The sequence below is a fragment of the Coloeus monedula genome (assembly GCF_965178545.1).
Source record: "Coloeus monedula genome assembly, chromosome: 6".
Taxonomy (NCBI): Eukaryota; Metazoa; Chordata; class Aves; order Passeriformes; family Corvidae; genus Coloeus; species Coloeus monedula.
The window spans coordinates 19181086-19237713 of NC_138786.1; the positions used below are offsets into that span (position 1 = coordinate 19181086).

A 56628-nucleotide genomic window follows, 5' to 3' on the forward strand; every position below is an offset into this window, starting at 1 on the left:
ACGTCACCAAGAGTATTTTGTTCCTGTTCCCCACTCATCACCCCTGGGGAAGGGCTCATTCTGTAATATTTTTATTTTAAAAAGAAGTTGAAAAATTAAATGGATTTAAGAAAAACAAGCTCCCACTGTGTGCTGTCTTGAAGCGTGGTCCATGGCACCACGGAAAGTGGGTTTCTCCTACAGGTTTCTTATAATATACATAAAAAAAGAGGGGCCAGAAATTTGTCTTAAAGCTGCTTTTGTGCCTCCCCTGCAGCCAGTGAAGAGGCTGTTTGTCACGGCCCCGCTTGCTGTGACGAGTTGCTGTAAAATCTGTTAACTTGCTCCATCCAGGTGAGCCTCCACGCAGGTCTCCACTGCAGCTTCGCTCCCCTAGTCAAAGGAACAAGGACTTTTCCAAATGCACGATGGGTCTTTTGAGAAGGCTATGCAGAATGGATGCACTGCTGCTTTCTGTTGAATATAGAAATGGCTTAAAAAAAATTAGAAGGGAGTCGCTTTCATCCTCAGGGGAAGAGGGTTGTTTTGTGTCCTCAGTCTCTAGTTTTACTTTAAAGTCTGTAAAAATATTCTGTCTGGCCATCCACATCCATTCACAATATAAAGCAGTAAAAAAAAATATAAAATATATATATATATATATATATATATATAATATGGTTTATTTATACAGTTACACTTTGAAGGCAATTGATCCTCCACTGCCTGGGCCCTTCTACCTCCAGATGCTCTGCCTGGTTGATACAACTGCAAGACAAGAGAAAAAACCACCTGAGCAATCCTACCATGGTGGGTGAACACTTGCAAAAAGGGGAGTGGAAAACAGGATGTCTGCGAGCACAAAGCCTGGACTGGGAGGTGGAAATGCAGTTGCTGCAGTGTCCTGAAGGATGGAGGTGGATGGATTGGGCTGTGGGGAGGATGGCAGCAGGGCTTTGCTGAGGCAAAGGTGGCATGGGTGGGAGTAGGATGCCAAGGTGGAGGCAGCATCACCACGGCAGGTAGGTGTCCCTACCACAGCTCGCTTTTGCTGCACCCAAAAAACAGGTGCAAGGTGACAAGAGAGTCACAGGAGGTAGAAAGGGTTTTGGGGTGAACTGGTCACTAAGATGGAGCAAAAGTAGCTCCTGTAAAAGACAGGAGACAAGTTCTCCCCATCCTAACTGAGCAAGGTCTTAACCCTGGGGGATACAGAGTGGCAGGACAGGGGATGAGAACCATCCTCCACAGCTCCTGGCAGGGCAGAGAGCCGGGCTGCCAGCGTGAGAGCCCCTGGCAGCAGAGCAGAAACTGCCGGAGTGTGAGCTTTGCGCTTCCTAATGGTGTCTATAAATAGCTCTGGCCTCCCACCACCAGCACACGCTTGCTCTCTGCAGCCCATTTTGGGCAGCAAAAGCCTCTCCCCTGTTCCCACCCATCCTCTGCAGACCGGCTCAGGCTCCCAGGGCCCCACGAGAACATACGCACCCTCGGGGTTCAGGCTGGACACCAGGGGCTCCGGCAGGGTCCTGGGATGGCCGAGGAGCTGCTTGGTGCTGACCTGGGGAGGCGAGTCGGTGCCAGCGGTGGGAGAAAACCCTACAGGATGGGGAAAAACATCCGGCTCAGGCAGGGCTCGGGCCTCCCACGCTCGCTGGGAACGGCCGCCGCAGTGCCGCAGGGCAGTCACGTCACCCGCTCCGGGTGCTCCGCAGGAGAAATGACCAGGTCCCTTTCCATGAGAACCCCCCCCCCCCCCGCCGCCTCTCATGCCTGTGAGGATGCAGACAAGGCCCTGGGCACCACCCTTCCCTCGCCAAATACAGAAAGGTCTTTGGCGGCCAGAGCATGTCCCCACCAGCCCACAGCCCCTGGGGACTGACGCTGGCCTTCAGCCACCTGCCTTTTGCTTGCAGCCGCTGTGGTGACATGAGCGAGGCCGCGAAGGAAAGCTCCCTGCAGCCACCTCGGCCCCAAAAGCCGCAATGCAGGATCCGACTCCTGTGCATGTCTACGAGCAGCCCCCAGGCTTCAATGGGGAGGAGGAAGGAGCCCCAGGGCTGGCAAATCTCTGCAACGCCCTGGAGTGGTGAGCGACTGCCATGCCAGCACACAAACCCCCACCTGCCTAACCTGAGTGCCCAGGGGAGAACTGGTCAGCCTTGGGGCTGAGCCCTTGGAGAAGGAGGCAGGGAGCGGGCAGGGGTCCCGCGGAGCAGCCCCCGCGGCCGAGCCAGCGGCAGCGTGCTGACCTCCGTTTCTCCGGTAGGCTGGCAGCTCGCACGGGCTCGGCTCCGGCTGGGCGTCCTCCTCGGACCTGGCCTGCAGGACGGTCACCGTGGCCCCCGTCTGCTGAATAAACTGCTGCAAATTACACTGCCTCAGCTCCTTATTTAACTCCTCCAGCTCTTGGGTCTGGGCCTGCAAAACACACACCGAGGGGGGGACAGGGTGAGCCGCATGTTCCCCCCATGCCCCAAGCCAGATTGCATTCATCCCCTGGGGCTCACCCTGCCGAAGCCAGCAGAGGGGACCTCAGGGGTACTGTGGCTCGGTCGCCCCTCTCCGAGGGCCCGTAGGAAGGGGGGTGCCCAGACAGTGGGGACGAGAAGGCGTTGGTTTGGGAACAGCCCTGCTTTGCTGCATCTCCACAAGAGGGTGCGAGCAGCCATCAAACGGCGGCCGCCGCCGTGCCGGGAGATGCCAAACGCAAACGACATGCTCAAGGAAAGACGCTGAAAGCACGGGCAGCCTGGGGAAGGCCCGGCTGGATAAAAGCTTCCCCGCTTTGCTCCACCAAAAGGGACCCGGTGGGTGGACGGCGGCAGTCATGCAGCCCCTTGACCCCCCGATGCTGGGAGGCTGCAACAGGCGAGCTGGGGGGCATCATGGCTCAGCCCCAGAGCTGCCATCTCCACACTGCACAGCCCCCAACCATGAGCTAGGGGGGCATAATGGCTCAGCCCCAGAGCTGCCATCTCCACACTGTGCAGCCTCCCACCATGAGCCCAAGCCCTGCATGGCAAAAAGGCTTTGTGCACGGGCACCATGGGGACCTGTGCTATCCCCTTTGTGAGTCCTTCATCCAAGATGACATTGACCCTTGTGCCAATGCCACCAACCCCACACATGGACCACTTGCTCCAGCACCATTGTCTGTGCTGGAGCAGGGTGATGCTGTGCTCCCAGTGCACTGGTCAGCAGGAGCATTAGCCCAGATGCAGCTTGCACGGAGAGCGATGGGTGTGGGACCCTGTGCCAGTGGAACAAGAATGGTGGTGTCCCTCTGACAGTGATTACTGCTGCTGAGAGCTGTGCACCCAGCCCCAAGTTCACTGCACAGGTGTGGTAACCAACCCCACTTAACCCATTGGTCTAATTCGGCTGGCAAGCTGGTCCCACCCACCCCTGAAGGTCCTGCCACCCCATGGGGTGGCTCAACTCAGTCCTATCTACCTGCAGGTTCTTTTCAGCTTCCTCCAGGGCCTTCTCCACGCTGGCCAGGTTGCTCTCCAACTGGGTGCCTTGCTTGACCTTGGCCTCCAGGTCCCTTTTCATTTTGGTGGCCATGTCCTCTAGCTCTATGGGACTGGGCACAGAGATCTCCTTCCCCCTCTTGGCCCTCTCAGCCATCTCCCATTGGATCTCCTCCTGCAGGGCTTCAGTCCGGACACTCAGCTCATATATTCTCTGGGTGTACTCCTCCAGGCTGGCCCGCAGGCTCCTAACCCGCTCCTGCCGCTCCCGCTCGCACTCCTTTTCCAGCCGGAGCTCACTCTGCCAAAACTCCTCCTCACCCAGCTCCGTCTCATTCCTCCGCACCAGTTGCTCCAGATAGAGAATCTCATTCTCCTGGCCGGCAACCCGGCTGCGCTCCCAGAGCTGTAGGTCCATTTCTAGGGTGTCCCCATGGGCCTCCAATGAATGCAGCTGCTCCTGCTGCTGCAGCACTCTCCTAAAAAGCTCCTCCTTGGAGGGCTGGACAATCCCACCACCCTCCAAGTCTATCCCATCCCGTGTTTGGTGCCTCCATCGGCCCACAGTGAACAGGTCGCTGGAGCCTGTAGGACCCAGGCTGAAGGTCATGGATTTTTTTGGCTCCCTGGAACGGGGTCCATCTATGCTGGTGAGCCTGGGCTTGATGGGCAAGCTGGCCCGGATGAACGTCCTCTCGGGAGCTTGGGGAGCGCCCTCCGAGGAGGGCCGCTCGGCCATGCTGGGGCCTGTCCGCCGCAGGATGAACTGCACGTCGTTGGCATACTGCCCGCACTTGGCCAGTGACTCCAAGGGACACTCCAGCGGCAGCAGCTGCCGCTCCTTCTCCCGCAGCTTCTGCACCAGCACATAGCGGCCCGTCTGACCTGCCGGGAGGAGGTGAGCACATCAGGTCAGGAAAGCAGAGGCCAGCAGGGGTGTGCTGAAGCTGCTGCCCCACAGGCATCCCCACCACCACAGAGCAAGACCTCCACCCACCCAAGGACTCCTCTTCCCAGGAAGAACCTGCAGATGGGGCGTTCCCCCAGCAGATGGAGATGGCTCACCAATGGCCCGTGCCAGGGCGATGACCACTTCTTGGCAGGTGGTTTGCTCTGAGACTCCACACACAACCCTCTGGATCCCATCCACCCAGACCTTCAGCTCCATCCCCACGGCTGCTGGGCCTCAGGTGCTCTGGGTCATTGCAGGACAGGCTGCCTGTGCAGAGAAAAGAAACAAGGTTTCCATCCCAAGCCACTAACAAGGAATGCAGGAGGCTTTAAAAGAGGTGTCATTAAATCATCATTCCATGGGGCGAATCCTAGACCAAGAAGTTGTTCCCTGCCACCCTCTGCACAGATTGCATTTTTGCTGATGTTATTAAACACTGATATTCATCTGCAAAGAAAATATTTTTTTTCCCTCATGTCTGGACAGTGGGTCCAAATCTTCCCGTGGTGGGAAACGATGGGGTTTGCATGCCTGTGTGGTGCCCAAAAGATGCCCAGGTTATTTCTGCTGTGAGCACAGACTTTTAATGGGTTTGCTGGACTTTCACTGCAATTTCTCTGACAATTTGACAGTGGCAGCGAGGGATTTTCTAAACTGCATTGGAAAAGGCAGAGGAACTGCTGGCTGCCTGCTTTTGCAATGATATAGAGGGAAGGTGCAGATAGTGCACATTTTAATCTTTTCATATTTACATCCATCTCAATTTATCAGAGAGGGATTAAGAAATTAAAATAAAGCCTCTTTCTGAACAAAAGCATGACTAAAGGCAGGGTTCAGGAGGGGGAGCCAGGCATAAGCATCCATGACAAAGGCCAGGCTCTGACCAACACCAGGGCACAGCTCAGCTCCCATCCAGTAGCTACTACTACCTTAAAATAACACCTGTTAGCCTGGGCACACCCAACTCCTGCTCTTCCAGCAGCTCAACTGCAACTGTCATAAATTTTAAAAAATTAAGCACAAGCTGTAAAGAACTCCAATATTTGAGCTTACAGTGTTTTCAAACACCATGCAAAGATGTACCTATTTTCCCTGCTATAACTCTGGTTCTGACAGTATCAGTCTTGTCTGAAAGCCCTGGATGGAGTAACATACGCAAAATTTCCAGGCCCTCCATCCAGGGGGTCACAAACTGCTTTCCCAACCTCACCTGGCTGATTGCAGCCCCATCATCCCTCTCCTCCAGATGTCCCAAGTTTGCAGCCAGACTGTGGGAAAGCCTGACCTTAGGTTAAACTCCACTTCTTCATTATTTTTTGTTGCCTACTTGAGTAATCAAAGGGAGGGCTTGAAGGGTCCTGTCTCCGGTGACAAAGAATTTTAATCATGGTATGAGAAAGGCAAGGAGAAACCAAGGAAGACACGGCTTGGTGAGGACATTCTGCGCAGGTGCCAGGTCCTGTTGGTGCCACCTCCCTGCCCACCTCCAAAACACGGGCACAGATGAGCCATTGCAAATACCTCGGCGCTGAGCTCATGTTTGCCTTGGCTGAGCGACCGGGGAAAACTGTGGAGCTGAAGGACACCTTGGGTTCGGCCCACCTCCCTGTAAGCCCCAAACCACTAGAATTTGCTAGATTTAAATTTAAAGCCGTGTTTTGGCACCACTCCTCAATCCTGTGTATTCAAGGCTGCAAGTGTCCACCGGCATGGAGCAAAGTCCAGGTGCCACTGCGGCACCACCCAACTCACTCTGAAGCCACTGTTGTTCACCACCCCCCAACCTCCCCCTCAGCAGCACCCTAACACCAAAACTGGAGCACAACACACCCCAGAGAGCACTCCCTATTCACCCCCCCCGCCCCATCCCTGGCCAGGGACCAAACTAGTCTCAAATCCGCCTTCTTGCGCTGTGACCCAGTAAGGGGGTCAGGAGCTTAAGAATAAATAAGAAAAATAACCCAGCTTGTTGAGTCACACCAAACAGTCTCACCTTGCCTGCAAAATCCAGTGGCTGCTGAAGGCTGTGGGCTGTGGGAGCAGGATGGCTGCCGGCACACGGGTCCCAAGCACCCGTCCGGGTTCAAACCAAGCACCAACCTCCAGCCCCGCCTTGGCCTGTGTTCCAGGCAATCATTTACCAGCATGTGGCACACCGCTGCCAAAAAGCTGCAAGAGAGGCAGCCAGCTTTCCTCCTCATGTAAGAGAAACCCCCCAAAAAGCAGCCAGGGCATATCCCCCCCCACATTCTCCAGCACCCCAAAATCCAATGGATTTTATTGTTTCCTTAGATCCTTGCAAGTCCTTGCTGTAACCTCTGGCGGGGTCTTGGGAGTCATCTCCAGCTCGCTGTCAGATACAGGATGTTATCTGTCCCCTTGAAGGGTATTGTTAAATAGGGCTGGGGGCTGCTCCTTTCTCTGCCTGCCCTCCCCCTGCCTTCTGGGCAGGATCAGTTCCCACCCAAAACCAGCCTGGCTGCCCCTCGTCCCTTAAATCCCTGGCCTCACGAGGGAGCTGACAGGATGAAGGCCCGTCCTTATCTGAGGGCACCTGCAATGCTCCTCGAACCCCTCAGTTCCTGCTTGGGAGGGACATCACAGGCTGCACTCACCACCACCCTAGTTCAAAAAGACCCATCAGGCAATAAACGTAAAAACATTCACCTTGCCCCCAGCATCACCTTTGCAGTAACCCACTCAGTTCTTTACCACCACTCAAAACCACAGCAGCTGGGGGAGAGTCTCATTGCTCCACTTGCAAATAGACCCCTCTATTCATGAGTTTCTCTGCCGACTCCCTGCATTAATAGTGGGTGTCTTCATTACACCACTGGCTAGGAGAAATAATGGACTTTTTTGGGCAAGAATTACTTTTCTTGGGGAAGAGCAGCTTCTCAGCAGAAGGCAGGTTTCCAGCTGCCTCTGTTTGTATTTGCCCTAGGAGGTCACTTTGATCATGAACCAGAAGTGCAGGCAGCTGCCAGGCCCTGCCCCTGCCCCAAAACAGCACCAGGGAAGCCAGCAGGTGGCTGTGGGTGCCAGGATACATGACAGCTGCTCATTTTATTCTTATCCCCTCCCCACTATAGATTTCTAAATAATTTTTATTTGAAGCAGATTAACAAAATGACTAATTTTCTGTTCCCTTTCCCCATGTGATGGGTCCTAAAATTGAGGGTAGGGATGATTCATACCATGACTTCAACAGATTTCCTAACTGAAAGTCAGAATTTCAAATGCTGACACTAAAAAAATATTTTTTAAAAAAATTAAAAATCTCAGATCTTGCAGCTTTATTTTGATTCCTGGCACTGCTGTCTCCCAGCCTCCCTGAAACTGTCAGGCTAAAGAAAGAGGAGATGGAGTATTTCTGCATGTGCAGGAGGATACACATTTTGTTCCTGCAAACTGCCATCCTGATGGCTGCTGGGACTCATAAGGGTTTGGTGACCTCCCCTGGCCCTGAAATGATACACACCCAGCCAAGAAAATCAGCCAGTCACCCTTCTCACAGAAGTGAGGACCACCCCTGGTTTGTAGGGCCACCTGCTGTGCGTCCTATGAGGTCTCTCAGAAGCTGAGACAGCACCTTCCAGCCAAGGACTGCAAGCACTTTGCAAGAGCCTTTCTACTACAACTTGCCACACACAAGTATTTTAAAAAAAAAAAAAAAAAAAAAAAAAATCCGCTTTGGAAAAAATCCACCCGTTTTGCACCCAACAGCAAGGCCAGCTGCAGCCCAAATCCCAAAGCACCCCAACCACCTCTACCACAGCTCCTGAAAAGGACCATCTGAGACCGGAATAGAGGTTTTGAGATGGGCAACCTGCCAGCACTAAGGTTTCACCCATTTTTGCAGGTTCACTCACCTCCCTCACTATGTCCACCCCCTGGCAGTGAGCTGGGTACAGGGCCAGGTGGCAGGAGAGCAGCACCACAGGGAAGGCTTCCAAGAAATCCTAATTAAAAGTGAGAGGAATCCAGAAGACCAGCCTTTCGTGTCAGGGTTTGGACTGAGGGTAGTGTCATAAAGTCTCACAGTTAATAAACTGCATTTGTACTTGGGTGCAGGCTGTGATGAGCCCTCCATCCCCGAAGCACCAAGGTGTCCATGGGGACCAGCAGCTTTGCATCCCTTTGGATGCAGTCCAGGAAAATGCTGGGGTGCTCTCAGTTGTTTTATTTCTACTTTGAACCTGATGCTCTGGCTCCTCTCCCACCCAGCGCCAGGGGGATGCTCATCCTGGCCGTGTGTAGACACACCAGTGAAAAAGCCCCAACCCAACGCATGAGTAAGCAGCAAGAGGGGAGGGGAGGGGTGGCCCTGTGCTGCCATCCTCCATGCCGGGGCGCTGGCAGGCTGGCTGTGACTCACTGCCCTGCATCAACTGCTGCGGTGACACATCCAGCAGCTATTTAATACTTCCTCATGTCTCTCCCTGCTCGAAGTACCAGGCCCAGCTCCTGGGCACCAAAGGGGAGATGGTACTTGCCCATCTGCTGAAACCTCTGGTGGGGCAGAAGTCTCCCTGTTACTCAGGTGACCAACACAGAGAAGATCCATAAATAATTGAAGCCTCCTGACAGCACCTGCAGCAGGCTGGAGGGGATGGAACATGGTCCAGGTTTCCCTCCAGACCATGAACTGTATCCTCCTGCTTCAGGACCCTCTTTTGGAGTAGTATCACCTGTCCTTAGCTGAGCATCACCTGTCCTTGGCATCACCTGTTGCAGGGACTGAGCAGCTCTGCTGGGCTTTCCATGCCAGGACAGAAGGCGATGCCGTGGCCAGGGCTGACCAGCAGGGCCAACACTGAGCACGGATCAGGTACAGCAAGGTTTGATGCCATGGCACTTCCCAGGCTGGAAGTTCCCATGCCGGGCAGAGATGACCATCCACATCTCTGAACAAGCTGTCCGTGCAGCAGAGTCTGGCAACCACCGATGGTCCCTGCCACCGCAGCTGAGAGCGCCAGACAAAGCACCTGCCTGCAGCCACTTGGTGCATGACCTTTCCACCATTCCAGCTCGTCCTGAGGATGCTGGCCCCAGGATCCTGAAGGAACACATCCCCTGGCCTGGTGAAAGGCAGTCCAGACGGTCGCCTACCAAAGAGGGCAGTGTCCTGTCCGTCACCGTGGGGGCTATCAGAGTGCGGGCGAGATGCTTGCACAGAGCTCCAAACTGGAGCAGAAAATGGGTTAACTTCATCCCTGCACAAAGAGTTGACACGGGTTAAACAAGCTCAAGAGGTGACAAACGAGTCCTGCCAGAGTGGTCACAGCCCAGAGAGGCAGCTCTCACCCTTCCACTGTCACAGGGAGGGTGTGCAAGCGCTTCTCAGCCCCCAGGCCTAAGGAAGCCACCAGCTCTTACGCAAGGCAGCCACAAGCGCCCAGGAGCAAGGAAGCAGCAGGATGGGGCTCTAATTCACACCCAAGCAGCTTATTTAGGGGTAGCCATAATAACCCCATATCCTCAGTTCACCCATCATCCCCCATCCAGCTCCCTACTCTGATATGTTGCGCCTGACAGAAAGCCCTAAAACGTAGCCAATTACCAAAATAAGTAATTTAACCTGAAGGTGCACTTTTACCAGAGATGTATGGATGGACCCGAGCCCAAACACTCCCTAGGGTCTGCTGCCTTTCAATAGCAAACAGCTTCTGCTGGGGGCATCCTACAATACATAATGCACACTTGGCATCAGCAAAACTTACATCCGTATTTCAAGGGCTTTTTGCACTAAAGGAGATAAAAGGAAAACTATGTCTTGTGGCATTTGCATGCTCGAGAGCTAAAGCTTGACTTGAGCCAGAAGTCACAGACCACCACCAAAATCCTCTGGCAGCCCACGGGGGACATGTCCCACACAAGGATCTTGCAATCTTGCAGGAACTGCCCAAAGAGACAGATTTCTGGAGAGCCATAAGCACCATGTCAGCAACCCCCCATTAACAGAAAAATAGAGGCTTAGAGATTTTCTGCTCCACTTCCTCCCAAAAATTACAGACCCATGCTAACACGCCTGAGGAGGCTGGCCAATGTTGAGCAGGGCAGGAAGAGTCAGGGACAAATCCTGCCCAGGGCTGTGATGCAGGATGGGGATGGTCCTCAGGGTGATGGCCTTCAGCAGGGATTTAGGGGAGGGAGGCTCACATCATGACTGATGTCAAAGACACTCACTCCATCCCAACCCCACCTGTCAGGATTTCTAGTTTTTAACCCAAGCTTTTGGGTCTGTTACAGCATCAGACCTACATGGAAACTTCAAGAAACAGCACTGTGAAAAAGCTGGGAAACCTTCTCTCCCTCTTAGACAAGTTAAGACTAAGATTTGTGGCCATGGCAGGTCAGCATTGAGAGTCATGTGAAACATCAAGAATCACAGGCAGTGACATTTTAGGGATGATTACTAGTCAGTCCACCCCACAGATGAGCCACCGACCAAAAGCTCATTATAAATTAAAAGCAGCAAAAACACCCCTCCACCTACTGCACACACTCACATTACAGTGCTTCAGCCTGGAAGCGGAAGGATCATCTTTCACACCTTCCCGCATCGTGTTTCTCCCCTGCAGCACTAATGGTTACTGTCCATGGGGGGAGAAGAGCTGGCAGAGCTGGCTAGGAAAGTCTGCCCTAAACACAAAGGTTTGCAAGGGAACCATTGGCAGCACCTGCTATTCCTGTAACCATTACCGTCACCCCCAGTCCCACATGCGAAGAGTGACTTCATGAAAGCAGCTGGAAGTAAATCCGTAGTTTCTTCGCAAGGGGGAGAAGCAAAATTAGCAAGTGTGTAGATTAGAGGGGAAAGACGAAAGGCTATTGCACTGCCATGCTCTTTTTTTCTTGCAGTTGTGTGCACCCTGATGCCATGCCCAGGATGGACCTAGCTTTGCCCCCAGTGCAGGGGCAAGACTAGGTCTAGGTATCTTGGGGCTCTAGGCTGATCTAGATTTGGTGCATCATCTTTAGGGGATGACTCACAATATAGCTCTTAAAAGGCAAGCTCTGAGGGGTATTTGCCAAAGCATCCACACAAACACAACCACGGCACTCATATGCCAGCAGGTCCAGAATGTCTGCTGTGCTCATCTTCCACAGCATTCAGTCATCAGCGAAAGCACAATGCAAGTTGTGAACATTGCCCTGTTATTACACACAGTCCATTCCCCATGTCAGAACACAGGTTATATTTGTCACCACACAGAACACAGGAGGAATCTTGAGAGGGAAGAGCCTGCTCAAGCCTTGGAAATACTCCTCCCCAGCCAAAGAAGAGAAAGAGAATTTCCATTCCCCCGCACCTTCAAGGATGAGACCAAAATGAGGAAAACCCAAACAATGAGGTCTTTCTCTCAATGCCTCCAGAAGAGCCAGAAACGACCCTCAAAGCACAGCTTCCTTGAGATGCTCGCCCAGTCCAGCCCAGAGGATGAGATGAGCCTTGGCAACCTATAATGCAAGTGGAGACAGACACTCTCCCTGTCTCCTGTCAAATTAATCAAGAATTTAATCTCCATAGGATTACAGGAAAATTCAGGCTCTGTAGCTCTCCTGCAAGTAGGACCGGGGACATAGAAAAGCCAAATGACCTACAAATATTGTCCCTCCAACCTGCCTTCCATTCTCCTTTAGAAATGCTGGTGTCAGCCACCAGCAATCCTCTTTCCATTCCAATTCTCCTCCTACAGGAGAGGGTAACTAACAAATTAGCAAATGCACAACTAGGGATAAACCTTCCAGATTTTATTCTCCATTTCCAGAATAACTTGCAGTTTCCTACCCTGCTTCAGAAAGTAGCCACACGTCAAGGACACACTGCTGGGCGTCCAGAAGAGAGGATGCAATGATGAATACGCAGGTGCATGCTGTCATGGATATTTATTTATAACTTTGTAGGATTAAAAAGGATTTTAATAACCCTTTTCAGAGAGCTGAATAGGCTCCTTTCTCTCACATACAGAGACACGAAGACAAATAAACAAGAGACTCAGAATGAATCCTGGCTGAAACCTTTGATAAGACCCTTGGGTAATTTAGAAGCCTCTGCTTTCACACTACCTGGCACATGACTAATTAGGTGGAGGTGCTATCAATCCCTGCCTGAACCCACCCAGAGACAATAAGCTCTTTAAAGCAGTAAAATCACGGCATATCTCCAGAGAGGCAAGTGCACCTGGGACATCCATCCAGGGGTACAAATCACAGTCCTACAAGTGATGGAAATCATGGCTGCATGACCAACTCTAATCCCCCAAACCGCCTTGCTGGACCTTTGGCTGAAGGGGTTTTAATGCCAGCAAAGGGCTCCACCTCCTGCTCCATACATAGGTCAAGCACTTAGTGATACCTGAAGGACCAAAATGGGATAGGAACACATGCTGGGGACTGGGCCAGCAATCCTGCCTGCACAGAGTGGGAGACTCAATAAAAATATATTGTTTCTTCTGAAGCATTTAGGTGTTTAATCCTCATGCGACTAATGCTCACATGGGGTTGCTTTGGGGAAATACGTACTTTTGAACTTCCTAGCCTAACTTCCTTTAATGACCTCCCAGCAGGTCATTAAAAAGCCAAATGAATTAAAAGAGGACAAGACCAAATCCAATGTCTCAGCCTAGGCAATCCTCAAACTGCATTAAGGCACTCCAAAAAGTACTTGAGGAGAAGTAGCTTCGAGGGACAGCTAGTCCTCAGCATGCAGCATCTCAAAGATTCAAAGCCATGTTTCTAGTCCCTCCACTCCTGGGTCACAATGATGCTTCCTTTCCAGAGTGGGAGAAAAAAATGTCCTTTCCCAACATACAACGCTGAGTTTGCAAGATTTTTAAAAGACTAGAAAGAGCAATAGAAAAGGTCTTTAAAAAACCCAGCAAGAACCCTCAAACAACTACAGGAATCCCTTATGCACTAACACCTGTGCAGACACAGCTTTTTTTCCCCACTGATGGTGGGCAGGTGGGAATACCTTGGATCACATATGATGTGGTACAACCTTGTGCCCAGGCTGGGTTAGCCCTGGGAAAGCCTCACAGAGCCACTCCTTTGGGATGGGACCCCAAGGACTTGACAAGCTGACCTGAGAAAGTCCTGTCCCAGAGGAATCAGGGCAGGGAATAGAGGAAGGAGAGATGACCTCAGAGCAATCCTGGGAAACACCTAACTTTCTACAGGCACACACCATCAAGCAAAGACCTGGACATACTGGTCAAGACCCAGGGAGATCACGAGCTGCTTTCTGACAATTAAGCTCAGAGAAGAGTGTGTGTGTTTGTGTTGCAGGAACCAGCCAGCACCGATCACAGCATGCAAAGAGGTCCACCCAGCATTCCCACTGCAATTATGTTTGGCTCTTAGCAAAACGGAGTGCTGACACCTCCAAACATTGCCAGAACTTGGAAAAGAAAATAAAAACTGGCAAGTGAAAACAGCAACCACAAAGCCTCCAAAAAAACCAACACAACCCATCTTTATTCTTATCTAGAGATGCCTATGGTGTTTATCTAACCTGCTGCACACCACCGGCTGCCTCAGGCAAGCATCCAGAGGCAGAGACCAGCTCCCTGCTGCACACTCACATTTCCTGGGGAAAGCAATGTTCACAGCAGGAGTCACTAAACCAGCAAGAACCCTACAAGTGCTCTCCCAGTCAGACAGCTTCACAACACCATCTGGGTGCCAATGGTTTCCTTGGGCTGGCAGGAAAAGCAGGGAGCAAAGGGGAGCTGCCACTCACTGGGCTTCTCTGCCAACACAGCTACTCTCCTGCAGGATGCTCTAGGTGCCTCCAGAGTTCCTGCTGTTCACAGGAGCCCAATGCTAGGTCTAACACCATGGAGGACATCCATGGAGGGCTCTGGATGCCAAAAGGCTGTTGAGAGCACTGTGACATTCCACTGTCAGTCCTCCCAGATATGCAGGAGGCACCAGGGAGGACACGGGAAGGTTGAGCATGTGGCTCCAAAGATGAAGAGTTTCAGCAGGACCTGAACTGCAGCATGGTTAGGAAGCAGTAGAAAAAACCTTCCCAAATTCAGATGGTGCTCAACTGCCCCAAAGTTTCCATCCAGCTTAGGGCTGATCCATCCATGTGTTTGGTTAAGAAGTGTTTCAGGTTATTCCCCCACTTTTTTTTTTTTTTTTTAGCAACAAGTTATTCTTGATGACTAGCCTGGGGCAGCTGGAAGCACCCCAACCCTCAAGAAATGCTGAGTCCAGCCCACAAAAAGCCAGATAATCAGCCGCTTTTAGGAGCTCCTGAACCTGGCATCTGAATGGAAGGACATAAAAATGTTAGCAATCCTTTACAACAATAGGATTCTGTTAAAAACCTTCAGTGGAGCCACGCTTACGCTTTAATTTGAATACACAGGTTTACAAGGGCTTAGACAAGTTGGGACAGATGGAAGAACATCCTTTAAAAAGATGCTTTTGAAAACAATGCATACACACAGAGCTGACACTTAAAGTGTCCCTCGCCTTTATTTAAACTTGGGCACAGAGCAACCCATTGTCAAGCAGCACCTGGATTTCTACCTAGCTCACCACAGCACCCAACCTTGCATGACTCCAGCAAATACTCTGCTCTGAAGCCTTGGCACACACATCATTGCCTCCCAGCCAGGCAGCATTAACTCTTTGTCTGGATTTGGTCCCAAAGCATTCCCTCCCCAGCACATGGAGAAACAACAGAACATGGACTTCAGTCAATTCCGAGCCACCACTGGAGGCTTTTCCTATAGAAGACAACATGAACAAGACAGGACAGAGAGATGCTGGAAAACGTGGAAGGGATGAACCAGTGTGGACCATGCAGCTGCTCTCAAGCAATACTTCCCTGCAGCACGTGGCAAGAGTGAAGGCAGCCGCAGGACACATCTCCACTGTGGAGGTGGACAACACACCCATGTTGGCAGATTATTGCTTGGGTCTGCCTCTTTAAGACCTGGGCAAAACTAATTCCCATGTCCCTCTCACACTCATTTGTAAAGAGTTTTATATTTTAGAGCAACCGGCATCCCCTTGCTAGGAAGGAGTGCAGGACCCCCAGCACTGCAGTGCCCAGTCCTGTGAGTGCTACAAGCGGCACTCCCCGGCCTCGCAACTTTGAACAACATGGTGGAAGAAAGGCGTCAGGAAAATGTATGCACTTGTGGGAGCTTCTGGATTTCCATGCCATTTCTTTCAAGAGGGCACAGGGAAGCCAGTGGAGCTATGCTGAGAGGGAGTCCAGGCGCCGTGCTCCGGCTCCCCCAGCAGATAACTGGGAAGTGGGAGGATTCCTGGCATTCCAACGGTACCAGCAGAAGGTAAGAACATCCCCCCTTCCCCACAACTCCTTCCTGAGAAGACATCACCGGCACTGCCTGATAAGGAAAACCAGCAGCGTTCGGAAAACGCTTCCCACTCCTACCCACTGCAGATACAGCATGTGCACACGGTTTGCTCTCTTCTCTCTAAGAAGAGCTGCAATTCCTGCCTCATGAGGAGTGCAGCTCCCCACAGAGCTGCCCCTCGAGGTGCGCTGACAGGTGTGTGCAGCACCGCTGCCCCATTCCGGCAGGCGCCAGGGCTCCGCCATTTGACAGCGGAGCTCTGGCATTCGTGCTCCCACACGCTGCCGGGGCCCGGTGCCTGCCTGGCAAGTCCCGGCAGAGCACGGGGCCCGGGCCCGCGAGCGCGCCGTTAGCACCGGCATCCCGGGGAGCGGGCCCCGGCTCACGGCGAGCAGCAGCCAAAGCTCCCGTCTCGCCTCTTTCGACCATTTCTCGTCTGTTTCCGCCTAATTTCTCCTGAAATCAGCCATCCCAAGGGGAGTGCCATGGGCTGTGCCTGAGGCAGCCACTCTGAGTCAGAGGTGCACGGCTGTGACCCTTTCTTCTGTACAATACCCTTGAACCCACGTTTGGGTTTCTAACCTACAATTACAAAGTGCTGTTGCAGGGCAGGGAAAAAAAAGCCCGGAGAGGAGTTTGGTGTCCCGTCCCGCCCCCTTCTCCCCCCCGCAGCAGGCCACAAGTAGAGTTACGAAACAACCTGCCAACCTGCCGGCAGAGTTCACAGAAGGCATCAGAAGTATGCGGCTGGAGCCTGGCTCTTATCGAGGAATTTAACCCCTCTCCTCGGGGAGCCGGAGACGTCTCTGAAGGGAGAAAGGACGGGCGGTTTTGCCCCACGGATGCGAGGGGAGGAGGCTCCTGGCACGGGCAGCTGAGACCCCCACGCCGCCTCGGCTCCTCCGCTGGGGGCTCCGGACAGCGTTTGCCGCGCCGGTGGGGCCGCGATGCTGCTTCTGCCAGCAGGGCCTGGGTGCACCGTGCTGGTGGGCCGGGGCTGCTGGGGATGCGTCGGGGAGGTGGGAGGCAAAGCCACTCGGTGCTCGACCGACCGGGACACGACCGGCGCGGCACCGGGCAGGTGGCAGCGCGGCTCGGGGTCTCGCCGGTGCCGAACGCCGCTCCCAGTCACCCCAGCCCGGGCTCTCCTTACGGGAGCCGGGGTTACTGCGGCGCCCTGCCCCAAGCCAGCTGCTCGCCGCCCCTGCCCCACTTTGCAGCCCCGTGGGGCTCTCCTCCGCCCCGGTGGGCCCTGCCAGACGGGCGAGCCGCGGGCTGCCCCGGGGACGGCTCTGTCCGTGGACACCCGGGCCAGGGGCCCCGCCGCAGCCGCAGCCCCCCTGCTCGGGGCCGCTCTCGTCGGTACCGGCCCGGCTGCGGCAGGGCAGGGCCGCGCCCCGTGCTGCAAAGCAGCGGCAGCCGCTGCCCGGAGGCCCGGCCCGGCCCGGCCCCACCGCGCCCGCCCTCACTCACCTGCCGCCGGCCCGGCCACGGCAGCGCAGCTGCAGCTGCGGCTCCGGCTGCTCTCCTGGGCGGCGGCAGCGGCCGCCCCGCTCCCTCCGCTCCGCAGCGCGGAGCCGCGCCGACCTCCGCCCCGCCCCGCAGGGCCCCGCCCCGCCAGGTGAGCGCCGCCCCCGCCAGGTGAGCCCCGCCCCACACACGAAACCCGCACCGTCACCTTGGCTGCTTAAAAAAAAAGCCTGAAATTCTTCTTAAAAAAAAAAAGTCTTAAATTCTTCTTTTAAAACCTCCCCCAAGAACCTTAAATTCTTCTTTTAAAAAGGTCGTAAAACCCCTCTAAAAAACCAATAAATTAAAATTCTCCTTTTAAAATAAAATCTTAAATTCTCCTGTTCGGTTGTTTTTTTAAGAACTGATAAATTCTACATTTTCTTTCTAATCTCTTAACTTTAAAACTCTCCAGTCAAAATAAAACTCGTATAAAAAACTTTTTAAAAGTATTGAATTCTGCTTTTATTTTAAAAGGTTATTAAATTATCTTTAAAAAAATTTCCAAAAACGTTATCATATTTTTAAAAAGACTTAAAATCTCCTTTCCTAAAAACAAATCAAGCAAAACCACGCTGTACTTCCCTATCCCTGACTCCTGGCTCTGTGGGGCCATATGGGCAGGCTCATTCCTGGCTAGAAGCGCTCAGCCTGTCCGACAGCAGGGCCCAGACCTCCACCTGCCCTAGCAGGTCTCGGAGTAGAACAGAGAAAACAACCCCTTTTTGGAGAGGAAGAGATTGGCCTGGCACAGGAGGAGGGTGCAGCCCTCAAGCCTCGTGCCCTTCAGCTGGCTGGGGGCTTAAAACACCCTAAAACCACAGAGAGATGATGGCAGGGAGACAGGTTCAGCCGGTTTTGGAAGAAGCAGGTGTCTGCTGCTGTGCTGGAGGCTTTGGAAACTTCTCACCTCCTCCCTCTGTCAGCTTTTTCCATCCTACCTCTCAAAAAACCCACCTGAAAGCTCCCCCCACCCTGCATATCAATGCCCATCCTCAGCAATGGGGCCCCCCAAGCAATGGGGATGGCTGTGATGGCATCAGCATCCCATCCTTGAGGTCTCTGCTGGTGAAGGTGCTCCAGCAAGGCCTGTGCTGGTGCAAGCCCAGTGCCAGACACACAGTTACCTTTATATTTCTTTATCCAGAATGTCCTGTGAAGTGTCCTACTACTCATGAGAAAGGATAACCCACCCATCAGACCCTGGATCCTGAGGTTACTGCTCCAAAACAGATCTCAGGTTTGCTGCTCCATCACAAAATATGTGTCAATTTTAACTTAGAGTCAGAAAAATCCCCATCTCATATGGGCCTTATGATATCCATATCTAAGGCTTATGATATCCTTAACTACTCCCTTCTCCACATGGAAGCTGCTGGGATTAGGAGGTGATGCAACACACAAGTACGTAGCTGTCACTCGGCAGCTTTAATTGGGTTTTTAAATGAAGTTTTCTGTTGTTCTGACATATTCCTCATAATTATGATCTCCTAAAATCAGATAGTACATCTGGCACTCTGTAACACAGGCCATGCCCTGGAGACCTTACAGCACAGGAGGAACAAAGATCTATAAAAGAAAACAACAAAGGCTGTTCTCAGGAGATGAATATCTTATTTAATAGGTTGGATAGTCTTCTGAGATCCCAATCGGACACAAGCTGAGCAGAGGTTCATTTGCCACTAGCAAGGACGGTTGTCTTTCTTTTAAGAAAAAGATTTTGAGTTTTAAATCTTTCTACCTTTAGCAGGTTGTAAAAAGATTGGAAATCCCTTTTCACTTGTAAAGTTATTACTGTGAAAAATAAATAAACTAACTCTGACTCGCATGTCTGCGTGATCCCTTGATTCCTCACCCTACAAAGAGTTCTCCACACCTTCTATCTACTGAGATGGATAAAAATGTCTCAGGTATAATTTCACACTGGTGAGCTTTTTTAGACTGGCTCATGGACCGTCTTCTCCAGCCATAGCTCTGTCTCAGCCCACCTTCATATTTATTCTTAAAGCTCCTGTGATGCTGAGGCCATGTTCAGGGACTGACCAGGAGTAGTGAATGAGCTGATTTCTGGGTTTATGCTCACTGGTTCCTCTCTGGGTTTTCTACAGGTGTATCTTAGAGTTTTGAAAAGTCACGTGCTCATTGTACACTGAGCAGCCAGGCTGCTTTAGGGAGGAGAGCAATGCTGTCTCAGCATCCTGAGCAGCTGAATCATAACCAAGCAGGTCCTTTGCTCTCTCCAGCAGCAGATGAGATAGTAATCCTATCTGAGTTTCCCCAAAGAAGATGATGCTGTCTTGCTGCTGTGCTCAGGAGCACAAGAAGTGTCCTTGTTCTGAGGCTTCTTCAGATACAGAATACGTTTGCACAAAACCCCCATCCTGAGTACAAACATACCATGGGTGAGCAGCAGAGCTGTAGCCTCTCTTAGCAGAGTACATCTTCCCTGGGGCAGCCACCCAAGCCCAGCAGTGTTAGTCCGTGCTACAGTCCACGGTCAGTATGGGGGATGAGAGGAAAATGGGTATTTGAGGGACCAGAATCTGCAGAGCTGCTGGGTTTTGGCTTTTGGCACAAACCCAAAACACTCTGAGCTGTGGTTGGGAGGAGAAAGTAGAGGAAAGTCTCTTTTTCAGGCCCCTTACAAAAAGGAAAAAGTGGGAAGCCAGATTTTCAGAGGTGCCCCACATCCCCTGCTCCCCACAGGAGCTGGATGTGGTCAGCATCATGGCTGTGAAACCTTCCTGCCTGCTTTCCTCTCCTTCTCCCCTTACCAAGGACTCCTTGAGGCCTTGGGAATGTGCCTCCAGATCCTGCAAGCCTCAGGAAATTTGTTAGTCACTATCCTTTCCTGACACAGCTACAACATTTCATGTACCTGAGAGAAATTACCCAGTGCATCCCTTGCCTGTCTGAGCACACAGAAGGGCACGTTTTCCCCAGAAAATGAGTTTCCCTCTCAAATAAAGACAATTGTCCCCAAAATCCCAGTATTTCCAGGAAAGGCCTGGCACCAGGAGTGAAAAGTGGTCAGTACCATATGGCATGTCGACTTTCTCTTCCAGCAGACACCCTCCACCTCAAAAGCTGTAATCCAAAACTAGAAGTGAGGACCTCTCTCTCTCTCTCAACAATATGTATAAATAATACATATAATTACATCCCTAAAAATATTTACATATACATTCCCAAGAGTACTGCCTTCTGTTGCTCAACATACATTGGTAGCAGTGTTACGAAGTGCTCATTGACCCTTTCAGTACACTTAGGGCTTTGGGAAAACTTGGAGACTATTAAGTTTTTCCAGGTTTCTTTGGAAGGCTTTGAACTTGCTGTATATTTTCTGGCAAGGGTTTTATTTTGTGACCATACACTGTTTTGGTGAGAGGCAGCAGACGCTGCCTCAAGTGTAACAAAAGGGTTTCTCTGGAAAATTTTTTTCCTCTGTTTCTAGGACAACAAGAGACATGAGAAAGAAAAGATGCTGCAGCATCACAGGAAAGCCAAATTGGGGCTTGGCACCGCAGAGCCCTGCAGCTGACTGCCAGGGTACTACAGACTCTACCCCCTCATTTCCACCTGCAGCCCTGCTTGGGCTAGGGCTTGCAGGGAGGAGAGACCTTGGATTGTTGGGTAGATGAGCTGTTCTCCTTCAAGGGCAGGCCTTCTGACCTCTGAAATGTGATGCATTTCCTGTCCTCTTGCTTTATTCAAGGTAGTATTCCTTCCGCTTCTGCAGCAAGCCAGGAAAAGTTGCTGAGCACTTGTCTCCTGCGGCTGCAATAGGAATGGGGATGCCCAATAGCAGCCTGCAGGATTGCAGTCTGAATCAGTCAACTTCCTGGCTACGCTGGTCTCATGTCTTTGGATTGCCCTGTGCAGGCATACAGCCCTTTCCCAAAAGCACTGACAGCCACTGCAAGGTCTGCATGTGCCTCTCTGCTTTTCACATCTCTGGTGGTGAGCACTGTGAAGGGAGACATGCAAAAGGTCTCATAAAAAGTGGTGCCCACCACACTCAGAGTACAAGAGGAACATGAAACCCATGATAGAGTCAGAGCAAAAAATTCCAGGTCTCTACATCCTCCAGAAGTTTGCATTGCCTGGTCTTTGCTAGAATGGCTCTTGCAAAAGGTCCAAACAAGCAAAATCTACCTTCAAAGTGAAAGTGAGTAACTCAAAATGGGACGCAGGGCTCTTAAATAACCCTTTTGCAATAAAAAGTAGGGAAAAAAAAGTGATTTAGTTAGGTTGGAGCTCCTGCATTCCCATTCAGCAACCCCAGGGGAGAGCATGGCTGGATCCTTACTTCATTGCCATTCCCCACTTCAAACAGCGAGCTGAGCTGTGTGACACTGGGAGCAGCGGAGGAAAAAACGGCTGAAACAATGGTGGATGGAAGTGAGAGAGAGAAAATGGATGGGAGAAACAGAAAGGGGAAAAGGCAACAGTATCAGGAGAAGAAAAGACGCCCAGGGGCACATCCCGAAAGGTTTTGTTTCCTGTCCAGGTGCTGGGCAGAAGACCTGCTTTTCGCCTAGGAAATAGCCTCATTAATTATGGCTGTTGAGTATGGGAATGCAACAGCTCTTTGCCATTCTGCTGCTCGGGTAGCCTGTGACCCGAGCTGTTTGGGTTTCCCAAGCATTTAGCAGTGTGGTCATGCTAATTTAGTTCAGTTTTTCAAAGGCTTGTGGGGAAAAGTCCTCTTCTTCCCAGAGGCATTGAAAGTTTTGACCTCCTGACCCTCCCTTTTACTAGGAGGTTCAAAAGCAGCATTGCAGCTGTTAAAGTTTTTCTTCATGCCTCAGTGATTCTCTGATGGGGGACCAAGCTGGTGTTTATCTAGGCTTGACCTCTCTTCTTTGAGCCCGAAGATGTCTCTTTCGTTCAGTGCTACAGGCAGGGCAATGCTGGAAACCTCCCTGCCTTGCCATTCACTCCCTCCCTGCGTGCAAATGCACCAGTACCCATTACTAATCCATCCCCCACCAGGAGCTGGGGTTCCCGGCACTGATTCCATTTGTCCATCACGCTGCAGATTCATTTACATTTAATCCACCATGACTTATCTATGAAACACGACCCTCCTCCTGCTCTGATGTTAGAACCCATTTGGCTTCCAAAAGTCAACCGTTGGTTTCAGGGGAAAAAAATTCCCCTTCCCAACAGGCTGAGCTTGCATGGACGTTTGGTGTCTCATCCTCCCTTCCACTGCCAAAGCTCATTATTTGCAGGGGACATTCTCCCCTTAATTTACATCTCTGTCACACACTGAATCCAGGGTGACAGGCTCCCTCTTCTTCAAGGGCCGAGATCCATCAAAGCACTTGAGCACAGGTTTAATGTCAAGCATCTTTTTTCAGGATGTCGCTCACATGTCACATCCCTTACCTGAGACACTGGAGAGAGATTGCCTGATTTGTTATTGTTGCATCCTGGATATTTACTCACAGCAGTCAGATTTTCAAGCCAGGACAGGGGTGGTGCTATCTGCTTTGCACAGGTCTCACCAGCTCATCTCAGTGCTGGAGCATTAGGTTAGGATGCTAAGTGAGGTGTGAGAGGGCAGGAGAGGAATCGTCTCTGAACTACTGGTCTCCAGAGCTGTGGGATTAACCACACTCACACCGACAGATTAGGGTCATTAACGTGGTCATTAAAAAAAGGGAGAGTCCTACTGTGAATAATGGCAAGTACTTCCATACACTGGCAGGTGCCTGGTCCCTGTGGTGGAGGCTTGAAGGTGATGAGACAGTGATGAGTGTGAGACATCTCCAAGGCAGGAGCAACACTCACCCTTTTTACACCTCTCCTGCCATCTGAAAATGGAGGCAAGCACAGGAACGTGCATGGATGAAGGACTGAATTACCCTGGACCACACCCCCAGTGCCCACATTGCGCTCAGCACTCTGCAGAAAGGTGCTTGCAGTTGAAGCTGGGATAGGGGCCTGCTCTCTGGGCTCCTGCACCCCTGCTCAGTTATTATCTCTTTAGGTGAGCTCAGCTTCTCAAGCTGCAAAATTGGGATAATGCTTACTTTGCTTCCAGGGGTGTGGAGGAATAATTAATTAATGTTTATGAAATGCTTTCAGATCCCTGAACAAGAGGGGTGAGATAAGCAGCAAGGGTTCATGAGGTAGGTGGAAAGTGTTATGATGAATTATTACAATTCAAAGGTAAATTACTGTTATTGCTGCCTAATAAGCAGACACAGCCATTAGCCTCTGACAATCTGATTTCTAACTCTGTTAGTTCCTTTTCCCCTCCCTCTTCCCAATAAAAAAGTGGTTTCATCTTTGCTACTCACACCCAGCTGAAGTTGACTATAATAACCTGATAAATCATGTGAGGCTGACCCTGGTATTTGCAGATGGGACCTGCAGCAGGACAGCTTGCACCACTGCCATGAGCTTCTCACCTGTGATAGCATCTGGGGGAGGGAGACCACTCTTCCTTTGCAATGGGGAGCATCCCCAGATGCAGTCTCCTGTCCAGCTTCAAGGACAGGACTTGCTGTGTGAGTGCCAAAGCTTGTGGCAGGTCAGGAGATGAGGGTGCCTAGATGTGATCCCACCACTCATGGTTACTACCCCTCAGGTGGGCTGGGAAACGTCCTTGTGCATGACTCTAGCCCAGCCTTTGCTTAGAAAGGCTTAAATCCCAGAAAAGACCTTGCACTGGTGATGGGTAGGAGTGCACAGGGGCAGGAACACAGTGAGCGGGCACATGGGAGCTCGGAACTGCTCTAAGCTGAGCTGGAAACAGTCCTTAGGCAGCTTGGCCATCTTTGCCTGGAAACCAAAGCGAACCTGACCTGTTTTAAAGCAGTGTGAGTAATGTGAATCCTGGGCTGGTGTGAGCAGGTTTTTCTGGTTCTTGCTCCAGCTATTCCCCCTCCTTCCCTGCCTGGGCTCCCAGTTTCGAGCTGGGAGGGCACCTGAGCCTGGCACAGCTTCCACCCTTCAGGACACCTTTTCCTGCTCTCTACCCGTGCCATTCCCATTGGCCTCTAATTGCTTTTCCAACAGGTCCACCTGCCAGGCTGTGCTCTCAGAATCCCCCCCATTACACAGCCAGCCCTGCATCTTCAGCCTCACAGCCCTCTCACACCACCAGCACTGGAGGTTCTCTCCCATGCCTTGCTCTACTGGGGTTGCTGGTGCGAGGTGTCAGAGCACAGCACAGCCTTGCACGAGCTCTGTGCCTTTGTGGTCTCCAAGTGGGGACCTTGGGCAGAAATAAGGAGGGTCCCAAAACTGGGTTGCTTTAGGTACTGACCTGGACACCCAAGACCACCTCTACACACAAGCTCGAAAAGTATAGGCAAGACTTTTTGTTTCTAGTTGTCCTTTTTATACTCAAAACCTTTATTTTAAATTTTTTTTTTCCCTGCTAGCAGGACCAGGGCTATGTATAAACACCCCAGTTCAGTAAGATGTATGAAGCCCAGTTCACCTGGGCTGGAACCCAACACTGAAGACTTAAACCCCTGAAAGATTTAAGCCTGAGTTTCAGTCCTGTTGAGTCTTTGGAGAACAGCATTGAAAGCCTAAAATCATTCCAGTTCCCCTGTGCCTCCCTGGAAATCCCAGTCTGGTGGGAAAGCAGCTGTCTCTTTTAAAAATACAATGAAGATAACAAGAGTTATCCTTAATTGATCAAGTCCTAACTGGATCCTATATGCACCTGTAACACACAAATAATACCTAAACAAAGAGGAACAGAGATTTTTTGTTTTTCTCTTTGACAAAATTTTGCAGTCTTTATTTTAATTTTAAAGATAAATTGCTATCATCTTCAGGAGACGGATTTCTTATTAGCTATCGATTTTACACGAAGATGTTATTTGTCAGGATACTTTATCTGCTCTCCATTTCCAGAGTACTCGAGTAGGATAGGTAATGTCAACTGGAATTCACTTGGGGAGCCAAATAGAAAATAGATTTTATAACCTCCTCTGCTAAGAATAAAGAGTACCCAATACACTACAAGGTATCATTGTCTTCTTAACCCAGGGTTTTCTAGTAACTACATGAATCATGCAAAGTCGCTTTTCCATTTGTATGTTAGCAGCATGCCTGAAACAGAAATATCATCCAACAGATGCACATTCAGCATGTATCTTCCTTTCTATTGGAAACTCAGTAAATTGGCTTTTGCTCCCATAATGCTGAGCTCTTGGCAATTTTTGAGCACAGCCGTACTCAGCACACAGCAGGCAGCTCTAATAACAGGCCACCTAAGCAAAAAGGAGGATTTAGATTGCCCTTGCTCACCGAGATTTTCCACCTCTTAATAGTCAATATTTGCCTTCAGGCTGTGGGTTAGTTAAAGAAGTCAGGCCAGCTCTGTACCAGTGAGGCTTTGCAAAGTGCTGCTCATCTCCTGCAGTGTGTGAGCCAGCACAGCCCAAAACACACACAGCAGCCCCGAGGGGGACATGTCACAGCCCATGTAGTCCCCTCCAAACAGTGCTCTGGCGAGTCCTGTTTTCCTACCAAGCATCCCCCTTTTTCCCCCCAGGCATGGGAAATATGCCTGGCTGCCATTCAGAGTGGGAAACGACTGAAAAGCCAGAAACTTTAGAGGGGATGAAGCCTGGACTGTGTCGCCCTCAACAAGTGGGAGTTTTAGAAAACACCACCTTTGTGAAACCAGAGAGAGAAAACAATACAGAGCCTGGCATGGGCAATGAAATATGTATGTACCTAGGACCTCATCCGGCCCTCTCCCGCCACTGTACCTCTTGCCTTTGCATTCAAGGGGCACTGGATCTCATCCAAAAACGATGCAGGGGAACAAATGTAGCCCTGGCAACCCCACCGAGGGCAGGGAGGAACAAAGAGGACCCCCGGGCTGAATTTGTTTCTATTTTTAATCCTTATCTTTACCCATCACCCCCATGCATGGAAAGAGGCTTCTCAGCTGTATAGATTTGCATTGCTATGGGAGTTTGAAGTGATAAAACATTTGGCCTGCCTATTCAGAAGCAATTAGTGATTCAAAGCAGCCTGAGACATCTTAAAGGGGCCTGGTTTTCCAAGAGACAGGTGCTCTGAGCTGACTTCAGGGGAAAACAAAGTTTTTTTAGAAAAAAGAAGTCACTGGCTGCTTGAAAATACATTTCGTTCAAGACTTAGTGATGAAAAATAAATATTGCACAGAAAATTCCAGATTAGGCTGGTAAAATCCGGGAGGAGGTGGGGAGAACAGGCCTGGTTTATGGTGCTGGTAGAAGTAATGTTTATCTATCTCTTGAACACACATAATTTACATTTTTATCTTACGGGTTTCCCCTCCACCGCCATGACTAAACGCAGGCAGAGCCATATCCCACTAAGGCTGCCATCCCAGCATCCCTGTCCCAACAGCATCACCATCCCAACAGCATCACCACCAAGAGAGAATTTCTCACCCACATCTCCCACCAAGAGAAGAGGTATTTTTTTGAGCATTACTGCTCTTAGACATTTAAATCTACCTCAGCCAAAGGGCAGTTTACCAGCCTTTAATCTGACTGCAGTGACCAGCACATCCTTGCTTCCACTGTTGCAGGGCAAACTGAGGAAAGGAGTGAGACCTGCACCACAGCCCATGCTGTTACAGGCTCTGGCAGGATGAGAAGCCCTGGGAAGGCAGTGTGGGGATGACTAACTCTCAAGGTCCCAGGGAAAAGCCAGGAAAACTCATGCTAAGGGCAAGATTGCCTATGCAGAGACATCAGGGCAGGACAAGCTGGTATACAAATGTTCAATGCAGAGGAGAAAGCATCCACTCTCCCCCTAAAGGAGTTGTCCTGTGGTGTCCTCCCCATGCAGCTCCTTTTCTCCCTTTAGCACCAGGAGCCAAAGGGGTTTCTGCAACAGGCAACTGAGAGCAAATTGAGGTTTTTGCTTTGTGCTGTGGAGGCTCCAGCTCCTCTCTATCCCCGTGCTATTGAGTTATGCTGACACAACCACTGAATTTCTGGGTTCAGGAGAAAAAAGGGAGGAGGATGAGATCTCTAACTTCCATCTGGAGGCGTCTTCTCCTCCCCACTGTACTGTGTACAGCACCTGGACTCCCTGCAAAAGCATCCCAGTCAGCCAAAGTCGTTTCCACTACACGTGCCACGTTGCCCGGGGGCTGCTGCTGGGGCTTTGCCAGGCAGAGAACAGCACAAGAAGACTGCAGGAAAGGGTAGGGCTGATTTAAAAAACAACAACAACAACAGAAAAGGATTTCTTCCAGAGAGCACTTGAAAGCTAACAGGGCAGAGGGGCACAGCTGGCAGGGGATGTGTTTTAAACTGCTTTTTAATCTGAGAGCAGATACATCCATCACCATCTCTAACATCTGTCTGGCAAGATGGATGGGTGGGGGTAATAATCTCCCAGGCTGTTACATGCGGACTAACTAAGAGAGAAGCCAGGCAGCAGATACATTCAGCAGCCCTCAGGGGCTTCCAAGGCAAAGCACTGGTTGTGAGCAGGTGCTGCTCGGCCCCAGCAAGTGATGGAGGAACACCCAGGTGGTGCAGATATGTCCCTTTTCCCATAGTGCTGCAGGAATCAAATGTTCATTGGGGAAAAAAATACCCTCCACTACATGCAGCTCTGCAGGGCTTAAAGAGCATCTCAGCCACTCAGCTCCAGGGCTGGCTTAGTGTGATTCAACACAAGTCTCCAGCTGAGATCAGGGCCTGCAGCATGCACTTGCACACCTGTGGGGACATCTACCCCAGCAGCTTGAAGGCTGGAGAATAGTAATGAAAGGAAAGACAAGAAATACTTCTTCTTATTTCCCAAACATGAAAGAAAACTCCCAGATCCAGCTTAAAAGCAAAATAAACAGCATGAAGATATTAACCGGCATCTTCAGGCACTTGTATGTCCTCATGCAACTGATCCTGACTGGACTGATTCTCACCCAAGCTACAAAGCATCAAAGGCAGAGGCGTGAATTGCAATCACTTTCCCTGGTCCCAGGCTGCTAAATCTGCACTTCCCAGCCCATGCAGAAATCACTTGGCCAAAACAAGGGGCCAGACCTGCAAACCTATTCCAGGTGCTCTTCAGAGTGTGCTACATCTGCAAGAATAACTTCGATTTAGGGCAAGGTCATAAGCACGAGTGAAATGCAAAAAATGGCAGTAAGGAGAGAACCACAGGTGTAATGGAAGAGGCCCAAGACACCTGTCTGGGGCTAAGCTTGGAAGATCCATCAGCCCTCACGGCATCTGCTGTGTTTATTGTCTCCTCAACAGTAGCTGTTTGTGTGGATATCTCACTTTTCTTAGCACGTACACATGCACCACCACGTTTTAACTCCCACTGTTGCAAAGACATGTTAGAGATGTGACCCTGAAATGCTGGAAAGGTTCAGAAAGCAAAGCACACTCACAATTTACTTATTCAGTCTTCAACTTTGGGGTTGTGCTGCTTCTTGAGTTGGCAAACTGGCGTGGGACAAGGAGAGTACTAAAATGCCAGAAGTTATCCCCCCAAATCAGGTGTCAGAGAGGATAAACAGGGTCTGATGGCAGGAAAGCAGCTACAGGAAGGACTTTCCTAGATCTCATAGGACCCTCAAGACCATATAGCAACCACCTGGAAAAACGCACCAAACAAGAAGAAAGAGGAGGTTCAGCAGGACCAGTAGCTCTGGAGGTGGTCCAGAAGACCATCTCCAACCCACTGCTGATACCACCACTTACCCCCTTCCTCCCAAAGGAAATTTCCACCTATCCTGGTTTGCTCGTGTGTCAAGTTTTTCCTCCCCTACCTCTGCTCAGGTGTGACTGTATCAGCTGTTTTTCAGCCAAGAGGATGCTTCACACCGAAGGGATCCAGAGACAAGCCTTGTAATTAGGGCATGGGTGCCACCCACCAGTTAACCCCTCCTCCTTCCCTGTTTAGCCTGGGAAACATATAGCCAGGTTTGTTTATACTGCCCATACAACTTATCATTTGGGCATTCTGCTTTCTGTCTTCAAAGCACTTCCGCAGATGTTTTGCAAGCTTCTTCCCAACCCTCATGTGGCAAAGGATTTAGACAGGAGATGGAAGGGGATCAGGGAAAAGAAAAGCTAAATAATTTGCCCCAGAGCAAAAAGAGTTGGCAGACCAGGCAGATCCAGGATCAACACTCAGCAGTTCCTGACTCTGAATCTCATGCTCTGATCTTTGCCTGTACCTCACTACCTTCAGGTTCAAAACTGGTATTGTGAAGCCTGGTGCTCCTCTTGGTACCAGAGAGCAGGTTTGGAGGGATTTCCTTCAGGTCACACCCACTGGACTGAGTGGTCCTGGACCAATGATTAAACTACACATTTTCAAACATCTGGCAGTGGTTTTTCAGCACATGTTTCCCTTAAGAGCACCACAGGTAAGAGAAGGGAAAGGATTCATCCATTCATCCAAGCTCTATTTTGGAATGGTTAAAGCAGGCAGGCATGGACTAACAGGCGGCACTCCCTTCTTCTGCCTGTGCTACTCTTGGTGCAGAGAACTGGATCAAGGACTTGTCCAGCTGTAGAAAATCCCCAGGGGAGAAAATGGTTAATTTTTTTTCTGCCAGACCAATGCCTCTGCATCACGCAGTTGGAGAAATGCTCATGCCAACAAAGAAGGTGGTGGAGCAGCAAGTGCTTGGATCAGGCTGCAGAATGAGAACAGCTTAAACTCCTTTTCCCACCACTGGCCATAACAGTAGAGCAGCTCCAGGCATGTCCATGGAGCTTTGGCAGTCTGGACCAGCACTATCATTTCTATCAGCCTGTACCTGGAAATTTTAGGTCCAATTACCCAAAACTCTTAATATATTGATAATCCTGCCACAGCTTTTCTGTCGGCACTTCTGACTTGCTAAACCCCTTAAACTGTTGCTGGACCAAGAGCAGCCTGGGAGGTTCTGAGCCCACAAACTACTTATTTTGTCCCCATCACTGGAACAATCTTGTACTGGAGTTTGTTTTGCTGGTTTTGCTGCACTCTTTCTCTCTTGCTACAGAGGGAGAGGAAACCTCATTAAGATGGAGAGAACAGACACAATCCCCATCTTTGTCTTTTAATCAAGAGGCAAAATGAAAAGATTCTAGCAGATAAAGAGCCACCTAACGAGAGCATTCTTGGTACCAGACCCACCGAGGAGCACCACTGTCAGCCCCTTTGTTCTATCAGTCCCTTTGCCCCTACCTAAACCTGCCATTTGCTCTACTACTGTCATTGTGTGTCAATGCTCAGTCCCTTGCTTTGCTTCAACCCTCCCAGATCTAAAATAGATGTAAGGCATACGGCTTCTTCCCAAAGCCCTCCAGGACCTGCTGATGAAGACTCAAGAGGCATTAGAGGACTCTGGTGACACCATTGCTTTGGGGATTACTCCTTTCTGGGGTAGGAGAGGCTGGAAATTACAGGGATCAAGTCTCCAGTCCTCTCCTTCATGAGCAGGGAGGGCAAAGCAATTTTGGCTTCTCCACTGCTGGGTATGCAGGGCAAACAAACACAAAGTCCCAAGGCTGGAGACCACAGGCATTGGGGTGATGCAGGACCAGAGACAGCCTCAAACACTAGGGCCAGGTGAGGACTACCAAATCCACATACATGCAGGCTGAGTAATATCCTGAGGAGCCCAAACATAGATGGAAATGGCTGGGACTTGAGAAAACTTGCCCAAGGGCCAACGGGGCTCTAGCGAGTGACCGCACCAACTTATGTAGATCCCACATTCATTAAAAGTAAAATTACTGTCTCCCTTTAATAACACCATTAATAATGTCTGCTGTCCTAGGAACTAGGATTGCTTGGACCTCACATCTGTGGAGGAAATCTGAGCTTATGCTGAAGCCTTCTGGTGAGTGAGCTTTGCCAGGGTCCCTCTGCTGTCAGGCCTCTCTGGTGTCTAACAAGGTCTGGTCTATGCCAGGCCTTCCCAGGCCAGGGTCAGTGAGGGAGTTTGTCTGTCTTTCCTTCCCTCAAGACCCATTTTCACAGCACTTGTAGGTGTCCTGAAGCAGAGCATCTCTACTTCTCAACAGCATTTAAAGGGTATCAAGAGAAGGAACGGGCACAGACCGACAGGCACACGAGTCCTACCATGTCTGTCTTTTCTTTAAGAAGAGACAGGAAAGAAAAGAGACCAAGCATTATTTTTCTTGGTGAGGAGAAGGGATAATTTCCTGTTCATGATTCAGTGCTGTCATGTGGAGACAATGACTGTCCTTTATCCTCCTCACAGCTTTGTCTTTAAAACACCGCTCATGCCAGCACACCTCTCCAGGTAAGGTGCAATTACCTGGGAGTTCACTGGCGCATCACTAGCAATTATCCAACTGCCCTGTGTCCCATCAACCCACCCTAATCACTACAGCCCTAAACCTGGCAGCTCCTACAGTAAATACCATCATTAAACCTCTGGGAGTGAATTTACTACCAGCCACAGAGTGATTGCTTGCTGGGGTCACTGCAAACTGAACAGAAGGATTGTTATAAAATACGATCCCACTCAAATAAAAGCAGATGCTATTAGCAAGCAACAGGCACTGTTTATTCCATAAAATACCAGGAAAGACAAGTTATTTAATGACTATCTGGGAAAGTCCTGCCTTGCTTCTCTGGGGCTAATGTTCCCAGTTCATAAACCGCCTCGGCCGAATTGTTGGGGAGATAGAGAGCGAGCTGAATTTGTTTCTGTTTATGGCCTGCCTGCAAGGTGTGGGTACGTTTTTCCCTCTCTTGGGTTTCAGACTGACATTACTGTTCATGGGTTTAATAAAGCCTGAAGAATGTACTCACCTTAACCCTTCAGAGAAACAAGTCTTACTTCAGCTAATTGGGAGCAGGGAGAGCTGTTGGTCCAAGTAGGAACACCATCCAGTCCCAAGCTGCTCAATTTAAAAACATGATTGTTGAAAAAATAATTTAGATACCCAGTTTGTTTAATTCACCTTTAGTGAATTTTCATGTTTATTTATTTTCAGGTTCATCTAGGTCAAACCTCCTCTTACTACATGGGACAGACATTTTTTGTTAACTTTCATTTAGATACAAAAAGCATCACTGATTCTCACAGATCTAGTGACTGGGTTTTCTAGGCAAAGGCTCTGCTGTAAGCCCACCACTCCAAAATTGTAAACTTTGGCAACACTTCAGTATGCAGGATATATTTTTTTTAAACTGACAACTTGTGCTACATATTCCCATTTAAACAGTGAAAAATGATGTATGTAACAGGCATGACCCTTTCCCTCTCTTTAATCTCCCACAGCCCTGGGACAAGCTGACTGTGCTAATCTCACCCCTCCAGGTCATCAGTGCGAATCCAGGTCAGCAACAACACGTTGCCAGCAAAACCCTCTCTGCTCATTTTTTGGTGTCCCTCTGCCTTTCCCTGCCACTGGCATGCTGAGGAACTGCTCTTCTACTATGATACTAGGAGGGATCTCCAAGTCTCATCATGCCTTTGGGTCTGTGAGAAAGAATTGTTCAGGCAGGTCTCAGCCCTGTGCCCTAACAAATAACGCAAGCTGTGATCCAAAAGGTCTTGGCATTGTTATCCCTCTTCATCTCCCACTTGCAGCAGGAAGACCTGAATCGTGGCACTGCTTTTCAATGTGTGCCACTGAATCCGTGCAGGACACCAGCCCTTCCACAGGCTCACCACCTGCCACTGAGCCAGGAAGCTCCTCCGGGATGGCTGTTACCCCGTGCAGGTGGTTTCTCATCTTGGACAGCTTGGACGTGCCCCGTCATTAATGGCTGGCACACATTTTCACAGACACAGGTATGTCTCTGCTAGTTTTGACAGGTGCAAAATGGGCTGTGCTGAGTGCTGCCTTCCCCATGCCGGCAAACTCTTCCACCAGCCAGTTCCTCGTATCTCTGCTCGCATCTTCCAGGCGGAGGAAAAAGGCTTTTCTTTACAGCACGCCCCCGCAATGCCCTTTGCTTTCCTGCACATAGCTGAGCCCTGGGGCGCCCTTCCCTCCTCACCCCCGAGCTCCAGAGGGACGGACATGCGGGTGGGTTGCGCTGAAGCAAAAGCAGAGCAGCCCTCTGTCAGCAGGAAAAACAGTTTCATTTCAATGTAGCCATCTTCTAGCGCATCTCAGAGCCCCGGGTGCCCTGCAGGGCTTTTGTGAGTTTGATTAATCAGGCGAACCCAAAACTAGCCAAAATCACTTGCTCCGTCCTCTTGGGGCAAGAGAGCTGACCACACAACTGTTGGAAGGTCCCTTGACTTCCCCCCTCCCTGCACAGCTTCTCCCCAGGCATCCCTCCCACAAACACCACTGAACGGGCACTTTCAAGACCCCCCAAACACCAGCGATTCCCCCCTGCCCACTCCCAGCTGCAACCAGCTCCTCCGCTGCCTGTCCGTGCGGGAGCACAGGTGCCTCTTGTGCGGAGCCGCAGCCGGCGGCCACCTGACACCCGCACCGGCTGTAGCTCATCCCAGCTCCCGGGCTGGGGCTGGGGCACGGCCCGGCACCGCGCACAGGGTACCTGGAGGAGAGCCAGCGGCCCTGCGCGCTGCTCCTCGCCCGCGATGCCTCTCGCTTCCCAGCACCCGCCGTGCTCCCGGAGCCGAGTGGGGACGGGAAAGTCTGGCTCCTCTGCTTCTCGTTGCCAGGACACCTTGGCGTTCAAACCTGAGCTGGGACCAATCAGCCCCGGGGCTGGGGAGCACCAGCCCCACGTCATCCACTGCTGGCGTTGATTTGAGCGAAAAAGCGTGACAGCGGTCACAGAGCCCGTGGGGAGCTGCCTTTGTGCGGGTGGGCTCTGCCCCCACCCCTGCCGCTTACTGGAAGCCTCTTCTGTCGGCCTGCGGAAAACAAAAGAGCCGTGGAGAAGGGAAGGGAAAAGAGCACTTCTCCCCAGCTGCCAGAACTGCGTTCGCAAGCCTGGGTTCTTCTGCATGTCCTCTTTCTGCAACCCCCGGCTTCCCACCACATCCCGGTGGTCACCTCACCAGGGACAGCCTGCGCCCAGGTCACCTCTGCCCGGGAGCGATGGAGCTTCCCCAGCACCGGCAGTGTGCTCCTTGTGCCCCAGCGGGGCCGCTTCCACCTGCCTGGCTCTGCTTCAGACAGTACAGCGTGGGTGCGGGCCCGCAGACCCACGGCTCCAGGGATGCTTTCTGGCTTGGCTGCAGTTGCAGGGGCATTTTTTTCTCCCAGCCAGCCCCTGCAAGATGGTTTTGACGGAGCCCAGAACTGGAGCCTTAAGCCCCTCGTGAGCACAGGGGACTCAGGTGCACAATGCAAACAGTCCATCCTTCGTTAGGGAAACTTTCCTGTCTGACCGTTCAGGAAGCACTTTGGCCACCACACTCCCGAATGGTCAGACAGGAAAGTTTCCTCAACACCTTGGTGCTGGCTTCTCTACTCACATGCAGCTTCTGCCAAGGTGCACACCTGAGTGAAAGATGCAGCCATCATCTGGTTTCCTGCGGTGCTGGAGGTGGGAACTGGTGCATTTTGACTCCCCACAGCCAGAGAGGGTTCTTCCCAATCCACCAGGCTCCTTCCCAAGGTGGGGTAGGTACAGGTGCCTGGGCAGATTCTGAAGAAACATATCCACATGACCTTGATGGTGGTAGAGGGTAGACAACAGCAACCCAGGTATCCTGGCAGAGCTTCTCCCCTCAAGCCCCCTAGACCCTCCAGCCCAGGAATCTATGTTCATCTCCTTCCTGCTCATGGGACAAAGTTGTTGGACAACAGCCTCCATACTCAGATCTCATGCTGAACCTCTGGGATAAGTGTACCTGGTTTCTGCTAAGCCTGCTCCCTTGTCATTTATTCTCCCCAGAAGAAGACCGCTGAGGTTTTGCCAGCTCACAAGAGAAGATGACCTGAAGAGGGGTCTGAGCATGCTGGAGGGTGGAACCATAGGATCAGCTACATGTAGTGCTGTGCCTGACTCACTTCTCCATTAAACCACATCCCAAACACTCATTTCACTCCATGAATTAGCTATGCTGCCGAGGTGCTATCCACCCCCATTGGCCAGCACTCGGGCTGGCTTCCTTGCCACCCCACGCCAGCAATTAATGAATCCAGGCTGGCTCCTCACCCCACTCTGCCCTGCAGGCGGATGTGGATGAGCTGTAGAAGCCTTTTCCCAGTGGACTCACATCTTGCCAGTACAGTACCAGGCAGCCTGACTGCCTTCCTTGCCTTGGGGCTCAGTACAGCTCCTTGTGAATGAGGTATGATTTAATTAAGGACACTGTTCCTGCAGAAGATGGCCTGTGTGAGGCTGTAAAGGTCTTGAACTCATTAATTTTCAGGACATACCTGCAGTTAATTTGCGGTGACTTTATAGAGCAGACAAGCACAAAGGGAGGTGTCCATGTGGCTCTGAGGTTGCTCTGCTCATCCTCAGGACCAAGCCTCCAGCAGTGCTGGTTAGACCATGGTTACAGATGTCCCTTGTTTGGCTCAGATACGGGATTTCCCCATTGACTCGATGCAGAAGAAGGCGAATGACAATCACAGAAAGTGATGGCATGGATTGCACCTCCTCATTAGCTCCATCTCCCCACTGCCATACACAGAGCAGGAGGGTGAAAACACTGACATTTCTGGCAGCTTTCCCAAAGGGAACAGACAACATGGCAGGAGGTCCGGTGTGGGTAGTGTGGAGCCAGGTGGGTATGAAAGGACTTCCCTATCAGTGCTGTCAGTGCGTTTAAGAGCAGGTTACAACAGCTGAACAAGGCAGTAAGACCTGGCTGTCTGGGCACTGCCATGGTGTAGCAACACCCATGAGAAAGGCAAATAGCAGCCCTGGCCAGCAGTAGGGCTTGGGGACAAGGCTGTCAGAAATACTGAGCTGGGGTTTTCACCAGCATTTCTCTCGTGGAGAAAGAGCCATTTCTGCACTCCTTGCACATGATTTAGAAGCATTCCCCTTTATCCCCAACTCATTTGGTCCTCACCTAAGACAGGAGTGAACTTCCAGCCCTGCAATTTGCCATCTCTTATCTCAGGCTTTAAAGCAGGCTGATAATCTTGGGCCCCAGTAACCTGGGGAGATTTTCAGTCAATGGAAAAATCCCACTTGAGAGTGATTTCTCTCTCAGGCAACTGACTCAGCCCCTGGAGGTGCCATCTTCCTCCTCTGCTTAGGCAGGAGCCAGGTATAGTCAAGTGCCTCATGTTAGATGGGAGAGGAGTCCTGCCTCCAGGCAGAATCAAAGAATGTGAGATATCAAAATACTCCAGAGGGCCTGGGCCTCACTTCTTGGCTAGGAGCCACCCCCAAGCAGCCCCACACATTTTGGCCAGGCATGGGCAGCACTGGTGGATTGCATAAGTGAGCTCAGCTCCCTCCTCCAAGCAGGAGTGAGCAGCTCCTTCAAAAGCTGAAGATACTGCAACTGCCAGCACAGGGAGGGAGCACAAGGTCCCCTTTTGCACAGCTCTCCTGCAGCTGAGCTGTCAGCAGAGCTGTTGTGTCTCTGGACAATGGACATCCCTCCAGACAGCTGGGACATCTGACCATGGAACCTTTGAAAGAGTTACAGTGGAAGGAAGGCCCAGCAGAGGCTTCCTCCACCACGTCACTGTAAGTGTCATCAGGCAGCAAGGCTACAAGATAGCAATGGAATGTGATAAACTAATCCAGTGGTGGGGCAGAGTGAATGAAACCAGTCAACCATCCAGGGTAGAAAGGGTCCAGTGGCTCAGTTTTGCCCCTTCTTGCTTCTCCAAGCAAGATCTGCTCTGCCTGTATTTGGTGCAGGTATCCCATCCACAGCCACCCAAGATCACACGTGCTGACCCAGTGACAGCTGGAATAAAACCATGTCCAGATGCAGCAGCACAGAGTGATTTCCCTTAAAGCAGTTACTCCTTTGGGAACTCCCCAAAATCCCCAGCTAGCCACCATCAGAGCTGGTGGGCTGGTAGAAGCAGAGAAATAAGTCCGTTGTTTCTGGAGGGGCTGGAACAGGGCCCAGCAGCTATTGATTCAATTCTTCATTCACTGCAGGTTTGAGTGAAGCAATTCAGAACCGTTCCATCAATTCAAACTTGCATAATAACATTAGCCAAAAAACTCAGGAACTTGGTCCATCTTTCCTAGCAGATTCTATTATTCTGAATCATTCCCTGAGGAACAACAATAAAATTATGGTGGCCTGATACACCAAAGCCAAAAATCCTAAAAGTCTAAAAGTCAAAAGTTTTGTTATCATTTTTCTCTGGACAAGAATACCTATGAGAATGTGCCAAAGACTCAGTTCCCCGCCTTCCCCATACCTCGAGTAAATAATACTATAAAATAAGAATAAGAATAAAGTAGAATTTATATGTATTTGATAAGCACATTCAAAAAATAATTAAAAAAAATAACACTTGCACCCCCTTTTTAGCACTTGGAGCAGCCAAAGCCAAGGAAAACGACAGGGCAAAGGAGGAATGTTGTGTGGGCACTGCCAGTGTGGGAACAGTGTGCAGGGTGGAAACTGTGATCCCCACATTTCCACATGTACACTGCACCCTTACAATAGACTTGACACTGTGTGTTTTCTCAGTCCAGTAACACCTCCAACAAACCTACATCCATCTCCGCCCACCCCTGCTCTCAGGTGATCATCTCTTCTATCCCATACTTTTGGCTTAGACTGTGTATTCCTTGGAGAAGCTCCTCCAAGGTGATATTCTCCTTCTCTCCCCATTCCCCCTGAAGGCTTCTCCTTTCCCATCAGATTTGTTTCTCCGCATGGCCAGCGGGAACCGAAATGAGGGTAAACACACATATTCATGCATGTCTCCATTCCATGTCTATCTGTCTCACAGGTAAGATGCAAACCCTGCTGAGAACAACAGCTTTAACCATGGCAACGCGCTCCAGCAACATCAACACAAAGGCACTGAGGTGGTAAAAAGGCTGGAAAAAAGAATGAAAGGAGGAGATGAACTGGGTCCATTGAGGCCTGTTAAGAGCCAGGCAGACGGATCTGGGTTGAGCAGCCAGTTAGTAGGGTTGCTATCTCTTCTTCCCATTTTGTCTCCCTTTGTATTTACATCTCCTTTTGTACTTAACATCTTGCTAAGTGGAGGTCTTATTCCACCACCTCTGCCCGCACTGGGCTTGACTGACCTGGAGGGGAGCTTCCTGCCTTGTGCCCCAAGTTGTTGTAAAGAAATGTTACAAATGAAGATCTTGGCTGCTTGGAAAATCACAGCGCTGCATCACTGCGTGGCCTGACGGAAAAACCAGACCAGTGGTGAGGTGCCATTGTGTCAGCTCCACCCTCCTCCTGTGGGAGGAGCTGCATGGCTCTGGCCATGAAACCAGCAGCCCCTTCTTGGGATATGGGGTACTCAAGCCCCTTCCACGCCAGACTCCATTACCGTCTTGCTGTGCTCCTAGGACAGCTTGGAGCATACCTGCTGGCCAGAGAACCAAAGCACTGATTTACTCATGGAGAGGACAGAGATCATTGCTGGTATGGAGGACAGAGGTAATTTCAGCTGTACAGAAAGCACTTGAAATGCAATCAGGTCACTCCTGGCATGCTCAAAGCCTCCAGTGAAGACTCTGGCAGTGTTACGAGAGGCTTGAAGGCCAAAGGAGCAAGACTGATGGGAGGTGTGAACTGCATTTTCCAAAGACGAGGAAGAGGAGTGGAAGGGTTAAGTGACCCACAGTGACAGAAGTGGTCAGAGCCCCACTGCTGTTTCACCTCTCTTGTAGCTGCTAATACTGTTTAAGACAGCCAGAAACACAGGACTGGCACCTGATCTGGGTGGGAGGTGAATCTGTGCAAAGCAGCAGACTTTTCCTAGCCACAGCAGAAATGTCATAATTTCTGGATGATTTTGGCTCTATGGTGACCTCAGACCTGATGTGAGTTGCTTTGGTTATTTTTGGTGAAAATCCAACAAGCCTTTGCAGCCTGCAGAGTGAAGGAGGTGATGATGACATTGTGTACAGACAGTGACACTGGAGGGGACATCCATGGCTTAGGAAATCAGTGAGAGGGGGTGAATTGGAGCAGTGTGGGGAGAGGAGCACCTTCAAGGGAAACTGGTTAGCGAAACTGGTTAGAGAAGGGTTAAAAGGTTTTAGTGAAAGCACAGGAGGGACTAAATGGATCAGAGAGTAAAAATCCAATTAGGAGATCTAACAGGAAGAAGCCAAGCCTTGAAACAATAAAGATAATAGTTTTAGCTGCCAAAGAAAAGATTAGAGTGAGAGCAAATTTGCGGTGGGGCCAGGAGGAAGGAAAAACTGTAGCAAAAAAAAAAAACAATAAAAAAAATATAAAGAATTATTAGTCCTCAAGACAGATTCACGTGACAAATTCACATTACAGCCTCACCTACAGCAAAGTTCATCTCGGGACCCAAACTGTGCAGCTGGTTCTCACCTCTGTAATTGGCTGAATGCCTTCAAAGAAGTTTGAAGTTCCAATTTGAGCCCATCGTGGTCTTATCGACACGAATAGGCTGGGAGTGAATTGACCACAGTGAGGTTTGGTTGCTTATTTTGCTTTGCTGTGTTATCATGTAAATACATTTTACCTGGGATAAAAGCCAAGGAAAGGAGCTGGAACAGCCCCGAAAGTGTTCCCTTCAGCTCTCAGAAAATGCCAGGCTCTCACCTACAGTCCCTCAAACACCATGGGGTCTCTGCAGGAAAACCAAGCAGATTTCAAATTGGGAGGATGGATTTGCAGTCAGGAAAGAGACCCAACACTCATAAAAACACCCAGATGACACCTCTCCTCTTCCAGAGGAGAAAGAGCCCTGGATCAAAAACACCCAACACAAGCTCCGAGCTGGTGATGCGTGGTATGCACTGCCAATTACTTAAGCAAACGGGATCACAGGAGCTGGCACAGCCTGTGGCCAAGAAACAGCAGCATCTGGAGGGAGCAAGAGCTGTGGGGCAGGCATGCTTGCCAAGCCACTACACTGACCTGTGCCCCAAAAGGCACCTCTTTGAAGCCTCGAATCCAAGATGTAATAAGGCAACATGGAGAAGGGGATGAAGGAGGATCAAAGGTCTGGAGGAGCCTTCCTGCAAGCAAGGACTTGCGCACACCAGGACCTCTCAGTCTGGAAAAGACATGGCTGAAGAGGTTATGGTAGAGGGCTACAAAGTCAGGCATGGCCCAAAGAAGGCTGACAGGGATTGCCCTCTTCCCAGTGCAAAAAATGGGGCAAATTTCAGAGCAGGGAGGTCCTTGTGTGGTGGGGGTCAAACCTGGGGAACTCCTTGCCCAAGGATGCTGTCAGCTGTCAGTATTTGCATGAGTTCAAGGCAAGACTAGATGAGCTGATGGAGAAAAAATAATCTGGATTAATAAATGCAGACAAGTGCTGTTTAGGAAGCCTGTGGGATTGCACTCTTGACCTGTGTTAGTAGCACATGGTGAGGGGACATATGGGCCACACTCTGCCCATGTAGACCTCACTCCTGGAGGCAATGACAAGGGGTAAGGATCAAGGGAGTTCTAATCAACTTACCCTTGGGAGCACCTACTGCTCCCTGAAGCCTCAGGATGCTCAGCAAATCAGACCCTTGATCTGGCTTACTGCAGGAGTTTTACTTCCTCATGGCTAAACAGCCCCATGGGTCCCAGCCTTGTCCCAGGATCAGAGCTGTGCTACAGTTTATCAACAGGAAAGCAGAACACTGAGTGATTTCTCCCTGTAGTGTGTGTCCTCAGCCTACATCAAAGAAACTCAGCCACAGCCTCAACCAACTTATTTCTAAAGTGTGACTTACTATACTTAGACACAGAGGTCCTCCCACTGAAGAATCCCACCATGCCTTCAGAGGATCATCCATCTCTCACACGGTTCAAGCTCCATCTCCAAGCTCATGTGATCCCACTCAGTCCATGGCCACAGCCGTGTTCCTCCACCACCAAAAGCACACTGCTCACATCAGGCGGCACAAAGCCACCCACCTTCCTCCTCCCACCCCCTTGTCAGATGGGAACACAGTCTTGCCAGCTCCCAGATGGGAAGAGGAAACCTTTGCCAGCCCCATGCCAACCCCAGGGCAGCAGGTATCCCTGCCAGCTTCAGGTGTACTGAACCATATTTGCCAGCTCAGGCAACCACAGAGCTTTCATGTTTAATCAAGTGAAGGCTGCAAGGGCCTGGGGGCAATAGATGGCTGGCTGTAGGTCAAGATGCCCATGTGCTCCTTGTCCCTCCCACATTATTTCTTCCTCAGCCATCCCTATGACCTTTCTCGGAGTACACATGATGTGGATGTGGGATGCGATGTCAAACCAGAAACTGCAGCCTGGCTTTCATGGCCTTGTGGGATCACCAACCCCAATAAGAGCTGCCAGGCACCAGCCAAACCCATGTTAGGTCTGTATCTTGTGCCTATTGGGAACCACCTCATCCTGGCACACAGAGGACCTTGCAACCTCGGAGAGGTCTTTGCAAGTTCTCACGAAGCCAAAAAATGCCGGTGTCCCTGCCTGAATTATATTTTGCCAGCTCAAGGACCCCAGCCCCAAAGCACAGCACTGCAGAAGCTGTGGCAAACCCCTGTCCCTGGACATCCTGGGAAGGGCACAGCAGAGGAGAGCTGTTTGAACTGGAGCCACTGCACTCCCTGTGCAGGATAGAAATCTTGCCTAAGCCAAATGTTAATGAGATGGCAGAAGCTCTGGGCAGGCTTTGTGCTTTTTTTCCTCCTGGATTAAGCAGCGGCATGTGAGGATCATGGAGCTGAATGGCTGACAGCTGAAGGTTAACATCAGGTCAACAAGCCCTTTCTTCCTGCCTTTCAGTTCTGAGACCCCGAGGTGGGAGGGTTACCTAAAGCAAACATTTTTAAAAAGACAGTTCTCATTTCTTCCCTGTCTCTTTCCCTTTCTTGCAGAGGAGCTGCCCTGGGTTTGAAAGCCAGATGGGATGCTGCTTTTCCATGAGCATCAGGATTTGGGAGCAATGGCAAGCCATGGCTGTTCTCCCATCTGAAGTCCACTGGTCTCCCTTTCCCAGGACGAGCTCACTCCTACGCACCTGCAAGTGTCTGCAGGCACCTGAGCTGTGTGCAGAAAAGCAGGCTTCAGCTCCTGACTCTGCAGCTGATCTCCTGGGAGATGCCAGGTGTGTTGTTCACAGCCTGACTCAGCCACCCTTGGATTTCCTTGTATTGCAGAAGTGTAACCGAGGTCTGCGCTCTGGCGTCTCTTCTCCAAAGCAAAGGTCTTTGCCCTCCCCTCATCACCCTCTGGTGTGTGCCAAGATAGTGACATTCCCAAAGGAGTGGTGGTTTCTGTTTGATCACCCAGGTGGTACCACAACTCAAACACCACAAGTGGCTTGTTTCCCCCCATCCTCCTGTGCAGAGGGCCAGAGGCTGCCCTGGCCTGCTCCCAAAACCACCCATTCTCATCAATGGCATTAAGGACAGCAGAGCAAAACATGGTACCTTAAGGATCTTTTTGCAAGGCAGAGTTTGATGACTCAATTACTACGCACCTTTTGAAGCAGTGTTCCAACAGCTGCACTGGATGGGGGGATCCAGGGCAGTTTCTCCTGCAAAGAGAAGTGACTTGGGGGGGTTTTCCTGAAGGGATCCAGCTGGGCAGTGAGGAAACTTCAGAACAATGGCTGTCCAAGTTACACCCAGTCAAGTGTGCTATGGGGATGAGAAGAGGTTTCCCAATGCTTCCCACTGCCTCTGCTATGGATACATCAATCCTGAGCAGTCAGAGAGTACTGAGCAGCTGGGAGAGGAGGAAGAGGGGAAGGGACAGGAGGATAAACATGTCATAAACCACCACAGATGCTTCTGTCATCGCCTTCTGGCCACTGCTTCAAGCCTTGCTACCATTCAGATGTTACACTGATTTAAAGCTGTTGGAGTAATCAAAGTGGAACAAATTTCCCAGTCATTGTTTCTTCACATAGACACAGACACAGACACACACACATATATATTTGCAGACACACACCTGTAAAACGGAAGCATGATCCTTTACATTGTCATAGCTTTTTCTTGCCTGGGAAGGAGGTACCAGTACAGATTCTCAAAAGATGTGTTATCAAGAGTTGCACCCCTTAAAAGGCAAAACTATTTCACTTTCAAAACACCTGCTACATTTCTGATTGGTTTTTATACCAATAAAAATGTCACGTGTCCTCTTGGAAAATTAATTCAAAATAATTTATCCAGCAATCTAAATTAGTGGAACTACATTAAGTCTTGCTGTATACACTCTCATCTTAATTCAGGTTAATTTGTAATTCTTTGAAAAAATCCTTAATTAAATTGAAGGGATCATTAGTCCATTATGTTCCAAATAAGACTGTCAAATACAGCTCTTGGCTGATTTTAAATTGCCTGTCATAATTACACCAGAAGAGAAGCACCTGAGAGTTTCCCTCTTCTTTGGGCAGCCAAGAAGCCCTCAGGGTCTGTGAGGGGACTTGGGGACAGTGATAACACATCCAGGCTGTTTCTTTAAACCTGGTGCTGTGGACAGAAGCACGAGCACTTGAGCAGAAAAACAGACCTTTTGGGCTCTCTATCCTCCAGTCTCAGCCTCTTCCCACCTCCCCCCCACCTGCTGATCTCTGATGGAGCTTAGGAATCGCTCACTTCCTAAGGGTGTGTGGGGAGGGAAAAAAACCCAATGCAAAACAAAATTGAACAGAAGTGCGGTTGACATGACATGGGATAATTATTTGGACAAATGGAGGACAGAGAGAGCTGTTTTTGCTGGAATAGTCAGTTGGACAAGAAGAAGAATTTCCATAGAAAAGATGGTTTTGATCATAGTCTGTGATATGGGTTAATAATGCTTTGTTGGACAGTTTAAAACAGGTCCCTTAAACGCTCTGTGCTGGTAATGCTTTTCAGTAGAAGTAAGCCATGCTCAAAGAGAGCTACGCAGTCAGGTAGGGACTGAAACAGTGAGAAGTGCTGGTAAAGGAATTTGGATTGTTTTACCAAGGAAAGGGAGGGCTTTCAAAACAGAATGGGCTGTGATGGACACCAGGGTTGGTGCAGGCAGAATGAAAGCAATGCTCTGCACTGGGGGCAAGGGTGCTCTGGGCTAGAAGGGGGAAAACACCTCTGTGTAGCTGTCAGGATAGCAAAAACAGTGCTGGTGCTGCACTGGTGGGAACTGGCAAGGAAAAACTGTCAGGAGAGCCAGGACAGGGCTGGGCAGCATGATGTCACCTCCCCATGCCCTTTCCCCTTGCTCCTTTCCTCCCAGCCCAACTAAACCGCATGTTTCGTTTGACTCAGGCGAGGAAACAACACAGGGGATTAGCTGCCTGGTATCATGACAAGGCAGGTGAGAGCAAACAACAGCAAGAAGCTTATCATGAACTTATCTTTGTGTTTGGAGCTCATTGTTGCCAGCTGGATTTCACTCACTGACCATGTAGTTTGTATCACGGAGATGCTGCAGCCTGCAAAAATGAAGGAACAAGGAACAGTGATGGTACCCAGCTCTGAATATTTCCATTTAGATCAGTGTCCCTCAGCCTTGAATAGTGTTGCTAGCTGATGAAGGGAAGGAGACTTTTCCTAGAGCTACCAGCGTGGAGACGAGACTACAAAATTATTCTGTTCCCGCATGCCAAAGGCACAGACGATTACAATTTTTCTTCTGACTCCTACTCATCCCGCCTCGTAGAGATCAGATTAATCGTGGCACATGATCAAAAAGATTGAAATGAAGAAACCAAAAACCAAATGGCTGCAGTTACACTGCTGCAAAACTTGGGTGCAGATAAGGACTGTAATTTTGCTGTGCAACAGCCTGGGCTCAGAGATGTGAAGAACAGAGTGCTAACCCCATGTGTTTTTATCCTAACAAATACCCTGGCTGCCCTGTTTCAATGAGAACTCTCTTATCACATTGCTAGCTTCAAGCAAAAAATCACTGCCTTTTGGGAGAGTAAAAGCAAGGTGCGAGACCCGTGAAAATGAGCAGAGCTGCAAAGAGACTTTGCCATGCGGCAAACGCACGTGGTGGCTTCGAGCACTTGTGGGCTGAAGCTCCTGCACACAAAGCCTGACATATCCCCAGGTCACTGTGGGGTCACTGTGCAGTAGGCCCTCCCCTGCACCTGAGCACCAGCATCACACCACACACAAGCCCCTAAACCCACCACCCTTCTCCTGGGACAGAGCAGCTGCTTTAACGAAGGATTACCATCCTGCAAGGGAAACTTGGCAGTGTGGGGCACATGTATCCCACCCACTCCTCCTCCTTCTCATTCTCCTCCTCCTCTCCTGCTCCTGGCACACCACCCACAGGCCCTGCTCTGGCCACCCTCAGCAGCTCCTGGGAGAGCTCCTGCGAAGCAGAGCCAGATGGAACTGCCAGCTTTCCCATACGAGATGGCACAGGCTTTCCAAGCCGCCTCTTCCCGGGGCTGCCTACTCCTATGTGGGAGGTGCAAGCGAGGCACATGTTGCTTCTCCTGGTGAGGTTTCCTCCAGCGTGTCCCAGTGCCACCAGTGCCAGCACTGAAGCCTGTGCTTGGTAGTCCTGCACAGCTGCCAATCATCAAAGCCAGCTCAGATAAGCACCATGTCACCTCTTCCAAAGGCCCTCTGGGTGGAGCACAGTTCAAGGCCAAGCATTGCAGCTGGTGACCCAAAAGCCAAGGGATACAATTTTCATGGTCACCCTGCTGTGTGAAAAGTGTCTGCGTGCACAAAAACCCCATCCACGGACCCTGGCCCACCATTGTTTGAAGTGGTGCCAGCAGCAGAATTCCCAGCCTGGGAAGTGAAATTCCTGGGAAGGTCCACCTTCTTGCGCACACCCCCAATTTGCATTCCCACTTACAACTTTGGGAGGACCACAGGGAAGATTATCCACCACTGCCCCTTAGAAAGACCTGCCCTAGGCATCCTGTGGGCTCTATTGCTTTGAAGGACAGCTGGCAGGGGAAGATGTCACCTGCTGTGATATGTATCAGATGTGCAGATGACGTGTTTGTGCAGGGTGAGAAGAGCCAAGACCACTGTGGGCTGATGGCTCTGGCAAATCCCATCCTTAGGTAAAATCCTGTCTTTAGTTCCCAGCATTTACTATTGTCAGTAAAGCCTAGCAGACACAAGGGAGGAAGCAAAGGCACCCTGCCTGCACTGCAGTGTGCCAAAAATGAATTCAGGTGCTGGCTGTGCTGCAGACACTTGCCTCACGTTGCTGTGGGGCTTTACCACAGTTTCAAGCCTGCTGCCACCAGAGGTGCTGGGACTGCTGCCTTTGGAATATAGGAAGTGACCAGTATGGGACTGCACGGGAACAAGCAGGCGGGTGTCGGGTTTCCAGTGCTTGGGAAGCAGAATGCAGCCTTTTGTAGGCTGGATGAGACCACTGGGCACAGACTCTCTTGCCTCTCGCTGTCACTGACAGGGATCAGGCCGTCTTGACAGATTTCTGGGAATCTTCATCTGTGCTGGAGAGGCACTTTGGGCCTTGGTAGCCTTGCTGACCGGGGAAGGACTGGAATGCTCAGGGATGCAGCATTTCCTTTGTGGGGAGCAGGCAGAAACATCTCACCCTGACATATTTTCGTGCTGAGCTTTCAGCACTTGGATAAACTGCAGGCAAAAATCTCTTGTAAAAGGAGAAAAAAACCCTTTCACATCCAAAATGGGAAGCCTGGGTGCTGCCCTGGGCCCCAGGGCTGCTGTTGGGGGTCTATCATCTCCTTGGGAGCCACCACCACTCTTGCACAGGAGGAAGGATGGCAAATGGTTCATTTTAGCAATGTGGACTTGGTCCACCGTATGTGATGGTGGCATCTGCCACACCAGGCCTAAGGCCACCACCTTCTCCAGTAAGAGGGCTTAGCGGGTTCCTAAGGTTTATTGTGACCAAGGGTGGTGGTTGTCACCTGCAGCAGACCCCATGAGTGACAACAGACACATGATAATAAAACAAATACACAAGAAAATCCCTTTCACCCCCTCTCCGCTGGCCTTCACCCAGGATGCAGGGTGCGTCCCTTCGCTGGCTCAGCTTTCTCCATGGCAACAGATGGATGTCGCAGTCCCATCCCCCTTCATGATACTGGGGCGGGCGGGTGGGAGACAGATGGCAATGGAGGGGAAAAGAGTCCAGATCCTCCTGAGTGGCAAAAATTGCAGGAATCCCTGATTGCTGGAGCCAAGACGTTGACCCAGAGCTGTGGGAGGGAGGGAAGGCGGAGGCGCGTGGCTCTACTGAGCCCGGAATAGCAGAGCAGCTGTTAAGTTATCACTTGTAATTATTACAGCATATGGGAGGGAAAGAATAGCTCTTGAAGGGAGGAAAACAAATAAGGAAAAGGCGGGCTGCTGCAGGGCTCAGCCACAGGAAGAGGGACACTCGGCCCTGCGGAGGGTCCCCACCAGGTGGGCAAGGGCATCAGGGGACAGCTCCTCCTCTCCACAGGCCTGGCAGGAATTTGAGTACAAATATTTGCACCTGCAGCATCACGGGCTCACCCATCTCCCAGGGTGCCCACTGGCCACTCAGGAGCATGGATATGCTGGGGACAGGATGACAGTGGCCAGGGTGTCACAGAGGGATGGAGCCTGGCATGCTCCCCCCGTCCCTTCGCCATGCACAGGTCCTACTGCTTGCTCTGTAATTTGAAGGATGCAGGGCCATGGGCAGCAAGTGACAATGCTAGAGCACAAAGTGCCCCTGTAAACCAAAGGGAAAAGCCTCAGGGACAAGCCCTGCCTGGGAGAGCCTGCTCCTGGAAAAACATGGGACAGGGAAGAGGTCACATGCAGCAGCACAAGACAGAGTGGGGAAATTCGGATAACAGTCTGTGAATGAGTAGCAGTGACAGTCTCTCTTACTCCACTTGGAAAACAAACACTGTATCCCCTCATAGCAGTTGTTATTCTGGGCTTTCAATATTAGAAAGGAAAATGGCAATAAGTCCTTGGAAATGTGAAGCCATTGGCAGTTGCACCAGCTGCATCCCAGTGTGGGGACAAGGAGTGTCAAGGGAATGCTACCACTGCCCACATCCCTGGAAAAAGCCTGGGAGCCTTAATGGAGAAAAATCTAACCATATCTGCTGTGTATTAAATGTAAAGATTTAAGTTTGCTGATGAAATTTACAGCTACTGAGCTACAAATTTTCCTGAGAGCCAGAGAGCATTTTGGGCCCATTTTGATGTTTACTTATCCTGCAACAGGCATGTAGCCACAGAGGTGAGGAAAGATGAGGAAGAGATGTTACTACTACCTGGGCATTTGCTACTGCCTACAGTTGGAGATGATGCAGGACCAGGGACAAAGGGTTAAGGGGTTAGAATGTACTCTGACAGAGAGATTTTTATACTCTCTTATACTCACCTCTCTCCTACTTTTCAGGTATATTTATTTGTCTACTGCTGCCTTCTCCCTGGCAGCACCATGAATTCCCTCAGAGCAGATGAATTGGCACCTAAGTGAACTCTAGCTCATCCCTGGGTCTCTCATCCCAAGCCAACTTGATCCTATTGCGAAAAGCTTGTGGCTCCAGTGAGAAGCACCAATATATGTCTGAGCAGGAGACAGGGAACCCTGGACACACTGGGCTGGTATGTCAGGACCAAAGCACACCACTCCCAGACTCAAGCCGCGAGCTTGGAGCAGTGCCACCCAGAGGTCAGCAGGACACAGATATAGATGGGTGCTGAGCACCTGCGGGTCTCATGGGAGCCTGGGAGATGCCCTGAAGCTCTGGCAGCCCACCTAGACATGCAGCACAGGCAGCTGCTGAATGGCAATGCTACTGCAAACAAAGCTGTGCCAGAAGCATTGGAAACAGGAGATGGTTCAAACTCTGTGATCCAGAATAGGAATGAATCGCATGTGGCAGACTACAGCCCCAGCACCCGTTAAATAAACCAGCCAAACCCTACCAGCCCCCCGGGGTCCTTGCCAAGACAGGCACTGTGCTTGGAGATTGAAGGACCAGCTCTGCAGCTAGCACATATAAGCTAGTCTGGGTGAAAATCAGGGAGGCAACACCAGTTTGCACCAGATGATGCTTTATAAACCACCGGCCCTTCCAGGAGGGCTGACCCCGCCCCACGCACCCGTGTTGCTGCTCAAGGGCTTGCATGGTGACATCTCCATGGGTGGCAGAAAAGGACTTCTGCTGCCTTCCTCATGAGGCTGAAATGCTGCTTGACTGCTGATGTGTGGGGTGACCCCACGACACAACTGAAGCTCCCCACTACACTGACACCTCAGAAGAGAGGAAAGCAGCAATGCTGAGATTTGCAGAGCTGCTTGGGCCTCGTGTCCTCTGTCAGCAGTGACCCGAAGCAGGGAAGGGCTGTGACAGGGCAGATAGGGAATGTGCCTTGGGCTAGGACACAGCTTGGGGCATCCCTGCCCACGGCATGGGGCTGGAACTAGGTGATCCTTAAAGTCCCTTCCAATACAAACCATTCTATGATCTAGAATGAAAGGATTCTCACAGTCTTCGAGCCAGAGACTCCTTGGGAGACTGTGCTGGCTCAAGCATCCAGGAGGAGGCAAAAAGCCTGCCAAGAGCTGCAAATGGAGGAGGAGTGTGTTTGCAGTTCTTTACTATCTCCACACTGGCTCTGGATTGGCAGTGGCTGAGCTAGAGACCCCATCAGGGTCTTGGGGGCTAAGCCCTCCTTGTAGCAGGATGCTCTGCCTAGGTGGGGATAAAACAGCTCTGACTTTACCCTATTTGCAGAAGTTATCAAGTTATCAGTGGCAAATGGAGTAGGAGGGGTCAGGCTGCTTTTGGTGCTGAAGAATGCTGAGAGGAGGCTGACTCATCAAGCCCAAAGTTAAACATTCTGAGGATGTGAAGAACAATGTTTCCTGACAGAAACTGGCACTGGTGAGGAGGTGGCAGACAAAGCCCCTGATAAAGAAACCAACAAGTGCTAGTGCTGATGACTTATCTAATGGTGCTGAGATGAAGGCTGCAGAGCTGACACACATGGCCTACAAACATATGTTTGACAGTCAATCACTTCATACTGTAAAAACCCAGTCCCACTTTTTAATGGCAGGGTCCTCTAACACCCCCCTTCTTGGGTCTGTGTGGAGATTCCTCTCTTGAGTGGGGATGCCTCAAGTCTGAGCAAAAGAGATCTGTCCATGGTCATTGATATGGGTGAGTAGCATCAATCTTTACTAAATAATTATTTTGCCAACTTTAATATAATTGTTTCAATATTCATAAAAAGTGGTGAACTATACTAGTAGTTAAAACTATCTGTATTATGTAGTAAACAATTCTGATTAAAGTTTTTTTAGTCTAATCATTATCATCATCAATTGAAATAAATAATTTATTTCATCCACATAAATATATTTGATTAGCCATCCTTAATTCTGTAGCACAAAACTATATACAGGCTCAACTACACCTATATAATTCTTTAGACATAAACCATTGACCAAGTCTGGGACTAGGATTGGATCTAGATTCCTCTCTGAGAAGGAGTTTAGAAACCAAGGGGGTCCTTTCTGACCCTTGTGACTCAATGGGAGGGTCTCCATGACAGACCTTGTCTGAAACTTCCCTTCTGCCTGCAACACTCCTGCATCCCAAACCAACCCTGCAGCTCTCATTCGACCTCCCATGCCCTCTGCTCTTGTCTCAGGGCAGTGTGACAGGGATGCCAGAGCCATCCCTGCCAGGGCTTAGCACCTGGCAGGGAACAGACACACACACACAGGTGCACACACACACACAGGTGCACACACACACACAATCTCCCTCTTGCATTTTTGGCCACCTTCCTAAATGCCAGCATGACATGGCAGCCCCTTCCATCTCTGTCCCTTCTTGTGTACATCACTTGCTAAGTTGCTTGATCTTAAGGTAATTGCTTTTCCCACAGCAGCAAGGGCCTCTCATTTGTTTTTACATGCCACTAATCTCATCCACAGGTTTGTGTCTGGACTCCTGCTTCCCCAGGACTGTTCATAATAATAAAAAAAAAAAAAATTCAGGATTGGGCAATAGCAGTTGAAAGGGAAAAGTAATACCTCTCTTTTTCTTCTTTAAAACCACCAAAATGACACTAGATAAAAGGGACAGGAGAAATCAGGGAAAATAGAGGCTTTGAGGGTTTTTTCCCCCTATTTAAAAATTCATTTTGTTAGTGATCATCCAGGGGAAAGAAGTATTTGTTGCTTTGACCCTACAAGACCTCTAAATATTTTTAGTTCCTTGCTATCATTGTGAAGCCCCACCTGGGGAGGTAGCAGGAGACATTCCTTGGAGGATCCTAGCAGCTTTTGGGACTGAGCTTCTGAAAAGAGAAGATTTGGTGACTAATCCCAGGAAATCCCCTTCTCCTGGACAAGATGACCTGTCCTGATCCTGACTGTTGTTCCTGGTGTGCAGCATTTTTCTAGTAAGGGCTGACAGGTTCATACCCAGGCCCTGGAAGGTGCTTGCCTTGGCAAGACATAGCAGTCATTTGGGTGTTCTGGGCACACCACGATCAGCTCTAACCCCTCCACCCTCGAGGGGCCAGAGGAGGATCTATCACCCCTGCCTGGTTACTACCTCCACCTCTGATCCAGCAGAACCAGCTTGTCCTCCTGTGACAGGACTGCTGGTGCTCCCAACCTGACCTTTGCTGCTGGTGTGTCCATCTCCCCTGTGCTGCCCACTGGAGTTTCCTCCTCTGCTTGCTGAGTGCCTTCCTCCTGGGACGGAACTCCCAAAAGCTTCTACCACTACTTCCCATGGCAGTCTCACCTCTTCTTTCTCCCCTGAACCTGACATTTCTGTGTCTCCTTTACGTGGCAGACAGTGCAGCCACGCTTGCCTGTATCCTCAGTCAGCACATGCCCAGCAGAGCCCCGGTCCGGGCAGCCTTGACTGGCCCAGGGCACAACCAGGAGGCAGCACAGCCAGGGCTGATGTGTTTGGGCTGGAGAGGAGAAAGCAGGTGCTGTGGTACTCACCTTCAGGTCCCTGTCATAGCTCTAGGTGTACCCAGGGGTGTGGATGATGCAGGTCATGGGAGCCTGCAGCAGCAAAGTGGCCCAGGGATGGAGAAGGGACTGAGCTGGTGCTCTCTGTTGGGGAAGAAGGGTCTGACCCTGCCCACAGAGCAGCAGAAAGAATGTGGGCGTTGATTTTTGCCAGCTTCCACATGGGGAAAGGGCTGGGACAGAAATTACACGGTGCTGGGTGGTGGCAGATGTTGAGGCCTTGGGACTGGCCTTTGTGACCTGCCAGGGTCTCCCAGTGCTGTCTGGACATCAGGAAGAGGGCCAAGGTCCCTGCAGATGGAGCCACGGAAGGGAGAATAAAAGTAACAAATGCAAACCATGCCTACCTCACACCGCTCCTCCAGAGAGGCCCTGCCAGGGAGGCACCAGGGTGCCAGCAATTGCTTGCAGGTGGTGGCTGAGCTGGGTGAGAACCAGGAGCAGGGCAGGGGAAGGGCAGAAGAGACAAGGGTGGGGATAAAGGGGAGAGAAGTGGCAGAGCTTTCACACAGCCAGGCTGGGAGGGGGCTGGTTTCAGACTGGAAAGCAGGGACTTGCCCAGTGGCACTGGGGAGCACAGTCCCTGAGGAAGCTCTGCCTGCTCTGCTGGGTTCCAGAGATGACAGGGCCCTGGTCACCAAGGGAGGAGAAGCTGGAACACAAGCCATGCATGGTTTTGAGCCCGTTTGCAGCTTGTAGCTCTAAGCTGTGACAAAGATATCTTTGAGATATGTTGGGGTTGCACACAGCATTATCATACGGACATGTCCTATAACACCCCAAAAGCACCTCAGCTTTCCTGTGCCAACGTGGGTCTGGGAGGTTCTCCATTACTCTTCGTGGGCATTGCAGGTTTCCTAAGAAAGTATTTCCATAAACCTCAAAGTGGTGTGTGATACAGCAAGCCACTACCAGCTCCGTGCATTTGGGGCACCATAGGAGGTCAGCACACCGGATGCTGGATAGGTAAAAAGAAAATGTTGAGCCCACTGAGTGCCAAACTCCTCCTGAACGCCCTGGAGCTGCTTGAGTTTGGTATCCGAGTCTTTTAGCTTTTGAAAGTTGCACTTGTGACACTCTCTTCTTCCCTCTAGCGTCCATTCCGAGGCATTCCTCTTGCTCTTCAAACCCAGTTGAATCGGCTCTTGCCTGGTTGCAGTTGCACGCACTTCATTCCTCAGGCACAGGTTTTACATCTATAAACGATACTGCAACTCTCCACCCAGTAATCCGACGTTTTCTTTCTCTGGTTTACGCTGTGCCATGCAGGAGGATCCTGCTGCAAGGCCGTTGTCTCCTGGCAGCTTAAAAAATTATCTCAGTTACTACCTAGTTTTAGCACGATCACTCTGAACTCCAGCCGGGGATGCGCAGACGCGAGGCTTCTGATGGCAGTGTGGAGAGGACGCCTCGTTTGAGGGATGGGTCAGAACGTGCCCCTGCACTTGTTGCCTCTGTAAGACCGTGCTACACCTCCTCCGAGATCACAAGATTTGTTCTTGGGCTGTAGGAAACCGGGGCAGAGATCAGAAATACTGCCCCTAAGGCTGGATCAAGGCTGTCACTGAAAGGTTGTTTTATTTCTGGTGACAGCAAGAGACCTCCAGGGTAGGATCTCCATCACCTGGGTCACCTCCCAGCTGGCTGAACTGGTTTCCAAAAGTCCAGCTATAATCTTCCTCTTTGAGGGGAGACATCCCCCCTCTTCTAGGGACGGAGCAGCAGATCTGCCCTCCCCGATGCACCTGCACCAGGCCAGCTCTCCACCAGCTCAGGGTCTGCTCTGGCACCTTGAATTCAGTCCAGGACAAACCCTCCTTGCAGTCCTGCTGCCGTCCTGCCCGACCTGCCTGTGCCTCTCTGGAAGGTCCAGAAGCTTCCCAGACGGCTCAGAGAGCCACGAGCACTGAGGAGTGCTGCCCCAGTGCCCACGCGCTGTCTCCAAGGCTGATCCTTTGTCTCAGCCAGGACATTTCCAGTATCTCCTGGGGTAATTTTAGAGGAGCAAGACATAATAAAAACGTGGCCACGATTCTCTGGTGTAATGAGAAAGCCATTGCAGGGCAGGATTCATCTCACCTGGCATCAGATGGTACCAAGCAGATATCTAAGCCATCACAAACCCTATTTTATCAGTGGAGAAACTGGCACTACTGGAGCATGAGCCGTCTGACTCATCATACCCCAGAAGTACCTGTGTTCTACTATGGGTGCAGATAGTGCCCATGGCAAGGAGCCCAAGCCTGCCAGGCTCTGAACAAGCCAAGGAACCATGTAGGGAATGATCCTGAGTTGACCTGTCACTTGTGTGTGTTTGAAGAGCGAACATGTATGAGATTTTCCTTCCTGAACATCTCCTGGGCTTACTCCTCCTTGACAGCCAAAGAAAATATCTTCTCTTCATCCTCTAATGAAGATTAATTTGTTCCAAGTGCAAAGCAATCCCAGGCTTTCAGTGAGAGTAATGGCCTTGGCACTGAGCACAACAGCCATGAGCCCTGTGCAGGTGGGCTGTGCACACAGCTGCCATGGGGACTGGACAGGGAGAGCATCCCCTTTGGCCTGTTGCCAAATGGGATGCTAGTGTGTCCACAATGGACTGGGCTCTGCAGAGCTGGGAGGTGCAGAACCCAATCCAGGTCTGAGCAGGAGCCACCTTTGCTTGCCAGGGCCCATTTGTCTGGATGGGATATTGTCGCAGACATGCTCCCCTGCAGGGGGAGGGATGATTCTTAGTCACTGAAATAACTGGCTGGCACACAGCTCCCTACTTCTTTTTCCCATGTTTTTTTTAAAGTTCCGGCTGAGTGGAGCCTTTCAGTGTGCAGGGCACCGCCAGCCACTCCAGCAGGGCTGTTCGTGGGACACTAGCTGAGTGATGCTGAGAGGCCTCCTGGATGGATCACTCTTCTGCTAATGCTGCAGCATTGTCACTTTGGGCCAAATTCCTTTGCTCTGAGCCCAGCTCCCTGCAGGGCAGCTGTTCCCAGCTAACCACCCCCTCCCTTAGCAGCGTGTACTGGTGAGACTTGGCTCCCGGTAGAAAACTCTTCCCTGCAGTGCTGATTTATTAATAGGTGAGGGGAGCAGTTCTCGCCCTTCTCTCCAGCTTACACACTAGATATCAATTTGGCAGCCAGCAGCAAATCCCATTAAGGCAGTGAGATACTTAAAGGCATCAACAGCTCCTGGCCCATTACAGGAACGAGGGGATGGACTCTGGTAATGTACATCTCAAACTGGTCACATCCAACTGGAAGCAAGGATCCTACTGAGACAAAGTATTAAGAGTCTGCAAAGGCAGGGATGGGAATAAGCTTATTCATTAAAGGACTTTGTCTGTACTCAAGGGACTAATGCATTATTTTAACAGAGGAAACAGTGGCAAAATCCCCACAAATGTAACTCCCCACATACTTCCCTTTTGGGCCAAGAGAACTGAATTCACAAACAGCCCATCATGCCTTACATTTCCTAATTAGCCTGTTAAAGACCTGACTGCCTTTTCCATTTTCTAGATGAAAAAGGTGAAAGATGGACAAGCAGAGGCTAAGCCAGGGCAATGGTTTTCCCTATGGGTCTGTTATAGCTGTGCAGACAGCAATGACCCTGTTTATTTTCCTTGTCCTGGAAACTGCAATAGACAACAGCATGGCAGCCCTGGGAAACCCTGAGGTGCACCTGCTACTGGCAGAGAGAAGAGAGTAGGCTACCAGCCCTTTTTCCCCATCAAACTGGGCTGTGATCACAAACTTGCTCTCTTAGCAAGCCTCCCTGCTGCTCCATTCACAACACCCTGGCCACTCAGTTCTGGACACCAAATCCCCACAAACAGGAGCAGATGGCATCCAGCCTGTCTTACACATCCATCCCTACCAATACACACCTGAGGAGGTGATGGGCCACCAGTTGATGTGGTGATCAAAAGGTAGACTGGACATCTCCTCCTGGCCCTTTGAACACACCACACCACTATGCAGCATTTGACCTTGGTTAGGCCACCAGTGGGGCAGAGCTGATTAGGGAGGGGCAGGTGGCTGTTCTGACAGTCACACATGGCCTGCACCCCTGAGAGTTATCACTGGAGGGCCTGATGGGAAGGTATAACAGGAAACCCAGAGTTAAATGGCATTGATGAAGCCCTCAGGCACTGATTTCCCACACACGAGGGCAGAACTGTTTGTCTGACCATTTCTCCTCATCCTCTCTGCCAGCTCAGAGAAGCTTCTTGCTCTGTGCACACACAGAGCCAAGTGGAGTTTGCTGCAAGATGAGACTTTCCAGATCTGTGCCCAGAGTTTGTCTCTGCAGATGCTCATGTCAAGGCCCAGTTTACACACCCACTGATCCTTTTTTCCCCCTCCACCCCTTTGAAATGAAAGATGTCAATTGAGAAGGAGGGTCTGAATATCTGGAGAA

The 56628-nt window shown here is 50.6% G+C and overlaps 1 protein-coding gene across 1 annotated transcript; it reads right to left on the reverse strand.

Annotated features, from left to right (window-relative positions):
- Positions 1–615: 615 nt before the first annotated feature.
- Positions 616–33833, reverse strand: RASSF7 (Ras association domain family member 7). The gene is made up of 6 exons (XM_082283790.1): positions 33753–33833; positions 4521–4674; positions 3436–4340; positions 2232–2400; positions 1468–1578; positions 616–747 (listed from the first exon to the last, which is right to left on the reverse strand). The coding sequence occupies exons 2-6, from the start codon at positions 4621–4623 to the stop codon at positions 716–718; spliced, it is 1320 nt and encodes a 439-aa protein (XP_082139916.1). The 5' UTR covers positions 4624–4674; positions 33753–33833; the 3' UTR covers positions 616–715.
- Between the last annotated feature and the right edge of the window lie 22795 nt (positions 33834–56628).

Bases quoted from the DNA above. Each gene is read 5' to 3' on its own strand.
- RASSF7 (XM_082283790.1), bottom strand. From the start codon at position 4,623: ATGGAGCTGAAGGTCTGGGTGGATGGGATCCAGAGGGTTGTGTGTGGA. The intron at 4,341-4,520 runs GTGAGCCATCTC...TCCTCCCGGCAG, and splicing joins CGCCCTGGCACGGGCCATTG to GTCAGACGGGCCGCTATGTG. The intron at 748-1,467 runs GTGCGTATGTTC...CTTGTCTTGCAG, and splicing joins GTCCAGCCTGAACCCCGAGG to TTGTATCAACCAGGCAGAGC.